The following is a 72089-nucleotide window of genomic DNA, read 5'->3' on the forward strand; positions in this document are numbered from 1 at the left end:
AAGCACTGGGTTGGGTTACCTAGGGAGGGGTGGAATCTCCATCCCTAGAGGTGTTTAAGTCTCAGCTTGACAAAGCCCTGGCTGGGATGTTTTAGTTGGGTTGGTCCTGCTTTGGGCAGGGGCCTGGACTTGATGCCTCCTGAGGTCTCTTCTAGCCCTATGAGTCTGTTATTCTTATTCGACAAATTGAAGGTGAGTTCACACAATGTTTCACTGACTGAAATGCACATTTTTCAGCAAACAAACAAAAACAGTTTTGTAAACATATTCTAGATTGTGGTCTTCTTCAACTATGATTGTTATCTCTAGATTCTTTGCTTTTATCTCACTAGAATTCATGTCCCTGCAAAAGTGACCTGGTTAGAGCATAGGACCCCCGGTCTCTAGGACGGTGGTGTTCTGTGGCTGAAAGCTTTCCCAGAAATGCAGTAACAGGTTGGGGTGGGGACAGATGTGATGATTGTTTCACTTTCAGGTTTGCTGAAGATTCTGTGCCAAGCTGCTGGAGAAAGCAGTGAAGTTTCCTGAACTCTCCTGCATAAGTTGTATGATCAGAGTCAAGGGACTGGTCCAGGTAAGGATTTAAGGAAGTTGCTTTGTCAGAATGGAGGCTATTGGCCTCTACAAACTTTGGAAGTTTGTTGTTTGTTAGATTGTTCTTTTCCTGGTGACACTGTTGTCTGCTGCTTAATGGAGCTTGAGGGTTTGTGTGTAGTGCTGGGTGGGACACATAAGTCCAGAAGCTTTTTGTGTTCTGGGGAGAGTCTGGATTTTTCCAGGGGCAGTATATTTTTGATGGTGTTGATCATTCAGATGCCTTAGTGTGTTAGGCTGCGCTATGTGAAGGGGTGTTCGGTCCCTGAGCCAGACAGGATTTGCACAAGGAATCCCCCTGGGAAGGAGGAACCCCTCCCCCGCAACCTCCAGTCATGTCCACGGAGGGGTGTTCCAGGTGTGGGATGTGGGCTCTGCGCTGCACTGCACTGCTCTGGGGGGGGGGGGGGGGGGGGGGGCGGGGAGCTGGATGCTGAGACCCAGCAGAGAGGCCTGGCAGAGAGCAGGGCCTGTGTCCTTGCCCAAAAGGGGCCGAGACCCCAGATGTGAAGGGGAGTGAGAAGCTACTTTGCCAGTCCCAGGCCCAGCATGGCCTGCGGGGAAAGGTGAGGTCACTTGCTCATGGTGCAGCGCTGGCAGCTGGAGAGCTCTCCCCACCCCTCCCCCACTCTGCTGCTGCTTTATACTGGGTGGGAGGGAGCAAACGCCCCCCCCCCCGTGACAAGCAGCCCCCCGCCCGCTGGTGTCACTGTGCATAGGTGTGTTGTGAGGGGCCTGCGGCAGGGCCTGTCCCTGCAGGGTGTGTGCAGACGAGTCCTGCTGCCGACCAAGTGTCGGGAGCGGCCGTGCACCAAGTGACATGTTAGGGCAGAGAACGGGCACATTGTTCAATGCATTTCTGATGCATGAGAGCTAAGGCTGTCATTTAGTCACAGATAGTAAAAATCAGGGATAGATCAGAGGCATTAGACAAAAATTCATGGCTCATGACATAAGAACGGCCATACTGGGCCAGACCAAAGGTCTATCTAGCCTAATATCCTGTCTGCTGACAGTGGCCAATACCAGATGCTCCAGAGAGAGGAATCACAACAGGTAACCCTCACGTGATCCCTCCCCTGTCGCCCACCTCCAGAGAAACAGAGGCTAGGTACACCATTCCAACCCATCCTGGCTAATAGCTATTGATGGACCTAAACTCCATGAATCTATCTAGGTCTTTTTTTGAACCCAATTAAAATTCTAGCCTTCACCGCATCCTCTGGCAAGGAGTTCCACAGGTTAACTGTGTGCTAAGGGAAGAAAAACTTTATTTTGTTTGTTTTCAACTTGTTGCCTATTAGTTTCATTTAGTGACCTGTTGTTCTTACATTGCTGGAATAAGTAAATAACTTTTCCTTATTCATTTTTTCCACACCAGGCATGATTTTATAGACAACTATCATATCCCACCTTAGCCTCCTCTTTTCTAAGCTGAAAATATATGGGACCCGTTCCAAACCCCTAATATTTTTGTTGCCCTTTTATGAACCTTTTCTAATACCAATAGACCTTTTTGAGATGAGACGACCACACCTGTACATAGTACTCAAGATGGGTATGTCTACACTACAGCACTAATTCGAATTAACTTAATTCGAATTAGTTAATTCGAACTAAGCTAATTGGAACTAGTGCATCTAGACCTAAAAACTAATTGGAATTAGCATTTTGCTAATTCGAACTAGCATGTCCACACTGAGTGGACCCTGAACCGAGGTTAAGGCTGGCAGGAAGCAGTGCCAGCAGGGCATCAGATTAGGACTTAGAGCGTGGCGCTGCTGTCTCAGGCTAGTCAAGGGCTGTGCTTAAAGGGTCCCGACCTCCACCCCGGACAGACAGTTCTCAGGGTTCCCCGCTCGCTTGTCTACCTCAATGAGGGACAGCAAAGCAGTCCTGTCTTGGAGTGCCCTGAGTGCCCACACTCGGGACACCACAGCACTCGGCCATCAGCCCGGCTGCACTTGCCACAGGCTGCCATCCGGAGGGGTGTTAATCGGGGGGCTGCAGGAGAGGAGCCCGCAGAGCCACCCCAGTCCTCCCCATTGGAGGCTCGTACCCCATTCCTCCCTCACCTCCTTCCACTTACCCCTCCCTAGCCCCCCTTCCTGATGTACAAAATAAAGGACATGTGTGTTCAAAAATAGAAACTCTCTTTATTTAACAAAACTTGGGGAGACTGGGAAAAGGAGGTGGGAGAGGGGAAGAGAGAGGGTGGGAGAGGAGAGGGCAACTAAAATGATCAGGGGTTTGCAACAGGTCCCATATGAAGAGAGGCTCAAGAGACTGGGACTTTTCAGCTTAGAAAAGAGGAGACTGAGGGGGTATATGATAGAGGTCTATAAAAGCACGAGTAGTGTGGAGAGGGTGCATAAAGAAAAGTTCTTCATTAGTTCCCATAATAGAAGGACTAGAGGACACCAAATGAAATGAATGGGTAGCAGGCTTCAGACTAATAACAGAAAGTTCTTCTTCAGAAAGCAAATAGTCAACCTGTGGAACTCCTTGCTGCAGGAGGCTGTGAAGGCTAGAATTAGAACAGAGTTTAAAGAGAAGTTAGATAAATTCATGGAGGCTGGGTCCATGGAGTGGTATTAGCCAGGGGATAAAAATGGTGTCCCTGGCCTTTGTTTTGGAAGGCTGGAGATGGATGGCACGAGACAAATGGCTTGGTCATTGTCTTTGGTCCATCCCCTCCAGGGTCCCTAGTGTTGGTCGCTGTCAGCATACAGGCTACTGGGCTAGATGGACCTTTGGTCTGACCCAGTACAGCCATTGTAAGCTCAGGGCTCAGGGCCGGGGGTCTCAGTGGACCACCTTGATTTTTATGCAAACCTGCTCCTGGGTGGCCAGGCTGGCAGCTCTCCTGTCCTAGACGGCCACTTTCCTGTGCCTAGTGCGGAGGTTGTGGACGAGGTCCACGATGTCCGCACTAGACCAGGTGGGTGCCTGCCTCTTGTGGTCTCGGACAAGCTCCTGGGAGCTGCCAGCCTAGTCCAGGGAAAAGGCGGAGGGTTGGGTGGCAGCGGGTGGGTGGCTCGTGCCGTGCCAGGTGCAGGGTCTGCTGGCTGGGTGCTGGCAGGCTTGTACCTGGCACTGGCACTGTAGCCAGACCATGCCCCTTTAAGGGCTCCGGGGCCAGGAGGGGAGCAGAAGAGTTTCCCTGGTGTTGGCCAGAGTGGCCACCAGTGCAAGCTGGGAGGGCTAGCCTCCCACTTAGTTCGAATTAAGTGGCTACACAGCCCTTAATTCGAACTACTTAATTCGAACTAGGCATTAGTCCTCGTGGAATGAGGTTTACCTAGTTCGAATTAAGCGCTCCACTTGTTCGAATTAAGTTGGAACTAGCGGTTTGCCTGTGTAGCACCTATGAAAGTTAATTCGAACTAATGTTTGTTAGTTTGAATTAACTTTGTAGTGTAGACATACCTGATGTGGAAGTACCATGGTTTTATATAGAAGCAATAATATATTCTCTGTCTTATTCTCTATCCCTTTTTAAATGACTCCTACCGTTGTATTTGCTTTTTTGACTGCCTCTGCACACTGAATTGATGTTTTCAGAGAACTATCCACAATAACTCCAAGATCTTTCTCCTGAGAAGTTGTAGCTAAGTGAGACCACATCATATTGTATATATATAGTTGGGATTATTTTTTCCAATGTAATTTCTTTACATTAATCGACATTAAATTTAATTTGTCATTTTGTTGCCCAGTCACTTAGTTTGGTGAAATATGTTTCAAGCTCTTCACAGTCTGCTTTGTTCTTAACTACCTTGAGCAGTTTGGTATCATCTGCAAATTTTGCCACCTCCCTGTTTACCCCTTTCTCCAGATCATTTACAAATATGGTGACTAGTATTGGTCCTGGGACTGACCCTTGGGGGACCCCACTAGTTACCTCTCTCTACTGAGAAAATTACTGTTTATTCATACCCTTTATTTCCTGTCTTTTACCAGTTATCAAATCACAAAAGGACCTTCCCTCTTTTCCCATGACAATTTACTTTACTTAAGAGCCTTTGGTGAGGGACCTTGTCAAAGGCTTTCTAGAAATTTAAGTACACTATATCCATTGGCTCCCCCTTGTCCACCTGTTTGTTGACCCCCTCAAAGAACTCTAGTGGATTAGTAAGGCAGGATTTGTCTTTATAGAAACAATGTTGACGTTCCCCCTAGAAATTATATTCATCCATGTGTCTGACAATTTTATTTTTCAATATAGTTTCCACTAATTTGCCCGGTACTGAAGTTAGACTTACTGATCTGTAATTGCCAGGATAAACTCTAGAGCCCTTTATAAATATTGGCATCACATTAGCTATCTTCGAATCATTAGGTATGGAAGCCAATTTAAAGGACAGGTTACAAACCACAGTTAATAGCCCTGCAATTTCCCATTTGAGTTCTTTAGAACCCTTGGGTGAATGCCATCTGGTCCTGGTGACTTGTTACTGTTAAGTTTATCAATTTGTTCCAAAACCTCCTTTAATGACAGCTCAATCTAGGACAATTCTTTAGATTTGTCATCTAAAAAGAATGGTTCAGGTTTGGGAATCTCCCCAGGATCCTCAGCTGTGAAGACTGAAGCAAAGAATTTATTCAGCTTCTCCACTATGGCTTTCTTATCTTTGAGTGCTCCTTTACCATCTCCATCATCCAATGGTCCCACTGTTTTTTTAGATGGCTTCCTGTTTCTGATGTACTTAAAGAAAATTTACTATTACTTTTACCTGGTTGTTAAGCCACAGTGGCACTTCTTTGGTTCTCTTACTGTGTGTTTTTTTTTAAATTTGGGGTATACATTGAATTTGGGACTGTATTATGGTTCCTTTGAAAAGTTTCCATGCAGCTTGCATGGATGTTACTTTTGCCACTGTACTTTTTATTTTCTGTTTAACTAACTTCCTCATTTTTGTGGAATCAGAAATATACGTTGCTGGTTTCTTTTACCAATCTTGATATGTTTGAAATCGCAACTAATTTGACTCCCATTTTTGGGTCAGGATGTGCAGCAACTGAGTCAGACCCAATGTTTGTGTTTGCAGTCGGCCAATACAAACATGCAAGTAACTATATTAATACTTGAATATCACCTAAGGATGAAACTACCCTTGGTCCCTTTGTTAAATGTGTTTCCTTTCCTACTGCCTCCCACTTACAGATTCAGGGGGAGGGGAGCAGTGCTGAGCAGGAGTTTGCATTAATTTCCAAGGGCAACAGTCCCAGGCAGGAGCCTATAACCTGAGTCTCAATGCTGTGGGCTTCTGCCCAGGTCGTGGTGCTCAGGCTGCAGCCCCAAGCCCCAGAAGCTCTCAGCAGGTCCTGGCAACCCCATTCCCATGGGGCACAACCCACTAGAGCTACTGATTTAGAGACATGCTCCGCCTGTTTCCCCTTAATGACTGGGCTCCAGGGATTTACAGCTCTTAGTGCCCTGGCAGAAACCCGGCTTGCTAGCCTGGCCCACATTCTGGTACCCAGCTGGGATCTCTCACGAGAGCTGCACAGTACAGCCGGGGTTTGCTTCATGTCTCCTGTCTTTCTAACTGGCAGCAAATTATAATTATTTCCCTTTCTTGCTAAAAGGAACAAGTCTTTAAAATGTACCATTTAGAATCATCATTAAGTGCAACCCAGCGATTTCACAGACTCACAGCACCCTAGAACTGGAAGGAGCCTTGAGAGGTCACCGAGTCTAGTCCCCTGACCTCATGGCAGGACTTAGCACTGTCTAGACCAGGGGTGGAGAGCCTCAGGCCTAAGGGCAGGATATGGCCCTCAGCTTGCCAGGATCCAGCACCCAAGACTCAGGTCTCTTCAACATGGTGCTCCAGTCCCCCACTGTCTCCCTGTGGAGCTAGAGCACATAAAATCTACTAGCCTGGGTCCCCCAGGTTCTGGTGTGTGAGGGAAATGTGGGGAGGGTCTGCTTCTCAGTTGGGGACACACTGAGGAGTTTTTTGCCCTTCTCACTTGTGTGCTGCCCAAGCCAAAAAAGTTTCCCCAGATATGATCTAGTCCATCCCTGATAAATGTCTGTCTAACCTGCTCTTCAATATCCCTAGGGATGGAGATTCCACAAGCTCCCTAGGCAATTTATTCCAGTGTTTAACCACCTGGCAGGTAGGATGCTTTTCCTAATGTCCAACCTATTTCTCACAGGCCACAGAGAGAAGCGAGCGTCTGGGTGCTGAACGATGGCCAGGTCAGGAGACACAATTGAGATGCCGGCCCTGGGCCGCCCCTTCCAGCTGGGGATGCTGTACGACTGCCGCAACGACGCCCTCATCCCAGGTACCTGTCAAGATGGAGGCACCAGCTCCACTTCGTGGTGCAGAGAAGGAGGCGTTTGGCGCCCATTTGTTTTTGGCACATTTACATTGGGATTTGAGCTGGGGGAGGAAATGGCACCAAAGCTGCAGGGGCAGAGCTGGCCCTTCCCATGACCTCGGGGCACTACGAAAAAAGGGAAACTGCCATCAGCTCTCCGGCCACGGCAGCATCTCTGCAGCACCCTGGCAACTCTGGCAGCCTAGAAAGGGGGCAGAGCTAGAGAGCTGGCTCCTCCCTCCCCCACTTCCTTTTAGGAGGGGGGAAGCCTCTTTGGAAAGGGCCCTCTCTGCACAGAGTTTTTTGGGGCTCACTGGGAGGTATTGGAAGGAATAGCTCCAGCTACACACACACCTCCTGGTGTCCCATGGAAACAGTAATTACCTGGAAAATCCTGGGCCAAGCTGTGCACAGCTCAGTGCAAACACTAGCTCTGTGTGTAGGGGCAACCCAAACCAGGGTGCCAGGGGGAAGGATGAATGGGAGAAAAATGCCACCAAACGATTCCAATGGCTTTATGTACATAACCCCCAGTTAGGTGGAGCCGGCAGCAACCAGGGCTGGGCTCAATATCTACAGTTGCATGTTCAACAGTGCAGCACAGAACCGGCTCCAGTCCCATAACTTGGGACAATTACAAACCATACCTGGGTACCTCTGAGAGACAATACTTAGAATCATGGAACCCCAGAGCTGACAGAGAGCTCAGGAGTTGTTGAATCCAGTCCCCTGCCCGAGGCAGGACCAACCCCAACTAAATCAACCCAGCCGGGGCTTTGTCAAGCTGAGACTTAAACACCTCTAGGGATGGAGATTCCACCCCCTCCCCAGGTAACCCATCCCAGTGCTTCCCCACCCTCCTAGTGAAATAGATTGTCCTAATATCCAACCTAGACCTCCCCCACCACAACTTGAGACCATTGCTCCTTGTTCTGCCATCTGCCACAACTGCATTCAGTACAAAGTGATTTGGATCCCATACCAGCCATGAGAGCATGGGACAGAAATCGAGGGCTTGGAGACTGGTGATGAGACTGGCTGGAGCCTGGGGAGGATTTTACAAATGCAAGACTGACAAAACAGAATATTTCCTAGACAGAGATGAGGAAGGATGGGAAAATGATGCAGGGTGAGAGAAAAATGAATGGCACAGATTTGCTCTCTCATAGAACAGGAACAAGGGGCCCTCAATGAAATTAAAAGGCAACTAATGTACACAAAGGAAATACAGCTTAAAGTGATGTGATGAGCATGAGGAAGTGTCTGCCCCCAGCCAGCTGAATCAGAGATGCGTAGGGCTGTTAAGGACTTGGAAAGGGCATCCAGTACTGCTACCTGTGCTAAGGAAGGAGCATATTCACCTGGACCATCTCTGGCAGGTGTTTCCTGAACTTCTTCAAAACCTCCAGTGACCGGGATCAGGACTGGCCTTACCAAAGGGCAAACTAAGGTGGCTGCCTCATGTGCCAGGCTGTGGAGGTTGGGGCAGAGGCTATAGGAGCCCGAATGCAGAAAATTGTGTCTGCTGCTGGTGCGTATGTATTCTCTCTGCTCTAGATGCACAGAGAAGGTGGAGTGCTGTGCCAGAGGAAGGAGGGCACAAGAGACGTAACAGGCAGGCAGGAGAAAAGGTGAGAGGCAATAACAGAAAGCAGCAGGAGCTGCAGGGAGAGAGAGGAGGAGGAGCCTCTTATGAACCTCTCTAGCACCCCCAGGAGCCTGGACTGATTAGCACCAGCTTCTCAGGGAGCTTGCTGTTTCCTGCTGCTTCCCTGAACCCACGTGAGGAGAACAGGGTGTCGACTGAAGTAGTAGGAGCCTGTTAGGACCTTAAGACGCTGATATCATCCCTCACTCGGGCCCTGCTGCCAGCCTGCTTATTTGTCCCCTTCAACTGAGTGCTGAGAGCCACTCTAGCTGGCACAGGACAGCTGTCATGAGGGAAAGAAGAAAAGGCCCCATCTGGGGCAGCATTCAGAAAAAGCAAGCAAGCAAAGGAAGCTTTTCTACCTAAGCAGGAAGGAGCTCTCCTGAGATACAGACACAAATGTCCACGGTGAGTCTTCCAGCCCCAGTGAGGATGTGAGTGGTGAGGAGATGCCTGATCTTCCAGGGTATGTCTACACTACCCCCCAGTTCAAACTAGGGGGGGGTAATGTAGTCATACGGAGTTGCAAATGAAGCCAGCGATTTGAATTTCCCGGGCTTCATTTGCATAAAGCCGGCCGGCGCCATTTTTAAATGCCGGCTAGTTCGGACCCCGTGCTGCACGGCTACACGCGGCACGGACTAGCTAGTTCGGATTAGGCTTCCTAATCCGAACTAGCTGTACGCCTCGTTCCACGTACAGCTAGTTCGGATTAGGAAGCCTAATCCGAACTAGCTAGTCCGTGCCGCCTGTAGCTGCGTGGCACGCAGTCCGAACTAGCCGGCATTTAATAATGGCACTGGCCGGCTTTATGCAAATGAAGCCCGGGAAATTCAAATCCCTGGCTTCATTTGCAACTCCGTATGACTACATTACCCCCCCTAGTTTGAACTAGGGGGGGTAGTGTAGACATACCCCCAGTGAGTCAGAGTGCAGGTGGCCTGGCAGCTACTGCAGCATCCATATCTCCATCTCAAATGGATGTAACCACGCACATTCCTGAAGAAAAGTGTAGATCAGAGAAGAGTGTGGTGGAAGCTCAAGGAACAGCTGCTGCTGAGTTTAGTTCCTTACGTCTCGATGATCCAGGACTGTGGACTCACTGAGCAGTAGCCTGAGGGACTTCCTTGTACTACATGGGCCAAAGCAAGTGAAAAACTTCATGTTCCCCAAAGACAATGAAAATAGAAGTTTCCATCCAACACATTACTGGTGTGAAATCCCCAATGGTGACAAAGTGGAGAGGCCACGGCTTATGTACTCAAAAACCCAGAATGCTGCATACTGTTTTTGTTGCAAACTCTTCCAGTCTGATGTTCTAGCCACATTGGGTTCTATGGGAGCAAAGGACTGGAAAAATCTGGCTAGAAATCTGGCATGCAAATCAACAGAGAGCATTCCATAGGTGGAAAGAGCTTGACATGAGACTAAGGTTAAAGACCTCCGTAGATGATCAGCATTAAGAGAAGACGGCATCAGAGTCTCTTTACTGGTAAAATCTTCTGAAAAGAATGCTTGCTACCAAAAACCTAGCACTGTGTGGCACTTCCGATCAGCTGCATGTGCCGAACAATGGAAACTTCCTTAAAATGTGGAGCCGATGGCTGAGTTTGATGCTGTACTCCAGGGGCATCTAAGAAGCGTCTCCACCCAAGCAATGTCCACACCCCACTACCTTGGAAAAACAATTCAAAATGAGATCACACAGTTACTGGCAATAAAGTCAAACAGAAGATTGTGGCAGATCTGAAGTCAGCAAGATATTACTCTGTTATTCTGGACTGCACACCTGACATCAGCCATACGGAAGAAATGACTTTAAGGGTGCATTTTGTAACAACAACAGAACCTAGCGAAAATGTCCCTGCAGTGGTGACTGTCGGAGAGCATTTTCTAGAATGTATTGACATTGATGATACCTCAGGCGCGAGTGTGACAAATGTGCTTCTTAAAAAGCTGGAAGATACAGGAATTGCGCTAGCAGACATGAGAGGGCAGGGCTACGATAAAGGTGCCAACATGAGAGGAAAGAGCAGGGGAGTGCAGACATGGATCCGAGAGTTAAACCCTCGAGCTTTTTTTGTCCCTTGCAGTTCTCATTCATTGAACTTGGTGGTCAGTGATGCAGCTTATGTACTCAAAAACCCTAGTGAGGCTATTGAATTTTTTAATGTAATTCAAAGCATCTATGTATTTTTCTCTGCATCAACTCGTCGCAGGCAAATGTTGAAGCAACATCTGGGAACATCCTCTCTGACACTGAAACCACTGAGTGCCACACGATGGGAAAGTCGAGTGGAAGTGACACAGCCTATCAAACTCCAAACTGGGAAGTTAGATGATGCCATAGTTGCCATTATGGAGGATAATGCTATGACAGGAACTGTTCATGGGAGAACAGAGGGAGAGGGAAATGGAATCACCAGAAACATACATAACTTCACATTTCTCTGTGGCTTGGTGCGGTGGCATGACATGCTGTTTGAAATCAATGTTGCAAGCAAGAGACTCCAAGGTGTTGACCTTGATTAATCCGGAGCAATAGAACAACTGGACAAAGCAAAGTCATACTTACAGTCTTACCGGTCAGATGAGGGATTTCAAACGGTTCTGAAGAGTGCACAGAAGTTGGCACAGGAACTTCACACTGAAGCTATTTTCCCACCCATTCGAGAATACAAGAGTCACCGAAGAAGAAGATGTTTTGATTACGAGGCATGGGATAATTCCATAAGAGACCCCAAACAACAATTCAAAGTTGAATCATTTAACAGATTGTGCAATACAGTCAGTTGAAGAACATTTTATGCATCCCAAAGAACACAGCAGGATGTTGTATGATGTTCCAAAACTCCTCACTATACCTGAAGAAGACCTACACCAGCAATGCAGGGCACTAGAGACAGTGTTGACACATGATGACATGCATGATATTGATGCAAGTGATTTAGGTGATGAACTGAAAGCCCTTTCAAGATACATGTCAGCAGGATCAACTCCCAAGGGTGTTCTGGAATACATGTGCAGAAAAAAGATGACCACCCTCTTTCCAAATGCTTTTGTTGCTCTGCGCATACTTCTAACACTTCCTGTAACCATTGCCAGTGGAGAACGCAGCTTCTCCAAGCTGAGGTTACTAAAAACAATCTGCGCTCCACAATGACACAGGAGAGGCTGGTCAACAGAGCATGAACTGGCCCAGGCTGTTGACCTTCAGGAAGCAGTTCAAATCTTTGCAACCAAGAAGGCACGGAGAGCACCACTTTGAATATTCGAACAGATAAAAATGCCAGTGTTCACTATGCAGACAAGCAAAGTTACATTTGCTGTTCAGGTGTTTGAAAGTTAAGTGTTACTTATAATGTTTGAACAAGGCATTTGAAGTTATTAGTTCTCCTTTACTGGGGTAGGCAGCAGAGCAGGACCGTGAGAGGAGTAGAACAGGAAGAAGGCAGAATTGAGATGTCTGTCTAACCTGCTCTTAAATATCTCCAGATACGGAGATTCCCCAAGCCAGCTTCTTAATCTGGTTACTTTGTAGTCCCCCTGCTCCTCCCCTGTTCAGCATACACAGAGTCAGTTGTTCACCCCCCTCTTTGTAACAGCTGCGACCTATGTGTGACTGTTCAGGACTCTCCTCCGTCGTCTTCTCTTTGGACTGACCGTTCCTGGTTTCTCACCTGTGTTCAAAGGTGACATTCTCTAAACCATTGATCAGTTTTGTTGCTCTCCTCTGGACTCTCCAATTTGTCCATATCTTTGCTGAACTGCGGCTGCCACAGATTCATGGGGACAACACTCCAGAACTGCTCTGTCAGGACTCAGGGCAGCCCCTCCTCACTCGGAGCTTGCTGTCACCAGCCAAGAACCTTCCCCAGCCTCAAACCTCCTGGGTCTCACCTCAGAGCACTCAGCATCCTTCTCTGCACTGCGCTTCCCGCAGCGCGTCTGCCCAGGCAGGGCCCCAGGGCATCCAGAGCCTGCGCCCCACTCTGCAGCCAGCAGGGACTCAGACAGCCTGTCAAACGGAGGGGTTGTTAGTCAACAGGGACACAGTAAAGTCCATCGGGAGTGGAGGGGAGAGGGGGAGAAGTCAAGAGCCCGGGCTCCAGCCATTGCCCTGAACCCCCAGCCAGCCAAGATTGATTTGGTTCCAGCAGCCTGGCCCCTGACACACCCATTGCTCCTCCTCCGGCCTGTGTTACCTGGTTGCATCTCCCCTGTGGCTCAGGTTACAAAGAGCAGTCGTTGTGAGGCATGTTAGCCATCAGGTAGTAGAGTAGTTGAGTAACAACATCAAATCTTAGTGGGTACACAACCTGGCCACACTCCCAGGGTGCCTCCTGACAACCCCTTGCTGTAGGGTACAAAGCAGAGCTGGTCGGAAGGGGAACCAGTTTAAAAACCAGCTCCGCACACAGAACGGCTGCCTGTCGCCCCATGCTGCTGCTTCTGATATAGAAGCAGCAGTGTGGGGTGGCAGCACCCCCTGTCCACAGGGATCCAAATTCCCCACAGACAGAGGATGCTCCCTGAAATGACACAGCAGCCCCTATCTATGGGGAGCTTGGACCCCTGCAGACAGAGGTTGCTTCATGGCAGTCTCCCCTTCCTCCCCCTTCCCCCTACACTGCTGCCTCTGACAGAGCTCCTGGTGAAGTCTAAGGTTGCCAGATACCTTCACAAAAAATCCTGACCATGGTGAGGTGTAGGGGTCCTGCCCCCATAGGGATCTCTCCCCCCCCCCGAGATGCCCCCTTCGTTCTGACCCACCAAGTCAGATAAGGATTGTTAGTGATTACGCCACGCTCCAAATAAGGTTCGCCAAAGGGAGTGAGGGGGACCTGGGCCCACCCTCTCTCCAGGTTCCAACCCAGGGTCCTAAGGTGGGTAAGGATCACTTCTCCCTCCCCTGCAACCTGGCTGGCAGGGCTGTCTGCCACAACTCACCAGCCCACAGGCAGACCTCCAACTGCCCGCCCTGGGTCTATTCCTCATTCCCTTTTCTGATATACCGGGTCGGCCTCTCCGCCTCCGATATACCGGGTTGGCCACTTCGTCTCTGCACCCAGTGCTGAGTCAAGACGCTGCACACCTACATCTCCAGGTACCAGCCCCGTACCCAGGCCTGCAGCGCCTTTTTGATGAGACCACTCTTTCTCTTCCTCTCAATCCCCCTTTGAATGGCCCCGGCGTCCTGGTGTCAGCCCCCGCTACCATGCATGCATCCGCAGCTCCTCAGCCCCGGTCAGCAGCCACCTCACCTCCCGTTGCGCTGGTAAGAGCCCTCCTTTCAGCTGGGCCCATCTGCCCAACGTCCTTCCTGGCAGTCCAGGGTTCCTCCACCCCGGAAAAAGCCCAGCATGTCATGGCATTTCATGAGGAGTAACGGTAGTTCGAACTAGGAAGCCTAGTTCGTGCCCCGTGTAGCCGCGCTGCACGGGGTTCGAACCAGCGGGGTTTTAAAAATGGCGGCTCCCTGCTTATGCAAATGAAGCCCGGGAAATTCAAATCCCGGGCTTCATTTGCAAGTGCGGTATGCCTACATTACCCTCCTAGTTCGAACTAGCGGGTTAGTGTAGACATACCCTGACACCATCAGCTCTACAACACCAGAGGTGGCATCAAAGCCTCAGGCTACACTGTAGGCTTCTTGCACAAAAAACCTTTTGCGCAAGTGTTTTTTTGCACTAAAACTTCTTGTGCAAGAGCACTTCCATACCTCAAAACACATTGCAAAAGCCATGTGCTTTTGTTCAAGAGAGTGTCCACACTGCTGCATGCTCTTGTGCAAGAAAGCTGTGATTGTCATTCACAGAATAGCCGTCAGAGCACTTGTGCTTTTTCCCATGCGTAAGAAATCCCTCTGGAATGTCCACACTTGCCTTTTTGCACAATAGCTGTAGTGCAAAAGGGAGTTATGCCTCTTAAAGGAGGTTTACCTATGGCAGGAAAAGCCCTCTGTTCTGACATTTTACTATTGATTTACTTGTGCAAAAGGTCATTTGAGGTGTCGATGCTCCACAGCTCGTTGTGCTAAAACAGCTGTTTTTGCCAAAACCCTTGCAGTGGTAGAAGTACCTGTAGTCTTGGATAGAGAAAAGAAAGCATACCGCAGCAGAGAGACTGGCACTGAACAAAGACTCAATTCTGGTGCAACACAAACTGCTAATGACTCAGATCACAGTGCTGAGATAGACACAATTGGTGCTATCACCTCATAGAATGATTCCTCTTAGGCCTGTTCCACAATTCATTACTGCGGAAGATCTCACAGTTGTATCAGTTACAGGAACACCACTTTTCAGTACCGATAGGACTCCACAGGCATCAAGACATAGCTTGTTGTCCACATTGGCCACATCCATACTACTAGTATTCAGTGATGATGAGGAAGTACATACCAACATGTACCCACATTGATATTCTTCACCCATAATGAACCAACAATGGCAACCATAGCAATGGCTACAGCCTCCTATCCTGCCAAATTGTCCATATTGTGACCCATGGGTGAACACAACAAAGGCAATAAGGACAGAGGACACAGCAGTTGGTATCGATGCTTAGACTGGACACTACAATAGACAGTTCCCCAGGTAAAGACAGCTCAACTACAGATGAGGAAGCCAACGGGCATGAGGGGGATGATCAAAACACCAGCTCTCCCTCTATGAACAGAACATCAAATTCTATGGCTGATACAATTATATCTCCACCTCCTACAACAAGTGAAGATTTCAGGTCTTTCCAAGAGCTGTTCAAGAGAGTAGTCAACACACTCGAGATTTCCCTCTGAGATGCCGGAAACGCAACACAAACTCATGGACATATTACATAATTTGCCACACATGAAACTAGTGCTCCTAATGAGTAAGGCCCTTATGGACCCAGCTAAAAACATCTGGAAATGCCAGCCACAATAACACTAACCAACAAGACATTAGATTGGAGGTACTATGTCACTCTCAAAGGAGCAGAATTTCTATTCTCCCTTCCACCCCCAAACTCCTTGGTGATGGATGCAGCCAACCACACGGGTAAACATTAAAATAAGCAAAATGACCCAACTGACAGAGACTGGAAGAGGCTGGATGTAATGGACAAAAAGGCATACTTATAAGCTAGCCTACATCTACAAATAGCAAATTACACCACACTATTAGCTAAGTACACACATCGCATTTTTGATCAGTTAGGAAAATTTAATGAATCCATACCAGATGACAGAATGGAGACATTCAAATACAATCTACAGAGTGGAGCACTAATCTCTAGGATAGCATTACAAGCTGTACCAGATACTGCAGTTAGGACTGCCAGATCTTTAGATTCCACAGTAGTCATGAGGAGGGCATCCTGACTCCAGCTTTCAGGATTCCTGAGAGATAAATCCATGGGTCCAAACTTAATGCATCCAAGGATATTGAGGGAGTTGGCAAATGTCATTGAGGAGACTTTGGACATTATCTTTGAAAAGTCGTGGAGATTAGGAGAGATCCTGGATGATTGGAAAAAGGCAAATATAATGTCCATCTTTAAAAAAGGGATGAACGATGATCCAGGCTGGTCAGTCTTACCTCAGTCCCTGGAAAAAACATGGAAGGGATCCTCAAGGAATCCATTTTGAGGCACTTGGAAGAGGGGAAAGTGATCAGGAATAGTCAGCATGGATTCACAAAGGGCAAGTCGTGCCTGACCAATCTGATTAGCTTCTATGATGAGGTAACTGGCTCTGTGGACATGGGAAAGTCAGTGGATGTGATATACCTTGACTTTAGCAAGGCTTTTGATATGGTCTCCCACAATAGTCTTGCCAGCAAGTTAAGGGAATGTGGATTGGATAAATGGATAGAAAGCTGGATAAATGGATAGTAAGATGGATAGAAAGCTGGCTAGAAGGCCAGGCCCAGCGGGTAGTGATCAATGGCTCAATGTAAGGATGGTGGTCAGTTTCTAGCGGAGTGCCCCAAGGTTCGGTTTTAGGACCGGTTTTGTTCAACATCTTTATTAAAGACAGGGATGAGGGAGTGGATTGCACCCTCAGCAAGTTTGCAGATGACACTAAGGGTATGTCTACACTACCACCCTAGTTCGAACTAGGGTGGTTAATGTAGGCAACCGAAGTTGCAAATGAAGCCCGGGATTTGAATCTCTCGGGCTTCATTTGCATCTTGCCGGGCGCCACCATTTTTAAATGCTCGCTAGTTCGGACTCTGTGCCCGCGGCTACACGTGGCATGGACTAGGTAGTTTGGATTAGGCTTCCTATTTGAACTACCGGTACACCTTGTTCCACGCGGGGCACGGAGTCCGAAATAGCGGGCATTTAAAAATGGCGGCGCCCGGCGAGATGCAAACGAAGCCCTGGAAATTCAAATCCCGGGCTTCATTTGCAACTTCGGTTGCCTACATTAACCACCCTAGTTTGAACTAGGGTGGTAGTGTAGACATACCCTAAGTTAGGGGGAGTGGTAGATATGCTGGAGGTCAGGGATAGGGTCCAGAGTGACTTAGACAAATTGGAGGATTGGGCCACAAGAAATCTGATGAGGTTCAACAAGGACAAGTATAGAGTCCTGCACTTGGGATGGAAGAATCTTAAGCATTGCTACAGGCTGGGGACTGACTGGCTAAGTAGTAGTTCTGCAGAAAAGGACCTGCAGATTACAGTGGGTAAGAAGCTGGATATGAGTCAACAGTGTGCCCTTGTAGCCAAGAAGGCTAATGGCGTATTAGGTTGCATTAGGAGGAGCATTGCCTGTAGATACAGAGATGTCATCATTCCCCTTTATTTGGATCTGGTGAGGCGACATCTAAAGTATTATGTCCAGTTCTGGGCCCCCCACTACAGAAAGGATATGGATGCATTGGAGAGGGCCCAGCGGAGGGCAACCAAAATGATTAGGGGGCTGAAGCATATGACCTACGAGGAGAGGCTGAGGGAATTGGGACTATTTAGTCTGCAGAAGAGACGAGTGAGGGTGGATCTGATAGCAGCCTTCAACTTCCTGAAGGGAGGTTCCAAAGAGGACGGAGAGAGGCTGTTCTCAGTGGTGACAGATGGCAGAACAAGGAGCAATGGGCTCAAGTTGCAGTGGGAGAGGTCCAGGAAAAACTATTTCCCTAGGAGGGTCGGGGAGCCCTGGGATGGGTACCTAGGAAAGTGGTGGAGTCTCCATCCCTAGAGGTGTTTAAGTCTCGGCTTGACAAAGCTCTGGCTGGGTTGGTTTAGTTGGGATTGTTCTGCCTAGAGCGGGGGGCTGGACTTGATGACCTTCTGAGGTCTCTTCCATCTTTATGATTTTATGAAGTGCAGTGAATGGTGGAGGACTTGCCTTCGATGGCATTAAACTTTTCACCAAATCCACAAATACATCCTTACAAATTCTAAAGGATTCACAAGCAACACTGAAGGTTTTGGGGATCCATGCCCCAGTTATGAAAAAGAGACAAGGCAGACCTTTTATGCAAACATACATATTCACAGCCTTCAATCAACATCAGCATCATTATGACAACGGATGCAGACAACCCACTGATCAATAATCAACTCAAAAGCCATCTATGTCTAGACAGACATTTTGAAGAGCTGGTCGAGGGTCAGACAATCCTGACATCACCAAGGCAGCAATTATAACCCTCCAAAACATTTGGCACCAGATTAACCGAATTTTACTCAGCTTGGAGTACCATCACCACCAACAGGTGGATGCTAGAAAACTTCAATACCAGTTACTGTATATTCTTTTCAGTTAGCTTGCCATCCCATCCCCCTTGCCCATCCCTCTTCAGGGGCTCCTCTCATGAGACATTGCTCCTACAAGAAGCAACATGCATCCTCATGCTAGGATCCATACAAGAGGTACCACAATAGCACCAGGGCAAGGAGCTCTACTCCTACTATTTCCTCCCCACAGAAAAATTGGGAGGATGGAGACCCATACTGGACCTCCAAAATCTACATCACTTTGTATGATACCAATGGTTCAACGTGGTGACCCTCTCCACAATTATCCCTGCCTTGAAGAAAGGAGCATGATTGTCCACCCTTCATCTCCAGAATGCATATTTTTATATATCAATCCATCCATCACATAGGTGTTTCCTGCACTTCAGGAGAAAAGACAAACATTTTCATTAAAGAAGCCTTTCGGACTTTCAACAGCCCCTCAAGTGTTCTTGAAGGTATTTACAGTCATAATCGTACACTTACAAAAGAGAGGGATTACTTTTTCCCCCTATATAGATGATTGCCTAGTAACAGGCATGACACAGAGCTGGACTTCACAGGCGGTCAATGCCGTCAGAGAGCTATTAAATGTTCTGGGGCTCCAGTTAAACATACCAACGTGCACACTCACTCTAACCCAAACACTAGAATTTATAGGGGCACAACTGGACTGCACAAAGGCCATTGCCTCCTTACTGACACATAGGTTTGCTGAAATACAACAACTGATTGTAATGGCACAGTCCAGCCTGATAGTAACAGCCAGACATTGCCTGCAAATTCTAGGCCACATGGTCACAGCAACATGTGTTGTACCATATGCACATCTCCATATGAAACCTCTACAGATATGGCTCCGCACGGTTTACAAGCCAGGCATACATCACATAAACAAACAAATCACCATCCCAAACAAGATAAAGGCATCACTAACTTAGTGAACCATAGACAACAACATAAGTGATGGAGTCCCATTCCAAAGAGCTTCCCAATCAGTAATGATCACTACACATGCCTCACTCATGGGTTGGGGAGTTTGCCTAGGTCAATGCATAATACAAGCACAATGGACCAAGCAGAACAAAGGGAAGCACATCAGCCTGTTCAAATTCAGGGCAGTAAGGCACACATGTGCACACTTCCTTCCCCTGTTTCAAAGCAGAACTGAATACATACTTACAGACAACTTAACTACAATGTACTACATCAACAGACAAGGAGGGGCTACATCATACAAACTGTGCCAGGAAGCAGTCCAACTGTGGGAGTGGTGCTTCTCAAGGAAGATGCATCTCATTGCCATTTGTCCTTGGCAAGGACAATACAATAGCAGATGCCCTAAGCAGACAGTTTCTTCAGAAACACGAGTGGGAAATAAACATCTCAATGCTGACCTCTTCCTTTTCAGAAAGCGGAGGTTCCCATCAATAGACCTCTTTGCCACGCAACACAACACTCGATGCCCATGGTACTGCTCCAGTACACACTCACTAGGAAATGCCTTCGCCATACATTGGAAAATACTCCTATCCTACGCATTCTCTCCATTCTCCCTGATATGAGTAATTCTCAAGGTCAAACAAGCGAAGGCTAAAATGATCCTTATAGCACTCAATTGGCCCAGACAACCGTGGTATGCATCCATCACATTGCTTCACACCAGTCCGGGTTCTGCTCACTCAATGCAATGGGCGGATCCACCATCCAGACATACAAACTCTCCATCTCCAAGTGTGGATGCTAGCTGGTTAAACAACATGGAACACACTCTCCTAGGCTGTGTCCAGACTCAGGGGGTTTTTCGAAAAAAGTAGCCTTTTTTCGAAAAAACTTCCCCTGCGTCCAGACTCAAGCCGCGTTCTTTCGAAATTAAATCAAAAGAACGCGGCTTTTCTTTCGATGGCGGTAAACCTCATTTCACGAGGAAGAACGCCTTCTTTCGAAAGTTCCTCTTTCGAAAGAAGGCATTCTTCAATGTTAATAGGGCTTCTTCAAAAGAGAGCATCCAGACTCACTGGATGCTTTCTTTCAAAAAAGCAAGCCGCTCTTTCGAAAGTTCCGCGTGCAGTCTAGACGCGCTCTTTCGAAAGAAGCCTGCAGTCTAGACATAGCCCTACAGAGAATGCAGAATGTTCTTAAGAAAACCTAAAGAACCTAAAAAACCTACAATGAGAAAAACATACTCACAAAAATGGAAACATTTCATGATGTGGTGTTTCACTCACAACTATGAACCACAACACATGTACTACAGTATTTGTTAAAACTACATGAGGCAGGCCTTCCCATGGGCTCCATATGATAAACCTCAGCACCATTTTGGCCCTCCACCCCCCACTACAATCACACTCAGCTTTTACCCACCCAGTGGTCAAAAGATTCCTACACAGCCTACAAAACATGCACTCACTAATCAAGGAGGGATAGTGCAGTGGTTTTAACATTGGCCTGCTAAACACAAAGGTTGTAAGTTCAATTATTGGAGAGGCCATTTAGGGATCTGAGGCAAAAATTTGTCAGGAATGGTACTTGGCCCTGCTGTGAAGGCAGGGGGCTGGACTTGATGACTTTTCAAGGTCCCTTCCGGTTCTAGGAGATAGGCAATCTCCATTAATTTAAATCCAACACCTGCATGGGACCTAAACTTAGTGCTCATGGGCAAACCCTTTAAGTTGTTAGTGACATGCTCATTGCTACACCTTTCAACGAAAGTGATGTTCATGGTTGCAATCATGTCTGCAAGGTGGACCCTCAATACACAACATTCCATAAAGGCAAAGTGGTTTTGTGAATATATCCAAGATTTACACCAAAAGTACTTACCTCATTCCATTTTAATGAACCAATACACTTATCTTTCTTCTACCTGAAATTGCATAAAGATAAAAAAGAGGAGGCTCTCCATACCTTGGATGTCTGCATGGCACTTTTTTTTTTACTTGCAATGTACAAAACCTTTTTGGAAATCTCCAATGATTGTTTATATCAATGACAGAAAGTTCACAAGAACTACCCATATCAAAGCCAAAATTATTGAAATGGGTATCGACCTGCATATGCTTAGCATATGACTTAACACAAAAGGATCCACCTCCCAATATAAGAACTGAGCTCCACAAGAGCCATAGTAGCCACAACCCCATTCCTAAGAGGTGTCTCAATAGAAAAAATATGCAAGGCTGAGACATGGGTGTCTATGCATACATTCACTCAGCATTATGCTATTCAGAAATTTGCGGAATCTGAGACAAAATTCTGTCAAACAATACTCTCAATTGCAGACTCATACATACCGAAGCTCTCGCCTCCTCACATGACCATTGCTTTAGAATCACCTAAGGTGGAGCACCATGGGGACCCTTGAAGAAGAAGGGAAGGTTACTCACCTGTGCAGTAACTGGAGTTTTTCGAGGTATCTGGGTCACAGAAGCAACTGAAGACAGTCAGATGCGCATGCAGAGTAGAGCACTCAGAATGCTCATACTAGCGCTCTGCATGTGCCACCGGCCAAGGACACTGCTAATACAAGTCTCTGACTGGCTCCCACAGGGACAACTTGAAGAACTCCAGTTACTGCACAGATGATGTCTTCCCTTCTCTTCCCACCACTATTGAATGTTCGGCAGCCCAAACCCTGCCCAAACTAGCAATAGAGTCCCTGCTAGAGTCTCAAGCCATGTTACTCAGAGGAGGAGTCTGGGGGAATGGACAATAGTGCCACTGGGAGGAGTGTTGGAGGCAGTAGCTTCCCTGCCAGGATTTAATATCTGAGGTCTGCTGGAAGCTGCAGCCCTTGGCTCTAGAGGCAGCTCTTAGCTTTGACAGAGTCTGAGCTGCCTGCAGCTTTGCCTTTGAGCAGGGAGTTTGTTAATGAAGGAGGGAGGCAGGTGATTGATAAGAACCAAAGGCTGGGCATGCCAGTCACTGACGGATCCTTAGATCATCATGGAAACATTGCCAGGTACTTCACAGAGAGGGAGGGGGAAGAGTAGCAATGAGGATTGTGCTGCTGGGATTGCATTTGTATCTGTGCTGTTAAAGTTCTACATGGTCTTGACAAAGGGGTAAATTGTGAGGTGGCAACATTTGCAGATTCTACAAAATTAGTCCAGAAAGATAAGTCCAAAGCTGACTGCAAAAAGTCACAAAGGAATCTCACAAAACCAGGTGATTGGGCAACACAGGGGCAGAAGAAATTCAGTGCTGAGAAATGCAAAGTGACGCATATGACAAAATAAAATTCCAACTACATGTACAAAATGATGGAAAAGGTCCAGAAAGGGCAACAGAAAAGATGAGGGGGGAGGAACACCTTCTATATGAGGAGAGATTAACAAGAACTTTTCAACTTGGAAAAGAAATAACCAAAGGGTGGGGGATACGTTAGAGGTCTAGACAATCATGCCTGGGGTGGGAAAATAGAATGAGGAAATGCTATTGACTCCTTCACTAACATAACACAAGACACTCACCCAATGAAATGCATCGCCAGCAGATTTAAAACAAATTGTTTCTTCACAGTCAAAAAAGTGGAACTCTTTGCCAGGGGATGGTGGAAAGGCCCAAACATAACAGGGCTCCAGTAAGCACATAATAAGTTAAAGGAGGATAGGTTCATCAGCAGCTACTAGCCAGAAATATAAAATCATAGAACACTAGGACTGGAAGGGACCTCGAGAGTCATCGAGTCCAGTCCCCTGCTCCCGTGGCACGACCAAATACTGTCTAGACCATCCCTGATAGACATTTATCTAACCTACTCTTCAATATCTGCAAAAATGGAGATTCCACAGCCTCCCTGGGCAATTTATTCCAGTGTTGGACCACCCTGACAGTTAGGAACTTCTTCCTAATGTCCAACCTAAACCTCCCTTGCTGCAGTTTAAGCCCATTGCTTCTTGTTCTATCCTTAGAGGCCAAGATGAACAAGTTTTCTCCCTCATCCTTATGACACCCTTTTAGATACCTGAAAATGGCTATCTTGTCCCCCCCTAATCTTCTCTTTTCTAAACTAAATAAACCCAATTCTTTCAGCCTTCCCTCATAGGTCATGTTCTCTAGACCTTTAATCATTCTCGTTGCTCTTCTCTGGACCCTCTCAAATTTCTCCACATCATTCTTGAAATGTGATGCCCAGAACTGGACACAATACTCCAACTGAGGCCTAACCAGCGCAGAGTAGAGCAGAAGAATGACTTCTAGTGTCTTGCTCACAACACACCTGTTAATGCCTCCCAGAATCATGTTTGCTTTATTTGCAACAGCATCACACTGCTGACTCATATTCAACTTGTGGTCCACTATAGTCCCTAGATCCCTTTTTGCCATACTCCTTCCTATGTCGCTTCCCATTCTATATGCATGAAACTGATTGTTCTTTCCTAGGTGGAGCACTTTGCATTTGTCTTTATTAAACTTCATCCTCTTTACCTCAGACCATTTCTCCAATTTGTCCAGATCATTTTGAATTATGAAACTATCTGCCAGAGCAGTTGCAACCCTTCCCAGCTTGGTATCATCTGCAAACTTAATAAGCGTACTTTCTATGCCAATATCTAAATCGTTGATGAAGATATTGAACAGATCCGGTCCCAGAACAGACCCCTGCAGAACCCCACTTGTTATACCTTTCCAGCAGGATTAAGAACCACTAATAACTACTCTCTGAGTACAAGTATCAGAGGGGTAGCCATGTTTGTCTGAATCTGCAAAAGCAGCGAGGAGTCCTGTGGCATTTTAGGGTATGGCTACACTGCCACACTAGTTCAAACTAGGGTGGCTAATGTAGTCATTCAAACTTGCAAATGAAGCCCAGGATTTAAATATCCCGGGCTTCATTTGCATGTTCCCACGCCGCCATTTTGAAATGCCCAGTAGTTTGAACTACCTGCCCGCGGCTACATGCAGCACAGGCTAGGTATTTCGAACTAAAGATCCCAATTCGAACTACCGTTACTCCTCATTGCAGGAGGAGTAACAGTAATTCCAATTAGGATCTTTAGTTCGAACTACCTAGGGTCGTGGTGTATGCAGCTGCGGGCAGGTAGTTCGAACTACTGGGCATTTAGAAATGGCGGTGCCCGGGAACGTGCAAATGAAGCCTGGGATATTTTAATCCCAGGCTTCATTTGCAAGTTTGAATGACTACATTAGCCACCCTAGTTCAAACTAGGGTGGCTAGTATAGCCATACTCTAATAGACTAACTGAAGTGTTGAAGCATAAGCTTTCACGGGCAAAGACCCACTTCGTCAGATGCATTTGTATTTACCTAGTTTATTGATAAGAATATCATGCGAGACCATATCAAATGCCTTACTAAAGTCTAGGTATACCACATCCACCGCTTCTCCCTTAGCCACAAGACTCGTTATCCTATCAAAGAAAGCTATCAGATTGGTTTGACATGATTTGTTCTTTACAAATCCATGCCGGCTGTTCCCTATCACCTTGGCACCTTCCAGGTGTTTATAGATGATTTCCTTAATTACTTGCTCCATTATCTTCCCTGGCTCAGAAGTTAAACTAACTGGTCTGTAGTTTCCTGGGTTGTTCTTATTTCCCTTTTTATAAATGGGCACTAGATTGGCTCTTTTCCATTCTTCTAGAATGGGCAGGGATGGCACGTCTTACTTCTGTGTGCCTGCAGCAACAGAGGTTAAACGGGGTGGGGGATCATTTGATGGTTGCCTCTTCTGTTGGTGCCTTCTGGAGCACATGGCATTGGCCACACTGGGCAGACAGGACAGTGGGCTAGGAGAGCCATTGGTCTGACCCAGGCTAGATATTCTTATGTTTATACAAAGTCCAAATATCTCTCCCCCTGCTGTAACCCACTAGACCCCACTCTCCTGCCAGAGATGAGCTAGAGCCCAACAGTCCTGGGGGGTCTGTCTCTCCACTCCTGTCAACTCACTGCTGCCAAAAATGACTTTCCCAGTGCCTTAGTCACCCTAGAAAGAGGTGATGTGTGTGGGGGGAGAGGGGAAGGAAGAATGGATTCAGTCCCCCCCCCCCAGTTTGCATCTTGGCTTGTACTGAGCATGCTCCGTGACACTGAGGAAGCCTCTGTTTTCAGTCTGCCCCCCCCCCATGCTCTCACTCTATTTCCCTCCATCAGTGCATGCACAGGTGAAACCTCTCCTCCCCTTCCAAATCTGAAATTGTGGAAGCGAGGGGTGGGAAGAGGTGGGGTGGGGGTGGGGCCTCAGAGTGGAGAGAGGGTTGTTGTGGACTTTGCACTCCCTCGGGACGTCCCTGCCAGGCTGTTTCACAGGGACGTGCTGGGTGCATTCCCAGCCAGTGACAAAGAGGGTCTGGGTAGCAACCTCCAGTCAGGAGGCCTCATCTGTCCAGGGCTCCGCAGGCTCAGGCAGATAAAGGGCTAGCAGTGGGCTTGGCAAGGAACATTGCAGGGTCTTCTTTGTGCAAAGCCAGAACATGGAGATTGTAACAATGAAAGAAACGTGTGGGAAGGGATAGAAAACCTCAGGCCCAAGGTTTAAGTCAATCTCCAGGAGACCAGTGAGACCTTCACAAGGGCAGATTGTCCCAGAGTAGAGCAGGGCTTCTTGTGTCCTGTGAAGGATCATGTGCTGGCCACTCTCAGAGAGAGATCACTGAGATAGACGGACCACAGACCATGTCAAAAATGGCAATTCTGAGCTGCCTAAATTGAAGAACAGGGTGTTTCTAATGGACGGGGCATTTCAGCCATAAGTGTAGCACTTGCTCCCTGAAACAGTGAACCCCAGCATGGGGAGTGAACTCAATCACTGCAGAGAGGGCTTCGTTCAAAAGAAATCACACAGGATCACATCTTCCAAAGTCCTGTAAGAAGGCAAGTGTAAGAGGAGGTTGTTAGCCATGTCGTTCAGTCTTCAGTAGACACGTTTGTGTGCTACCAGACCAGTTCACATGGTTTCCCTCGCTCATTACTTATCAGACTCAGAAATGACGCACAGTTAAATCCTGCATAGATACTGTGGGCTGGGTGGCCTGTCAGCTACGTTACCATGTGCTTCTCTTTGACATTGTAGGGATCACACTGTGGGACCTGGAAGAGCTTCGCAAGGATGTAAACAGAAAACCACAACCCAGGGCTGAATTTGAGGTCATCGCATCTGACACCATTGAGGACAAAGCCAGCGCCCTCAATGTCTCGGCATCACTCAAGGCCAGCTTCTTGGGGGGCATGGTTGAAGTAAGCGGATCTGCCAAATACTTAAATGACACCAAAACATCCAAACAACAGGCCCGAGTCACTCTCCAGTACTCAGCCACAACAAGGTTTGAGCACTTAACCATGAGCCATTTAGGAGTAGGGAATGTCTCTTATCCTACTGTGTTTGAGCAAGGCACGGCCACCCACGTGGTCACGGCTGTGCTGTATGGCGCCCAGGCATTCTTCGTGTTCGATCGAGAAGTTTCTTCTTCTAAGAAAGTGAAAGAGATCGAGGGATCGCTCCAGATTGCAATTAAAAAGTTACCCAAGATTTCCGTAGAAGGGGCAGGGTCTGTCAAATTGGATGAAAAAGACAAATTAAATGCTGACAAATTTAACTGCAAGTTTCATGGTGATTTTGCTCTTGAGAAAAATCCAACTAATTTCCAAGATGCCATGACCATTTATTCCACCCTCCCAGCGCGGCTGGGTAAGAACGGGGAGAAGGCCGTAGCCATGAGAGTCTGGCTGTACCCGCTGACCAAGCTGGATTCCAGAGCTGCTCGGCTGGTGCGTGAGATCAGCTTAACACTGATTTCTGATGTTCAAACAGCCCTGGAGCATCTGAAAGAACTGGACATGCAATGCAACGACATGGTAAAGAACCCTATTGCCACACACTTCCCTGAAATCCAGAAGAAAATCCAGCTGTTCAGAGATCTGTGCCTGCAACACAGACAGACTTTCCAGAAAGAGCTGGCAGGACTCTTACCGTCCATCCGTGGAGGAGGAGAAGAGGAAGGGGCCCTGGTGGACATTCTGTCACGCAGAAACCTGTCACCCTTTAACACTCAGAAACTCAATGAATTCCTGGATACAAAGGAGCGAGAGATGAATTATGTGAATTCCTATCTCAGTGCCCTCAAGAATATAGAAGTGATGCCCTCCCAGAGTGAGCGAGAGAAAATAATGCTGGACCCTGGGCTTGACTTTGTCGTTTCTTTTACATTTACCTCCTTACACGAGGAGGAGCCATATTTAGCAGATTTGCATCTCTGGCTTCACACCCAGTCTACGAAGGACACTGAGGATCCTGCACCAACCAGTTCTGCCAGTGAGAATCCAAAATCCAAAGCCTGGTTTGAGGACAAGGAAATATATAAAAGAGCTCGAAAAGCTGCAAAGTGCTTTTCAGATTTTGCCCGTGTCAATGAATCTAACAGGAAGACCCGGTTCATTGTGGCCTCTGTTGCAGACAAGGCCAATCCAGGTGCTTCCATTTACCTGTATGAGGATGGAGAGTCAGTCAGCACCAACTTCCAGCCTCCATCAAAGCCTCTTCCTCTCCTGATTGGTGGAGTCCGACATGACCGTGTGCAGCTCACGCTGAAACCGGCAGCCTATGGCAGGGCTGAGATATGCGGCTACCAGGCAGAGTACAGAATAGTTGGGCAGGAGAACTGGGTGGCTGTGAATGTCAGTAACACACAAGAGACACTCACAGTAACAGGGCTCCGTCCAAACACCCAGTACCAGTTCCAATACGCGGCCGTGAGCAAACCAGGGCTCAGCGAGAGCAGCGACGTGAGCGACACTGTAAAGACGCTTCCTCTTACCAGCCCTCCTGGGAAACCTGAAGCTACGGCTGTAGAATCATCTTCAGTTGCCCTGGCCTGGGAGAGTCCATGTGCCATTGGAGATGGAGTCAGTATAAGCGAGTACAAGGTGGAATACAGAGAGGAGGCTGAAGAAGACAAATGGCTGGAGCAAAGGACGGGAAAGAGAATTGAGTCCTGCACCATTGATGGACTGACACCTGGGACACCCTACAGATTCCGGGTGTCGGCCGTGTGTGCGGACAGGGCTGTGAGTGACCCCAGTGAGGAGAGCTGGATCTCAACAGTAAAGAAAGGTAAATATTTACATAAACCTGCATGTTCTTCCTTCCCCTACAGCCCTCTAGTGCCTGGAGCTGCTCAATCAGGTAAGAGATTCCTTACCAAGGGAATGAATCTAAATCATCTGGGTGTATAATGCAGGCTCAGCTTCCATAAGATAATGAATACAATTACAAAGAAATCCTAGCTGCCGGGCAAACACCGCAACTGGTTCCTATGCATGGACTGGGTGACTTAGGTGACCAGTACTTCAGGCCCAGGTCCAAGAGAAAATCATAGAATCATAAAATACTAGGACTGGAAGGGACCTCGAGAGGTCATTGAGTCTAGTCCCCTGCCTCATGGCAGGATCCAATACTGTCTTGACCATTGTTTCCCAACTAGGGTTCCGCAGACCATCGTCAGGGATTCTGCGAGAAATAGTGGAATGAATAAATAAATAAAAATGTTCTTACGAAGTAAGCTGACATTTATATATAACAGCTCTTTTAAAATAAATTTTCTTGACAATAATTTAATAGTAATTGAATTGCGCTCCCCACTGTCAACTTTTTCTGGCCATACAAATGTTTTCATAGGTAGGGGTTCCTCAGGATATGAAAAATTATTTAGGGGATCCTCCATGGGAAAAAGGTTGGGAATCACTGGTCTAGACCAGTGGTTCTCAACCTTGAGCCATATGGCTCCCCAGAGGCCACACCCTATCTCTAGAGGGCCACATGGAAAAAACAGAACATTAGGTAAATTATGTACCTTTTTTTAACTAACAGCGGCTATGAGGGGGGCCACAGAGGTAAACAAGGCTCAGAAGGGGGCCATGAGCAAAAAAGGTTGAGAAACACTGGTATAGACCATCCCTGATAGACATTTATCTAACCTACTCTTCAATATCTGCAAAAATGGAGATTCCACAGCCTCCCTGGGCAATTTATTCCAGTGTTTGACCACCCTGACAGGTAGGAACTTTTTCCCAATGTCCAACCTAAACCTCCCTTGCTGCAGTTTAAGCCCATTACTTCTTGTTCTGTCCTCAGAGGCCAAGGAGAACAAGTTTTCTCCCTCCTCCTTGTGACACCCTTTTAGAGACCTGAAAACTGCTCTTATGTCCCCCTTCAATCTTCTTTTTTCCAAACTAAACAAACCCAATTCTTTCAGTAGCCGTGTTAGTCTGGTGTTGCTGAAACAAAAGACAGGACTATGTAGCACTTTAAAGACTAACAAGATCGTTTATTAGATGATGAGCTTTCGTGGGCCAGACCCACTTCTGAGTTTGGGGGCCCACGAAAGCTCATCATCTAATAAACCATCTTGTTAGTCTTTAAAGTGCTACATAGTCCTGTATTTTGTTCCAATTATTTCAGACTTTCTTCCTAGCTCACGTTCTCTAGACCTTTAATCATTCTTGTTGCTCTTTTCTGGATTCTCTCCAATTTCTCCACATCTTTCTTAAAATACGGTGCCCAGAACTGAACACAGTACTCCAACTGAGGCCTAACCAGTGCAGAGTAGAGTGGAAGAATGACCTCTCGTGTCTTGCTCACAACATTCCAGCTAATACATCCCAGAATCATGTTTGCATTTTTTGCCACAGCATCACACTGCTGATTCATATTCAGCTTGTGGTCCACTATAACCCCTAGATCCCTTTTTGCAGTACTCCTTCCTAGACAGTTGCTTCCCTGTCTAGTTCAGATCAGCATAAGGAAGGCCTTATTCAGTCAGCTAACCCATCATTCTTGTCTTCCATCTGGCCAGTGCCAGGTGCCTAAAAGGGAACAATCAGATTTGGGAATTGTAGAGTGACCCATCCCAGTGTTTGCTCTCAGCTTCTGGCAGAGAGGTTAGGGACACACAGAACTCGAGGTTACCTCCCTGATCATCTTGGCTAATAGCTGTATTTAGACTTGTGTGAACTTGTATAAATGTTTTTGAACCCAGTTATAGTTTTGGCCTTCATAATATTCCCTGGGAACAAGTTCCATGAGTTGACTGTGCTGTGTGAAGAAGTGTTTCCTCTTTTGTGTCTTTTAACTCTGCTACATATTAATATCATTTGGTGATCTCTTGTCCTAGTGCTATATAAAGAAATAAACATTTCTTTACTCATTTTTTCCTTTAGTATTTCCTCCTTTAGTTGTCTCTTCTCCAAACTGAATGGCCCACATTTCTTTAATCTCTCCTGATATGGAAACTCTTCTATACCCCTAATCATTTTTGTTGCCCTTTCCAAACCTTATAATATTATTTCTGACTCAGTGTCACAGCTTCAACTTCAGCTAAAAGAGGAATTCACATGTTAGATGTACAGAGAGATAATTCTCCAGAAACAGAATTTGTTCCCATTCATACCTACTTAGATGGCATCAAAAGCTGCAGGGGGTAGCCAAGTTAGTCTGTACAGGATAAACTTAAAAAAACCCAAATGGTCTGGTAGCACTTTACATACTAACAAAACATGTAGATGGGATCATGAGCTTTCCTGGGCACAGCCCACTGCTTCAGACGACCAGAGTGTTGGATGTCTAGGGGAGAAAGTAGGGGGTGGGTGGAAGAAGAGGCAAGGGGTAAAAATATATCCAGGGGACAGCCAAGCTGAAATGTAATAAGAAAAACAAATAGTCTCGGCAACCCAGGGCAGGAACACGTAGCAGGAATTCTGGTTTTCCTTCTCCTGTTGCCCCATCTTCTCTCTTCATACCCTCATTAGTCTGGCCAGTGTTTTGTCCCTGGCATGTTTTCACATTCCATGGTCCCTTCTTTCCCTCCCTTGCCTCCTTCCTTCTCGCTTCACCTCACAACTCAATCAATAAATCAAAGGGGCTGGTTAGTGGAGGTGCTGAGCACCCAGATCAGCAGTAGCCATTGGGAGCTGGGTGGGCTCCACTTCTTGGGACCTCAGGTCTAGATTAGACTGCTTGGGCACCTTCTGCCAAACAGGGAACCCAATATCCAGCCTGCCCCTGGCTCTGGCTGCTGCTTCCTCCTGGCTGGGTTGGCTCCTGGTGACTGCTGCTCCTCTACCTGTGATACAGGCTGGGTAAGGAGCCAGTGAGACCCAGTGACAGCATCGCGCCATGGAGAGTGAGTCCAAACAGAGGCGCAGGAGGCAGATCACCAGCCCTCCCAGACACACCTGAGCCCTGCACTGGCCCCTGCAGCCCGACCCTGCTGTGGGCTTAGAGCTCCTCATCTGAACGGAGACCCCCAAAGGCGACAGGCTGCCAGTGCGACCTTCTCACTGCTGCTCCGCTCCAAAATGCAACACACGGAGGGATGTGAGATAATGTTCAGTTTAGCAATCGTGTAGCCACAACAAATATTATCGGTTACACAGTCACTAAAATGCTCCCTGGGGGTTGGGCCTGCAGCGAGTGTCCTCCAGCCTAACGCCCGGGGAGCCCCCTGCCACTGCATGCTGCTGCCTCTGATAGCAGATTGAGCCAGACTGAGCCAGACCGTGAGGGAGTCCAGTTTAAAAACCAGCTCCCCACCCATACTATCTGCCTGATGCCCCAGGCTGCAGCCTCTGATACAGAAGCAGCAGTGCAGGGTGGCAGCTGCCCCATCTGGACTCTGTCCCCAGAGACAGAGGCTGCTCCAGAATCCCATGGAGCAGCATCCTTTTGCAGCAAGCCCAGAGGCAGCAGAAGGGGCATGTAGTCTTCTGGATTAACCAGTATGCCTAGGCTTATCAGTTAATTGTTTGGACAACTGCACACTAATGTCCCTAGTTTCCATGCCAGTTAACTCAGGCCTTACAATGGTTAGAATTACAGAAAGGGAAACCTCCATACTCACACACCGTTACTGTGTTACCTTTCCAATGACATTGTCAAACTTTCTTCCCTTAGCCCCACAAACTGCCGGCCAGTCCACTGAAGAACCTGAACTACGGATTGTTCTTGTTGGCAAATGTGGATCTGGAAAAAGTGCAACAGGAAACAGCATCCTTGGGGAGAGAGTGTTTGAGTCTAAAGTCGCAGCACAAGCAACAACAGCGAGATGTACTAAGGGAGAAGGGCTCTGGAAGGGCAGGAGCATTGTAATCATTGATACTCCTGGTCTGTTTGACATGAAAGTTCCTTTACTGGACACTATGCGAGAAATTGGGCGCTGTGTCACCTTCTCTGCCCCAGGCCCCCATGCTATCATCGTGGTGATGCAACTGAGTCGTTTCACTGAAGAAGAGAAAAAAACAATTGAACGAATACAAGACATTTTTGGGGAAAAAGCTGAGCAGCACATGATCTTCCTGTTCACCAGAAAAGAGGACTTAGAGGGTATGTCTGTACATGATTTTATAGTATATCTCAATAGCAATTATCTTGAGAGCTTGGTGGCAAGGTGCGAGAATCGATGCTGCGCTTTCAGCAACAAAGCGATAGGCCAGGAGCAGGAAGCCCAGGTGTCAGAGCTGATTGCAATGATCGATAAGATGGTGCAGCAGAATGGAGGTTCCCATTATACTAATGCCATGTATGAACATGCTGAGAAGAACCTTAAAAAAAAAACCAAGATGCACAAAGAACTCTATGAGTAAGAGATGGGGAAAAAACAGAGAAATAAAATCTCTTCATGATAAGGAATATAAAAAATTAGAGGCAGAATGAAAGATGGAAGACCCATATGCAAAAATAATTTTAAAACAAAAAGAGCCCCTACAACAAAAACTGGGCAAAGATTTAAAGGAAATAAATAACCGCTACCAGAAATAGCTGCAGGACCTCAGGGAAAGAGCTGATGTGAATGTTACTATCACAGAAACTGTTTTAAAATCAGTCACACATATGTTTTCAAATCTGCAGTGCAAGTTGGGATAATGATTGATGTAATGTGTTTTCTTCTTCTCTTGACACCTTGCCAAGTGTTTAATAGTCCTTAGTGGAGTTTCAGTGCTTTGTAACACTTTCACACATTATTTCTGCACTGCAGTTTATATTTATTTAAATTTTATATTCAACCATGGGCTTTCATACCCTCCAGTTATTGCATGCAAAGCATGAGTAAATGTAGGTTTTAGCATTCGTTCTTTATTAACTAGGGATGTAAACGACTAATTGACTACTCAACTATCTGATCATCAAAAGCTTATTGGATAGTCGACACACTAGTTGACTAGTCACTTCCCTCATTTGCTGCCTCTGTCACAAAGAGGCAGCAAGCGGAGATAGGAGGGGTACTGGTGGGGAGCTGGTTTAAAGACCAGTTTCTTCCAGCTCCAGATCCGTAGAAGGGGACAGAGATGCAGTGGCAATCTTCCACCTTTGAAATCTGCAAGAGTCTGTGCTGGGGCTTTTGTATATTTCAAAGCAGAAGCCCTGTAAGGAGCCTGGGGCCAACTCTGAGTCCCCTTCTGGTCCCAGGCTCCATGTGGCGCTTCCTCTTTGAAGCATACAAGAGATCCAGTGAAGGCTCTTGTACATTTCAAAGGTGAAATGCCATGAGTAGCCCGAGACTCCCACTGGCCGCAGGTTCCACATTCAGTTTCAGTCTATGAAATGCACAAGAGCCCCTGCTGGGCCTCTTGTACATTTCAAAGGCGAAAGGCTGCACTAGTGCTTATCAGCTAATTGAATAGTTGATGGAAATCCCATCAACTAGTCAATTAGTTAATTAATCAAAGCATAATTTCTCTATTATTAACATTGCATATTGAATCCATTCAAGATTCTGACTACAGCTATTAGATCTCTTCTGAACTAAACATTGGAATAAACTTGGGTCGTCAGAGGCATGTAGATTAAACACATAGGCAAAGTCAAATGAAGCCGTGTTTTAAATGATCACAGCTTCATTTAAATTTACATGGCTGCCGTGCTGAGCCGACAAACAGCTGATCAGCTGTTTGTCCACTCAGCATGCTAGTCTGGACGCTCCCCTGCCAACATCAAAGCCCTTTGTCGGCAGCCCCGTTATTCCTCGTGGGACGAGGTTTACCGGGGCTGCTAACAAAGGGCTTTGATGTCGGCAGGGGAGCATCCAGACTAGCGCACTGAGCGGACAAACAGCTGATCAGCTGTTTGTCGGCTCAGCGCGGCAGCCATGTAAATTTAAATGAAGCCGCGATCATTTAAATTGCGGCTTCATTTGACTTTGCCAAAACAATAAATCTACATGGCTCCGTCGACGGAGCCATGTAGTTTAGACGTACCCATAGTGACTAATGTGGTTGTTAATATTGTGGTAAATAAAGACCTTACTTCTCTTCAGGATTCATTTACAGAAAACAGAGTCTGTTCATAAAAATAGTCATTCATGTGTATTCACTGATAGGTTTGGTTGAACAGCTCTCAGTTCATTGGCTGTTCACAAGCTGTTCATCCTAACTAGTCAGTATTCCGCATGCATAACTTATGACTGGCCACCCAAGTCACACGATACTGTTTTAGCTTCAGGACTGAAATTTTGTAAATAAGAGAACAACACATGATGCATGATGTGGCATTTCAACCAATAATCAGAAAATTCATGAAACAATGAAATTTAGCAGTTTTGTTATATTCAGCTGAGCCCTTCTGTTCATTAAACTTTTGTGACTACATGAGAACATAAGAACGGCCGTACTGGGTCCAACCAAAGGTCCATCCAGCCCAGTACCATGGCCAATGGCCAATGGCAGGTGTCCTAGAGATAGTGAACAGTGTAACAAAAATATACATTTTAGTATTGGTTATAATACTATAAGTATGATGCATAATAATTTGATGTATAATGACTTGCTTATAAGTTCTGTATGCTTCTATTTCTCCCTGTTTCTCTTAATTAAAGTTTACTATAAGGCCTTGCTTCCTGTTAGCATTACAAATTAAGCTGTACCCCTTGTCTGTATCACAAGTTACTTTGTGCAAGATTCCTTTCTTTTTGCTGTTCCTTTTAGTAAATATTGATCTTCTGTTAAATTCTGCACAATTGAGTGGTGTGAGCGAAGAGGATGTGTGAGTGTGACAGTGGTAACAGGTGCCCAGGTGATCAAGAAGAAGTGGAAACTTTGAAGATAAAGAGGAAACAGCCATTGTGTTTTGAGGCTGAATTGAATTATCAGCATCAACCTTGGAGACAAGCAGTGACCTCCAAGAGTGAGATACAGAGATGGGCAGCCCGACACTCAACATCAAAGGGTAACTCTGGAGAACACAAGTTAACCTCTCCTAAGGGCGGATGACAGCAGCATGATATTGCAAAACCCACAGACTCCAAATGGGAATTTACATGTATAAGAAGTGAAGCTCTTGCTATGGGACTCTGGGTTCGGTTCTGCAAACCAAGCCTCAGCAGAGTCTCAGAGGACTCCCAACTCTGCACTTCATCAGCCTGACCTGACCGGTATGACTGACTTGAGCCACCATGGACTGGTAACTGCATCATCTGCAGGACATGTGTGTGTGTGTGTGTGTGTGTGTGTGTGTGGTTTGTCTGTGTAAAGTCTTTTCTGATGTATTCTCAATCAACATAGCATGTTGCCTTCTCCCCTGAAAAAAATCCCATGTGCTTCTTATAAGAATAACAACAGAACAGGGAATCATCAAGTGATCCCTCCCCTGTCACCTAGTCCCAGTTGTAATATATACACCTAGTTCTAGCTGCACATAACTCCCACAGTCCTACAACAGTTACCTGTGGATATAGCCTACCTACAATTAGGTAAAGTAGTTCTATTGTACTTCCTGTGTAGCTTCTGATTTGCTGTTAAGTGTCTTGAGATAATTTACATTAATTATGAATGATGCTATGAAAATAAATTTTATTTTTTGTATTTAACTTTCAGAGCACTTGGGTTTTTAGACCTGGCTGACTCAACATAGTTTATGTTGAATTTGAGGGCACATATTAATCCCGATATCATTTATGAAGTCAGTTCATTTTATCATCCATTTATAATTATGCTATGTTATGGTTAATTTACGTGATATTTTATATATAATCAAAGTCTGCTTAATAGAATTAATGAGCATTTAGCAGTGATGAGTGTATAGTATGTGTATAAGTGCAGCCTGGCTGAAACGCAAGGTCTACAGAGTGAGACCTGTAAGCTTTTCAGTTAGCTGCACTAGGTTATAGGTTTAAGAATAATTGACATGAATAGGTCAGCTAGAAATGTGTCCCAAAGTCACAAGATTACTGTAAAAACGTGCTAATAAGTGAGTGCACTAGACCGCAACATGTTGTCTGAGCCTTCAGGACACTTGGTTGAAATATCTTGGATTACCTGTCTTGGCTGAGAGTAAATACCATGTGTAAATGCTAATGAGAATAAGAGGAGCTACAAACAGCTTATGAAATATATATGCCAAAATGCAAGGGATGTGAAAGTACAGATAAGGGAAGGAGAGCTGACACATTTGCGGATATGCATAAGCTGTTGGGCAGAGTAACAATTACAATATATAAAGGGTTCCCTGGTTTGGTGAAAGTGGGAATATCCATGGGAAAAGCCCCAGCAGGAACTATCCTTCTACTGATGATCAGTTGGTGATAGGTTCATTGGACGCTAGAATACTTTTGAGGATGTGAGCGATTACCGTTATACTTACTGTGTAGGGTGTTGTAGGATTTCTACATGTTTGGGTAATAGAAGCCTTACTTACTGCTTTAATAAATCATGTTGTACGGATAAGACTTTGTGATTGTGTCTGTGGTCATTATCCTTGGACTTTGAGTATTACTAGAGCAGGGGTGAGCAAAATACCATCTTCAGGCTGGGTGTGTCCTTCCAAGCCAATGTTTCACAACCAGGGTTCTGCGGAACCCTGGGGTTCCACAGACCATCATCAGGGCTTCCACCGGGTTCTGGGCACAGCTGAGGGCATCCGCTCAGGGTGAATTGCTCAAATTCAGGGGTCCTTACAGCCCCCAGACTGGAGACCCTCTCAAACAGGCCACAAACCAGTCCCACAGAGTGCTTCAGCTGCCTGCCTGAAGCCTCACGAGCAAAACCCCTCCGACACCCCGGCAATATCCGTGCCCCCGATGGCCCCAGGCCTCATACACAGGTGGGGGGGGGGGGTCCTAGCACCCAATCCCACCTACCCAGAACAAGTTCTGTCCAGTTCCAAGAAACCAGCCACAGATCCCTCGTCAATTTATCCTCTGGATCTTACCCACAAATCACGCTAAGCCAGTCCTTTAGAATCTAACATTTAAAGGTTTATTATTACAATAAAGAAAAGCATGAGACTAAGGGTATGTCTACACTACCCCGCTAGTTTGAACTAGCCGTGTCGCGTGGAATGAGGAGTAACTGTAGTTCGAACTAGGAAGCCTAGTTCGAACTACCTAGTTCGTGCCGTGTGTAGCCACGCGGCACGGGGTTCAAACGAGTGGGGATTTAAAAATGGCAGTGCCCCGCTTATGCAAATGAAGCCCGGGAAATTCAAATCCCGGGCTTCATTTGCAATTGCGGTATGCCTACATTACCCCGCTAGTTCGAATTAGCAGGGTAGTGTAGACATACCCTAAGGTTGTTAAAGGATAGTACGTTACATGCATCAAATCTCCCAGTTCTCGATGCAGGCTCTAGCAGAGATGTTACAGCTGCTGACTTAGAAGGCCTTGTTGCGCATCCTAGGTCAGGACGGGTCCACAGTTCTTCCTGGCTCGTGATTCCCTGCAAGGCTGCATCTGGGGTCAGGAGCAGATCTGAGTACCAAGATGGAGTCGGCCACATGGCATATTTATACATCCTTCCTGGTCTCTTCTTGGCTGCAGCAGGTCACCTGGCCAGCGGGCTATCCCTGTGTTCCCTGCTGGTAGCCCTTAGGTGTCAGCCCTCATTCTTGAGGTGTGTCCTTGGCCCATTGAGAGTCATTGTCCCACAGGGCCTCGCTAATTAGCATGTCCATAGGCCGAGCTTTGCCCAATGCTCAACCACATGCAGAGAAACATTCAGTGCTCATACAAAGTACAATCTTATAATTTCACACACAGATATTAAACAATCACATGAATAGCATATATAGAATCAGCAGACAGCAAGCTTCTAGTCGACATCTCACATGGCTTCCTTTATACCACTTTTGGGGCAAACAACACCCCCCCCCCATGGGTGCAGCAGTGATCTGGCTGCTCCCCTCAAAATCCAGTAACGTGACACCCTGGGGTTCCACAGACCATCATCAGGGCTTCCACTGGATTCTTTCAAGTTATTCTATGGATGCTGCCCCTGGGAAATCTTAGATATAGTGAGGGAAGTATGGGAAAAGCAGGAGACCCACCCTCAGGAGTATTATTACGTGGAAGTATAATAAGCCAAGATAGTCTGTGAGCTGTGAAAATAAGAATAAGTATCAGCAAAGTGAACAGAGCCTTTTGTAAACTTAGGAACCTCTGGAAATGTAATACTGTATACTACATGTGAAGCTCAGTGTCTTCGCAGCCATTGTTATAGCCATAGCAACTTATGGCAGTGAAACCTGGCAATTTAAGAAAACAGATGCTCGGAAGTTCAATGAGTTTCATTTTAAGTGCGAGTGCAGAATATTAGGAATAAGTGATGAGGAAAGACAACTGAACAATGAGGCTAGAAAAAAGACTATAGTGAGGTCTCTATTATAAGTAATTTGCCATCAATGACTTGGATATATGTTATGGATGCACTGTACTGATTATGACTGTCATTTGGAAGCCAGGAAATCCAACAGGAAAAAGAGGTTGTGCTAATATGACCCGGAAGTGTACAGTTATTAACAACATAAAACATTTTATTTGAAAGGGGAGGGCCATGTCACATGGCAGTTGATACACAAGCCTGGGGAATGTGGGTAACCAGTGTGCTGAAAAGCACAGGATGAATTTGGGTCTATGGTAAAGGGAGGTAAAAGGCCTTACAACAGGGCATTGTAACTGTAAACAGGGAACCATCATTGCTTAGGTTCGCTTCCCAGTGGTGCTGTCATTTTTATCAGTGTCCTGGGAGAAACCATAACATCATTTAGCACAACATTGTCAGATGACACAACAATAATGGATGTGACAAAATTATGTCAAGGACAAGTCACTGGTACAGAGCAGTTTGGATCTCATGGCAAGCTGTGCACAAACACACACTATACATTTCAATTCCCAATATGAGATTATAGATATAGAAGTGAATGTGGAGCCCACATGTATAAGATGGGCACTTCAATCCAGCGCACACAAGTAGGACAATAGGATCTGAAGACTAGAATCTGAAGACTGAAAATCAGGCCTAAATGTGTCCTGGTGCATCTGAGTAAGCACTAGGACAATTCACCCAGGGCTGTTTCTCCATTACTGGCAATTTTAAAATCAAGGTTGGATCTTTTGCTAAATGTTCTGCTCTAAGGATTATCTGAGGCCAGGTCACTGGGTTGTGCTATAGAGGTAGTTACACAAGATGGTCACAATGACACATGCTTGCCTTGGAATCTGTGACTCTATGAAGGCTGGGCAGACCTGAACTCATGGACTAGGAGTTATGTCTCATCCCTGGCCACTTCTGAGCAGAAGGTGTTTAGGTTCCTCTCCCAGGTCAGGTTGCAGGGAGAGAGAACACAGGGCGCTCTGTCTCAGAAAAGGAATTTCAGGGCATGTGGCGAGGGCACTGGAATGGAGACAATATCAATTCATCAGCACTTTTATTGAAACAAATGGAGGAATAACAAACAGCGGGAAGTGTGAGGTTACAAGGCCATCGCCCAGTTCTAGGGCGCCCTCTGTACATTGCGAAGGTGAAGAATGACTCAGCCCAGCCCATTCACACCCCTTCCTGAAGGCCTCAAATGGCATGTCGGAGCAAGGGGAAGGTCCGAGCAGGTCAACTGGTCAGTGGCTAGGCTAGATGGCCAAGTGAAGTGAGTAGTTTGCTAGAGCACTGCAACAGAGTGCACAGCTCAACAAGGTGCAACAATGACGACGATGACAACAACAACTTTTGCAGTTTAGCACAGACATTTACAGGGCCTTGGCACTGCTCACATCTGGCCCAACCTACCTGCCCAAAGTTTATCTCCTCACCCTAAGAAATCTCTGGGCACACTTACTACATAGGTTAGTAGATTATGAGGCTTATTTCTACATAGTAAGGAGGAGTATCTCACTCCCAAAACCATCGCCTTGGCCTTTCTCACATCCCTTTACCCGGCAGTCTGTTCTGCGGTGACCAGCTAACTCTGGGAACCAGATGAATTGGTTCATTTCCCCTATTTGGTTCCCCAAAATCAAGGAGCAACCAAGTAGGCATTTTATCTTGCCCAGAGGTCGCTTATGCTAAGTCACTCTAGGGATTTGCTTTAGCAGCTCATACAGGAGTGAGGCCTGTAGGTTTTTTGCATTCCTGCTTAACACTGTGGATAACCATGACTCCATATAACGAACAGGTATTATATGCATATACTGGATATAACAGCAATTACTATGACCCAACCCAAGCAAGGACTGGTATTTGGTACTGCAGGCAAGCAGCAGACATGAAACAGAAGCCATTAAGAGACAGCAGAGCCAAGCAGGCACCAGGACAGCCAGGGGTCTGCAGACACCAGCTGAGCAGGTCTGGGTATAACCCCTGAACAGCCACACAAAGCAATGTCGACTGCAACAGTCCAAGATGAAGCTGGTCACAGGACGTGTGAGGCAACTGCTGAGTCAGGGAAATGGTAGAGAACAAGCCAGAGGCACCTGGCACATCTGAAGAGACAACACTAAGGCCAGAGCCAGGAAAAAATAAGAACACAGGGAAGACCAGGCAGGGTGAGAGCAATAGTCCATGTAGCCCAGCATCCTATCTTCAGAAAGTGTCCATAGCATACAGTTGTGACCTTCTCCATCTGGGCTAAGAGCCATTACTGGGTCTGCCCTGCTTCAATTTACCTAAATCTGGTTTTAATCCCTTTATACTTTTGGCCTTCACATTCTCCCATGGCAACACGTCCTCCAGATGGCTGGTGCACTGTGTGTGGAAGTGTTTCCTTTTGCTTGTTCCAGACTTGCTGCCTCTCAGTGCCATTGGGTGGTCCCTGCAGCCTGAGTTCTCACTGTCCCTATTCTCTGTCTCCACACTATTCATAACTGTACAGCCCCATGTAGTGAGCACCACTTGAATATACTTCTAAAAGGCCCCAAACCACATCCTTGTGGGAGGGACAAGATACAATTAATTATGGAGGACAAATAATAAGAAACAGAGGCAGGGGTGCAGGTGAAAGCTTTAAAACAAGGGAACTGGAAAATGACATGGAGCTCTGACAGTGCCTACTGATCCTTGAAGCTGTCCAAGGAGCTGTAGACACCGCCCAGAGAAACTCTTCCTGAAAATGTGTGATTTGAGAGGAGCGGAATAGGCCTCATAGTCACAGAGCACTCTCTCATCCATCCTCCTCCTGGTATTATAGATAGCAGCTTTCACCAGGGCAGCAGGAGGTTGATGAGGTCTCGTGACTTTGTGGGGCCATAGGAGGGATGTTCGGGATGTGCATAAATGAAAATTTGAGTGGAAAAGTGCAGACAGAACCTCAACAAGATGTTCTGGAGGAGCTGGAAAAGGGGCTGCAACCTGGTTCATTTGATATAGGCATGTGCCAGTTTTTCCCTCATGCCGCAGAAGAAGCAGGAATTGGCAACAGGACTGAACCATGCCATGCAAACGTTCCTGTGAGGACCAACCACTAGTGCACCAAAGGAGACTCTACCACCTGCACACACAAGGCTGGATTGTGGAGCAGAGACTCCTCAAGGAGGCCTATTCCCTTGGTGGGGAAGACAGTTGCTGGGAGGGCAGGGCAAGCACCACAGCAAACTAACCTCTGGGCAGGGATGGGGCAAGCAAGCACATTGTATGGAGGGCAAGCAACTAAGCAAACTATCAGGGATGGAGGAAAAGACAAACCGGGCTACTGGGGCAGGGCAGGAAGGAGGGGGGAACCTCCTGTGATAGAGGAGCAAGGGAGTAAGCAAGGGACAGGGAGGTCCCCCAGCCAAAGACAGCTGGGGGGAGAGCTTGTCGGGGGGGGGGGGGGGGAAGAAATGTGCCCACAAGTTCTTGTAGGACTCAGTCTCTCATTTGCTGCTGAAAAAACAACCCCAGGTGGAAAGGGGGGGAGCAGCTAGCCCCTCCCAGGGGTGAAGAACAGGTCTAAGTGATAAAAGGGGTAAGTGGAGGGAATGGTGGCAGGAGAAAGGGGGGAGGGCTCCATGCTTCTTTCTCCTGTCTCCCCTCTTGTTAACTCAAATTATCACCATCCCAGGAACACAAGTGATAAAAGCTTGGTCCCAGAAAACACCCCCCCCCCCCCGCCCTAGTCCAAAATGGTGGGTCCCCTCCTCTTCTTCCTCTTCCTCCTCCTCCTCCTCCATGAGGTTGCAGGGGGTGGTACAGCAACAGCAGCAGGAGCAGGTGGCAACCAAACAGGGAAGGACCTCTAGGTAGTGGGTGATGGTGGTAGGGTCTTCTTCACCTCTCCGTCAGGGGGAGGGGGACTACTGGCACCCCCTCATATGAACTCAGGTAGCAGTGAAGGTGGAGGGCAACAGCAACAGCAGTCCTGGGAGGGAGAGGCCCAGCAGCAGGCAAACAAGGAGAAAGGTAGCAGGGAGTAGCTGGTTAGGGAGGGCTACAATGAGCAATGTAACAGCAGCTGGGCAAAGGGGAGAAGGAAGGGTGCTCCAGAGCACAGAAGGAGAAAGAAGTAGAGCAGCACCCACACCCTCCTGAAGTGAGGGCACTATTTGAATTATGGGAAGTGCGTGGGCACAAGTACACCCACTACAAAGGGCCCTTCCCCAAGCCTTATGGGAGGGATTACTGGACCCAGAATTGAGGAAAAGCAGGTTCAGGGGTGCAGGTCAAAGGTTTAAAACACGGGATTCAGAAGGGGACACCGAGCAGAGAACCCCAGACAGTGCTCAGTGCTCCTCAAAGCTGTCCAACGACCCACCACATGCCATCCAGAAGAACTCTGCCCAGATATGTGAGATTAGGGAGAAGTGGAAATAGGCCTCAGCAAGAGGCTCTAGAAGAGCTGGAAAAGAGGCTGCAGCCTGGTTCATCCCAGGAAGGCATGCCCCAGGTTTTCCCTCACGCTGCAGAAGGGACAGGAGTGAACATGCCAGTGGTCATGGCTCTGTGGAGGAGCCACCAGCTAATATCTCTGATGGACCCTAGGATTAAGGTGCAGTACACACTGGCCCATCAGGTTTCCCCATCCTCATCAAGACTTAGATGATCCCGCTATTTCGTATCGAGGTGGAACATGATGTGAGGAAGTGCAATGTGTAGGGCACAAGAGTGTACAGATGGTATCTGGGCTCAGTTCAAAAGCAAACCGGCTGCAGATCCTGTAGCCGGCTGGGTGTCCAGGGGTAGAGAGGCCCAGTTCAAGGCTCAGCCTCCCAGTCAGGGAGGGCTGAGCAGGCCTCTGGTTCCTCCACAGGTGGGCCCTGACTGAGTCCACAGGTGGGGCTTTGATAGCCCTGGCTCTGCCCCTGATTTCCTGTCAGCTGCCCCGGCAAGGTCAGGCTCAGCCCAACATGGTGGCCAGAGGGGTTGCTCCTCTTCTGGGTCAGTGGGCGGTCACTCTGCCCCACTACAGGACACAACAGACCTGGTTGCTGAGAAGGAGCTGGTAGAACTATGGCTCAGAGAGCTCAGAGAGGTCTTACGGAAGACCTCTCAGGTAGAGAAAAAGTGCTGCCACTCAGATCAGAGCCCTCAGAGGTGGTGAAGGAAGGCATGTGCCAACGTACTCCATACTAGACTATCTGCACAATACAAGAGTCTTTGCAGGGCCTGAAGGCAAAAGGTCTGGACCTGGTTTTGCATGCAGACCAGGCCCTGTCCCCCTTCCTCCAGAGGGAGACACAGGACCTTTTCAGAGACCCACTGCAGTCATGGCCAGAAGAAGTCCAGGGCTATCCTCTGGAGCTGGGCCAGGACTTCTGGGACTGGGATCAAGTTGTAGAGCTGGTGCTAGACCATGAAGAGAACAAGTTGGTTCAGCACCAGCACCCTTCCTCACAGGGAGAGAACCTGGAGGATCCTCGTCCATCTCTGCATCTGCTCACCCACCCTGGCTTCTAAGCCTTTCCAGTTCTCAGGTGAGGAGGGATGCATGGCGGATAGTAAAATGCTGAGATAGAGCAGAGGAATCGCACTTCATCTGATGGCCTGAAGCGCGGGTGGGAGGGAGCTTACCTGCCACCCATTCCTGACCACCAGGTCAGAGCTCTTGAGCTAGTTGCCCTGGGCAAAGGAAGCCACTGAGTAGTCTACTTCTCAGGCCTCCACAAGCACCAGCCCACCTAGGTCCTGGACCATGAGGGTCACCTCATCAGCATACACTAAGAGGACCAGCTGTTGCTCCAGCTCATGGAGCGTCAACTCTGTCATCCTACAGCAGAGGAGACAGAGGAAGGGCTCAATTAACAGAGTATACAGTTGGCCTGACAATGGACACCCCTAACGAACTCCCCGCCCCAAGCTGAGCGGTTCGGTCAGGGTCCAGTTTAGCCTGACCAAACACTCCATGGAGGCTTACAGCTTACGTAGGGTCTGTTTAGACTACAGGGTTTTTTCGAAAAAACTGTACCTGCATCTAGACTATTGCTGCATTCTATCAACAGTAAATTGAAAGAGTGTGGTGGTTTTGTCAACGGCGGTAAACCACATTATATGAGGAACCATGCCTGGGGTTTTATTGGTTGGCTTGAGATGGAGGGCTTCCAAGAACTGAACCAGGGCCTGGGCTACTAACTCTGGGTATGTCTACACTACCCTCCTAGTTCGAACTAGCGGGGTAATGTATGCATACCGCACTTGCTAATGAAGCCCGGGATTTGAATTTCCCGGGCTTCATTAGCATAAGCGGGGAGCCGCCATTTTTAAATCCCCACTGCTTCGAACCCCGTGTAGCCGCGCTACACGGGGCTCGAACTAGGTAGTTCGGACTAGGTGCCTATTCCGAACTACCGTTACTCCTCGTGAAACGAGGTGTACCGGTAGTTCAGAATAGGCACCCTAGTCCGAACTACCTAGTTCGAGCCCCATGTAGCCGCGCTGCACGGGGTTCGAAGCAGCGGGGATTTAAAAATGGCGGCTCCCCGCTTATGCTAATGAAGCCCGGGAAATTCAAATCCCGGGCTTCATTAGCAAGTGCAGTATGCATACATTACCCCGCTAGTTCGAACTAGGAGGGTAGTGTAGACATACCCTCTGTGGCTGTTTGCTGTCCTACTCCAATCCAGGACCTGGGCTACTATTGTAGATATTGTGCCTATTTCTTTGCTGTCCCACCCTACACCAAGGCATAAGCCTTCCTACTTGATTGCTTGTTTGCTACCCTGCTCTGACACCAGGCTGGGGCCAAACAGAGTTTGGGCTGTTGGTTTGGCCAGAGTGTTGGCCTGAGCCCAGGTCTAGAGACTAAAAACCCCAAAGAGGGCAAGTGTTGTACTGAGTACTCTGATCTGATCACAGGCCCAAGATCCAGGACTACAGGAACTCTGTGGATTAAGGCAGAGAGGCTGCCAATTGACCCAGAGCTGGACGAACCCCTCCATGAGCCCTGCCAGGATCTACAGCTCCACTAGATTGTATTTCCCTGGGTCAGTAGGATGTGAAAGCCAATACACAGGGAAGCAGTGAAACTTATCTTCATTTAAATGTTTGGGATCCATCACCAAGGTATGAACAAAGACATCCCCTAGCTAGCAGGACAATGTAGCACTTTAAAGACTAACAAGATGGTTTATTAGATGATGAGCTTCCGTGGGCCAGACCCACTTCCTCAGATCAAATAGTGGAAGAAAATAGTCACAACCATATATAGCAAAGGATACAATTAAAAAAATGAACACATATGAAAAGGACAAATCACATTTCAGAACAGGAGGGGGATGCGGGGGGGGGGGGGAGGAAGGAAGGTAAGTGTCTGTGAATTGATGATATTAGAGGTGGGGAGAGTGGGATGTTTATGAGTTAATGGTATTAGAGGTGATAATTGGGGAAACTGTCTTGGTAATGGGTGAGATAGTTCAAGTGTTTGTTAAGTCCTTTTTGGAAAGTGTCGAATTTTAATATGAATGACAGTTCAGAGGATTCCCTTTCAAGAATCCTTGAAAATTCCCTTGAAAGGGAATCCTCTGAATTGTCATTCATGTTAAAATTCGACACTTTCCAAAAAGGACTTAACAAACATTTGGCAGCCTGCGGCAAGTGCAGCCAGGCTGATGGCCGAGTGCTGTGATGTGCCAAGTGTGGGCACTCAGGGCACTCCAAGCCAGGACTGCTTTGCAAGCGGGGAACCCCTGAGAACTGTCTGTCTGGGGTGGGGGTCGGGTCCCTTTAAGCGCAGCCCTCGGCTAGGCTGAGACAGCACCTCCATGCTCTAAGTCCTAATCTGATGCCCTGCCGGCACTGCTTCCGGCCAGCCTTAACCTAGGTTCAGGGTCCACTCAGTGTGGACATGCTAGTTCAAATTAGCAAAACGCTAATTCCAACTAGTTTTTAGTTCTAGACGCGTTAGTTCGAATTAGCTTAGTTCGAATTAACTAATTTGAACTAAGTTAGTTCGAATTAGCGCTTTAGTGTAGACATACCCTAAGGTGCTGCTAGATCTTTCATTGTTTTTTAAGTTTTTCTACCCCAAAAAGTTATTGGTTGGTTGAACATGATTAATGTTTGACAAATCCAATTTCTTCTGCTTCATTGATTTCAGTTATTTCAATTACTGTGTCAGTTGGGTCTGGGTGTCTGGGAGTGTTTGAGCCTTTGTTCCCTTGATCAGCCTCACACACAGCCTTGCGATCAGCCTCCCCGTCTGTGGTTAGCGAGGGGGTAGGACTGACCTAGGAAAGAAGGCCGCTGTCACCAGTGGTTACGTGACATAAGGAAACTCACAAACAGGGGGGCACTCATAGGGGAGTTTGAGAGGCAGTTTGTGTGAGAGAGTCCTAGTACAACCAGCTCTTAGGGGATGGTCTGTTAATTGAGATTCTTTATGGCCTAGTACGGAGAAGAGGATGAAGATGATACAGTATGGATATGAGCTCATGAGAAACAATCAAATGCAAAAGAGTCTAACACATCAGGAAATGGCAGACAAATAGTGACAAATTATTAAAGTGCTTATACACAAACACTAGAAGTCTAAATAATAAGAGGGGTGAAGTAGAGCATCTCATAATAAAGGAGGACATTGATATAATAGGCATCATAGAAACGTGGTGGAATGAGGCCACTCAATGGGACACAGTCATACTAGTTTAAAAAATATCTAGGAGGGACAGAACAGGTCGTGCTGGTGGGGGAGTGGCACTATGTGTGAAATCATAGAATCAAAGAGCTGGAAGAGACCTCAGGAGGTCATCAAGTCCAGCCCCCTTCCCAAAGCAGGGCCAACCCCAACTCATTCATTCCAGCCAGGGCCCTGTTAAGCCGAGACTTAAAAACCTCCAGGGATGGAGGTTACACCACCACCCTAGGGAATCCATCAAATAAAGAAAAAAAAACTTAAATGAATTGAACAGTTCCATAGAATCTCTATGATTAGTAATTCTATGCTCCAATATTAAGAATATAGCAGCTGGGATATGTTACTGGCCACCAGAGCAGGACAGTGATAATGACTGTGAAATGCTAAGGGAGATTAGAGAGGCTACCAAAATAATAAACTCAATAATAGTGGGAGATTTTATTTATCCCCATATTGGGTACATGTCACCTCAGGAAGGAATGCAGAAATACAGTTTCTCAATGGCTTAAATGACTGCTTACAGCAGCTGCTTCTGGAGTCCACAAAGGGAGAGTCAATTCTCAGTTTAGTCCTAGCAGAGCGCTGGATCCAGTCCAAGGGGTAAATATAACTGGAATGCTTGGAAACAATTACCATAGTATAATAAAATTTAACATCCCTGTAGTGGGAAAAACACCTCAGCATCCCAACACTCTGGCATTCAATTTCAGAAAGGGGAACTACACAAACACGAGCAGGTTAGTTAAATAGAAATGAAAAGGTACAATGATTAAAGTAAAATCTCTGTAAGCCTCACGGAAATGTTTGAAAGACAACATAATAGAGGGCCAGCTTAAATGGATTCCCCCAATTAAAAAACACAGTAAGAAAACCAAAAAAGTGACACTGTGGCTTAACAACCAAGTAAAAGAAGCAGTGACAGATAAAAAGACATCTCTTAAAAAGTGGAAGTCTAATCCTAGTGAGGAAAATAGAAAAAAACATAAACTTTGTCAAATTAAGTGTAAAGTATAAGAAGAAAAACCAAAAGGAGTTTGAAGAGCAGCTAGCCAAAACCTCAACAAGTAACAGCAAAATGTTTTAAAATACATCAGAAGCAGGAAGCCGGCTAAACAACCAGTGGGGCCCCTAGATGATTGAGATGCAGAAGGAGCCCTCAAAGGCTATGGCTGCACTGCATTTTTTTCCAGAAGAAGATGCGCAAATTGTGCTCGCATGATTCTTCTTCCAATTCTCTTGTGCACTAGGGGCTTTAATTTCCCTGAACCATATCACATGTTCCATTCACTGCTCTTTGTGACACACTGATTCCCCCAGACACATGGACCTTCCTGCTATTTATAACCGGAGAAAGGAACTGGGCTCACTCTTTGCTCTACTCTAATCTCCTTGGTGCCCAGCTGGACATGAGATAGCCGCAGAGCCTGGCTTGCAAACTACAGGAAGCAGTTGAGCTGGTATTGTAGCAGCTGCCTGGACAGGTGTTGCAGAAGTCAGAAGGATTTGCAGCTTGTAGGAGACATAGTGGGTATGTGTCAGCCGACGGTCTGGGCAGTGTGTGTGTTACACCCGAGTCTTTAACTGCTGAGACACAAGGCCCCGTCGCAGTGGGCAGTCTAGGAGAGACTGACGGGCACTCCGAAAAGTTTAACGTCCGTGACTTTACCGCTAGGACCGGGGTCCCGTCGCGGAGGGCAGCCAACAGGCTGACAGACGCCCAGAGTTTATAGGGAGAGCTTATTACATCTCAGATTTCAGCTGCTAGGATACAGAATCCCTTCACAGCGGGCAGTCTAGGGAAGACTGAGAGATGCCCCAATGGATCTGTCACCTGGGAGTGACACGATCCAAATGCCCAAGCTCTTCCTATACCTGTCCCTTATGACCGGCTGAAGTTCTTTTAAATTGTGCTTGGTTCTGTTACAGCAACTGAAGGAGTCAGGTTAAAGCTTAACCAGTTACAGGTTTATTAAAAAGGCTTATAAATCATATGGTTACAACGGTTATTGCTCTATTTCTTAACTGCTAGCAAATATAGATCTTAAAAATGGTTACAAAGAAAATAAAGATAGAAAATAGAAATAATGGTACCAAGTGACAGCTTAATCTTTAAAGAGCTCTAAGTCTATGTATACACTTAAGACAAAGGACCACATCCAGGTACAATTTTTACCCCCTTCTGTGCCTCTCAACTCCAGCAGGTCAAGCCAGGGCTGGTCCCTCAATTCCTAGGAAAGACAATTACGAGGTGGGAGTCCCCATGAAACCTCGGGAGGTCAAACACCTAACCCGACCAGCAGATAGATGTTAGATTGACTCTCAGAGTAAATGTGCTGCTGGACCCATCTTTATATCCATAGGGGCCTGTATTCTCTTTCTTATCTAAGATGCCAAATTGTACTGGTCTGTTTTGTGGTGCCAGTTCTTACAAGCAAGTTTCAACTTAATTTACACTTGTAAGAGAGATAACTAAATTGTGAGTACTGGACATTTTTTTTACTGGGCGAGAGATTCCTCCCCCCGCGGATGGATGTGTGTTCGTATCAATATGGGTTTCAGTGAAGGGCACTCCTCGGCAGCCTCTTGGTCAGCAATTGGCGTATCTCTGTTTACAGCCATCCAGGGTCACACAGCAGCCCGGGCCGTCTGTTCAAGGCTTACTGCTCTGTGTGCCCTGTATGCTCCAGGCAAGCAAAAATGGATGTTACAAGGGGGTTCCTGTCTGGCTACAGTATGTCTAGGTCAAGTGAGAGGTAAAGTGTGTGAGGAGAGAGAGAGAGAGAGAGATTCTTTAAGCTTTCTTATCCCCTTCCCTGTGGGTAGAGGGGAATACACAGCAGGTAGGGATCTAAAAGTGCAGCAGAGACGGATTTACAGGGTTGTTTGGGGGTAACTGAGCCTGTCTTGGACTGATCACTGTCTTGGCAGTAAACATCACCAGTCACTTCCTGGTACCTGAGTCCAGGCTAACTAAAGGTCTCACGGTGCACGGCAGGCACTGGGAGGGCTAACCAGAAGGCACGGATCTTTAATGTAGATTTAAAACTGTGGCTTGGTGATCGATGCAGCTTTATTAACGGGGAGAGTTCAAATCCCCAACTTCAAATAAATGTGGTAGGAAGGTCGCTCCCCCTCGACTCCCCATCCTACTCCACGTGTCCTTGAAGTCTCAGAGCTAAGAGGTTTGAAGGGGAAAGATGCGCCCTGCTGCTCTCGACAAGAGAAAGGGGGAAGCTGGCTCTGAAGGATTCATGTACAGACACCAACAGTGTGCAGGCCCATCGGGTATTGTTTCTCTGGGATGGATGTGGCAGGTGTTCAAACTGCCCTGTTGCGGTATGTCTACACTACAGTGCTATTTCGAATTAACTTAATTCAAAATAGTTAATTCGAATTAAGCTAATTTGAAATAACGCATCTAGACACAAAATCTATTGCAAAATAGCGTGTCCACACTGATAGGACGCTGGATCGCATTTAAGGGCGGTTGAAACCGGTTCCAGCAGGGCATCAGGTCAGTAGTTGCTTTGTGTGGCTGTGTCTGAGGCTATCTGAGGCTCGTGCTTAAAGGGACCCTCCTGGACAGCCTATCTCACTGAGGGACAGCAAAGCATTTTCCTCTCCACCTGCTTCGGTCACTCTCCTTTGGGACACGGCAGCACTCGGCACCATGGAGCCAGAGCCACCCCTGGGCACTCTGGTGGTCATGCTGAACGTCTTGCTGCAAGCCTGGCAGCAATTGCTGGAGGCTGCCTGGCACCCTCTGCTGCAGGCCATCCCCATGGACCTCCCTGCCCCCTCTGGGGGCTGGGGAGGAGCAGCAGCCAGACACCAGCATGACCTGCCACATCTGGCGTCTGGACACCAGCAGCTACTGGTGGGACCGCATCGTCCTGGAGTGCTGGGGAGACCAACAGTGGACCCGGAACTTCAGGATGAAGAAAGACACTTTCCTGGAGCACTGCGAGTGGTTCGCCCCTGCTCTGCCACGACGGGACACTCGCATGAGGCCCGCCATCCCCCTCCACAAGTGGGTGCCCATCGCCCTATAGAAGCTCTCCACGCTGGACAGCTACCGAGCCGTCGGGAACCAGTTCGGCGTGATGAGATCCCCCATCAGAGCAGTTCTCATGCAGGTACAGCACTCACTGGCCACTGGGACAGGAGCGGGGGCTGCAAGGAGGACATGGGCTGCCCCAGGGAAAACAGGGGGAGAGGTGATGTAGGTACCCTCCCTGGGATCGTTTGTTCTGTCCCAGCCATACTACATGCTGCCCGTGGTGGTTGCTTCTGGTTGCTTCTGGGAGTGGGGCAGTGCCAGAGAACGAACACTCCCAGCCACCCGGGCACCCCAGTGATTCGCGCTTTGCTGTGTCTGTCTACAGGTGGTGAAGGCCATCAACAGGGTGCTGCTCTGAAGGGTGGTCCGCCTCGCCGACCCGGACGCAGTCTTCCAGGGGTTCAGCACCCTCGGCTTCCCCAACTGCAGAGGGGCCATCGACAGGACGCACATCCACATCTGTGCCCCGGAACACCAGACCTCCCTCTACATTAACCTCAAGGGCTACTTCTCTGTGCTCCTGGAGGCTGTGTCTGACCACCGGGGCCAGTTCACTGCCATCAGTGTGTGCTGGTCCGGCAAGGCACACAACACACAGGTGTACTGCAACTCCTCTGTGTGCCAGAGGCTGCACGCCTGGACTTTCTTCCCCAACTACCACAATTTATATGAGAGGAAGGGGGAGGCTGACCATCTGGCTGGCCAGTACACACAGTCTTGCATGGCTGCCAGCCAGGAGGCCCTTTGGGGGGCTGTCTGCATCTATAATAATAGAGATTGCCTATCTCCTAGAACTGGAAAGGACCTTGAAAGGTCTTCAAGTCCAGTCCCCTGCCTTCATAGCAGGACCAAGTACCATCCCTAATGAATTTTATCCCAAATCGCCTCTGCAAGGATTGAACTCACAATCCTGGGTTTAGCAGGCCAATACTCAAACCACTGAACTATCCCTCCCTTCTGCAAAGTCCCCCTGGCATGCCCCACTGGGGCCTTGTGCCTTACATTCCACCCCCACCTTCCTCCCTTCCTCCCTCCCTTTCTCCTCCCTAACCCCCCTTCCTGATCTACAATAAAAATTCCCGTTTTGCCACAAAAAACTCTCTTTATTTAACATAACTGGGGTGGGGGGAGGGTAGGAATGAGGGTGGGAGAGGGGAGGGGGGAAACCTGGGAGGAGAGAGCTGGAAGGGGGAGACAAGGGAAGGAAAGGGGAGATGAAGCTCAGGTTTGGGGCTCTTGTCCGACCTCCCTTCTCACAGCACTGCGGGTGCAGGGGCCTCAGCATCCCTAGGGGGAGTGGGTGTGGAGGGGGGGCAGGGGTAGGAGGATGAGCAATAGCTGCCGTGGTCGCAGGGGCTGGAGCAGCAGGAGGCAACAATCGGTTGGCCAGGGCCTGCGAATGCTTGCGGAGGACACAGCCCTGCTCCCGGAGCTCCCTCAAGCTGTCCCGCCGCAGCTGCAGGTCCTCTTGCACCCAGTGCTCCTGGCTGCGGACCTGCCGTCCCTGAAACCACAGCTGCTGCCTCTGGAACTCCTCAAGGTTGCGGGGGCACCTGTTGGCCCGGGTTCAGGTGGCTGTTGCAGGCAGGGTGGTGCATCCTGCACTTGCAGGTGCTGCGGCTGTGGTGAAACGAGACGTGGTCAGTTCTCCCTGGGGACACAGTGGGTGAAAACCAGCCCCCCTCTGCAAGGTGAGGACGGCAGGTCTCCACACCATCACGTCCTGCTATCCCCGGGAGTGTGAGCTGGCCCAGGACTGCACCCCAGCCCCTGTGCTGCCTACAGTGTGGTGGTGGGGGGAGGGGAGATGTGCCCTGCCTCTGTGTAGAGGGGGCGTCTGGAGGGAGGGCAGTGTGCAGTTTCTCTCCCCAGGGTCAGGGGCCTGTCATGTGCCTTCATGTGTAGATGCGTGTGGGGAACAGGCCAGGGGCCCTGAAAGGCACCCAGCTGGGGCCACATGTCCTGGCTGGCAAGGCAGATGCACAGGTTGCCAGCTGCTTCATGGTCAGCAAGGCCCATGCACACAGTCCCTGGGCTCCCCGCCCTCCCGCTCAGCCCCGCATAAGGGGACCATGATGACACTCACATGTGGAGGCCTCCCCGGCCTTGGATGAGGCTCCGGTACAGCTCGGGGGTCCTGGGTGCAGGGCATGCTCCCTGCTGGATCCTGAGGCTCCTGGCCATCGTCCTCCTTCTCTTCCTCCTCTTACCCTGTGTCAGAGACAGGGCTCCTTGCCCCTGGGTCAATGATCACTAGGGGGAAACAGATCGTCTGACCCCCCAGGATGCGGTCAAGGGCCTCGTAGTTCAGGCAGGCCTCCGGGTCAGTTCCTGGTGGGGAGACCCTGGCAGAAACCTGCCGCAGCTCTTTTATTTTAGTCTGCACCTACTCCTGGCTGTGCATGTGACTTCTGGGGGCCAGGCTGGCAGCCATGCGGCTGTAGACAGCCGCATCCCTGAGCTCAATGCAGAGATGGTGGGCATTGGAGGCCTCCCCCCAAACCTCAATGAGGTCCACGATCTCCACACTAGACCAGGCAGGTGCCCACCTTTTGTGGCCCCTGGCAGGCTCCTGGGAGCTGCCAGCCTGGTCCTTGGGAGCAGTGGAGGGCTGGGGGGCAGCGGGTGGCTGGCTCATCCTGTGCCAGGTGCACGGTCTACTGGCTGGGTGCTGGCAGGCTTACACTTGGCACAAACACTGTACCCAGACCGTGGCCCTTTAAGGGCTCTGGGGCCGGGAGGGGGGCAGAAGAGTTTCCCTGGTGGTGCCCAGAGTGGCCACCAGGGCAAGCTGGGGAGGGCTAGCCTCCAACTAGTTCGAATTAAGTGGCTACACAGCCCTTAATTCGAACTACGTAATTCGAATTAGGCGTTAGTCCTCGTGGAATGAGGTTTACCTAGTTCGAATTAAGCGCTCCACTAGTTCGAATTAAGTTTGAACTAGCGGTTTGCATGTGTCGCGCCTATGAAAGTTAATTTGAACTAACGGTTCAGCCTTAACTTCGGTTCAGGGTCCACTCAATGTGGACATGCTAGTTCGAATTAGCAAAATGCTAATTCAAACTAGTTTTTAGGTCTAGATGCACTAGTTCGAATTAGCTAAATCGAATTAACTAATTTGAATTAAATTAGTTCGGATTAGTGCTGTAGTGTAGACATACCCTTATTTAGTGAAGGGGAAGTAAAGCCAGAGTGATTTGTACCAGCAGGCTGGGAACTCTCCATTCTGAGGTATATTTCTTGTTGTCCAAATGGCTCCAGTCCGTTTGTTTCTCAACACAGAACCGTTGTACTGTGATCCTGAGCGCTGCCTACATTGAAGGGTACACTCTGTACAGTCAGGGAATTACAGAGTCACCTGGGCCCAGAACTGCTGCTCCTAAACTCTTTCATTTCCTGTATGGAATTATACACCCTGTCACACAGCTGCATCTCACAGGCCACAGGCTATCGACCACCACCCCTACCGGCCACAAATAATCCCTACTGCAGATCTTTTAGGAAAACATCCATCCACGTTTGATTTTAAAATCACCAGTGCTGTCCAATCTACCAGGCCCCTTGGTAGAATCCTAGAACCCCAGGGTGGAAAGAGCCCTCAGGAGGTATCGAGTCCAGCCCCCTGCCCAAAGCAGGACCAACCCCAACTCAATCATCCGAGCCAGGGCTGTGTCCAGCTGGGACTCAAACACCTCTAGGGACGGAGATTCCACCACCTACCTAGGGAACCCAGCCCAGTGCTTCACCACCTCCTAGTGAAATAGTTTGTCCTAATATCCAACCTGGACCTCCCCCACTGTAACTTGAGCCCATTGCTCCTTGTTCTGCCATCTGCCACCACTGAGAACAGCCTCTCGCCAGCCTCTTTGGAACCTCCCTTCAGGAAGTTGAAGGCTACCATCACAGCCTCACTCTCTTGAGAAAGTTGAAGGCTGCTATCAAATCCTCCTCATCCTTCTCTTCTGCAGACTAAATAAACCCAAATTCCTCATCTTGCCTCATTAGTCTTATGCTCCAGCCCCCTCATGATTTTCATTGCCCTCCACTGAACCCATTCCAATGCGTCCACATCCTTTCTGTACTGGAGGGCCCAGAACTAGACTAAACACCCCAGATGTGGCCTGACCAGTGCTAAATGAAGGGGAATAATCACTTCTCTAGATCTGCAGCTCCTGGACCAATAGGAGCTCTAAAATGCAGAAGCTGTGGGCGGCACCTTGCACACTGCTGGCACAAGTAAGTTACTTGGTGTACACAACAGGGTGGGCTCCCAGGCCTATATCTAAATGGATGCATTTGGGCTGTGTGCAGGGATGTCTGAGGGACAGAATTTCTGATGGTGGTGGGAGGAGAGGAGATGCTCAGCAACGGGGAGAAATAGTAATAGAGAGGTAGCCATGTTAGTCTGATCTTGATGAAACAAAAGGAAAAACTATGCTGCATTTTAAAGACTAACAAGATGGTTTATTAAGTGATGAGCTTTTGTGGGCCAGTCCCACTTCCTCAGATCATATTCTGGAAGAGAATTGTCATGATCATATATACCAAAGGGATACAATGAAAAAAATGTACACATGATTAAACTGACAATTCAGATTAAGTACAGAAGGTGGGGTGAGAGAGAGGAAGGGAGGGAATAGCTATTTATGAGTCAATGAATGGCTAATCAGGCGTGATAACACTGCTCTACAGCCAAAATTCTTCTGAAATAAATGTAGACAAACTTTACTAATTCTGGGTCACTGAGAACGAAAATGATGCTTAAAATTGTTGATTGGCTCTAGTTTTCAAGATATGCTATTGGGTCAGTATATACGACCCTTGACTTGGGAATGGCGGAGGATAAGTGAGGGATCTCAATTTAAACCAGAAATGATTAAAATACATCTTTGACTGGATCTATGAATAAAACTATGACTGGGTTTGGACAGTACTTGCTTTTTAGGCAAAACAATGAATGATGCAATCTGAAGCTGGTATTGCGTCATACATGATATGAATTGCATCATGTTATTCCTAGAAGTCATGGATGATGCAATCATAATGAAGCTTACATCACTCTGCTGAACAAGTTGCCCTATATCAGCTCTAGAAATCATACAGTGTCGTGCTTTCTTATTTGTCAGTGTTTGATTTTGCAAAGGGACACATTTCTGTTTAGCCAAAGTGAGCAGAGATGCCTCATACTTGTGTGAACAGTGCAGATAACTTCTGCTATGTTTGTGGTGAAGTGACTTTTGCATCACAAAAGCGCAGTATAATCACTATGGTTAAGAAAGCCTATCACCTTGATTTTGGCTGCAAAATTGGAGATCAGGACAAGAGGTGGGCCCCACACATATGCTGCAACACTTGTGCAACAAATCTTCACCAGTGGTTGAACAGGAAAAGGAAATCTCTGCCTTTTGCAGTGCCAATGATTTGGAGAGAGCCAACAGATCATACCAGCAAATGTTACTTCTGCATAGTGCCTCCAGTTGGGAAAGGTGTGTCAGAGAAGAAAAAGTGGACTGTGCATTATCCAAACATTCCATCAGCTGTACGCCCAGTACCCCACGGAGAAGGACTGCCTGTTCCTGATGCACCAGAATCATTCTCACTTGAGTCAGATGAGGAAGAGGAAGAGGAAGAGGAAGAGGATGAAACTTCTGGTCCTGAACCATCAATGTCACAGGACCCACGTTTTCTCCCATCGTCCTCCTCTGAACCACACCTCATAACACAAGGTGAACTGAATGACCTTGTCAGGGATTTGGAACTACCCAAGAGTAAGGCAGAGCTGTTGGGCTCCAGACTACAGCAGTGGAATCTCCTGGCAGGTGATGTTAGGGTTTCCATGTTCCGTGACCGTCAAAAGGATCTTGTCCAATTCTTCTTCATGGAAGGTGATCTTGTAGCCTGCAACAACATCGATGGTGTGATGGCAGCCCTCAACATCGTTCACGATCCAGATGAGTGGAGACTGTTCACTGAGTCATCAAAGATGAGGCTTAAAGCTGTTTTGCTGCATAGTGGCAATGTTTTGCCATCAATTCCAGTTGGTCATGCAGTCCATATGAAGGAAACCTATGACAACATGAAACAACTTTTGATGTGCATAAACTATGACCAACATCGGTGGCAGCTTTGTGGCGATTTGAAGGTTGTTGCTCTCTTGCTTGGTCTGCAGACTGGATACACAAAGTACTGCTGTTTTCTCTGTGAATGGGATAGTCGTGCAAGAGATTCCCACTACATCAAGATAGATTGGCCACTCCAACAGTCATTGGAGCCTGGGAGGAAAAGTGTTCAGCATCCACCACTTGTTGAATCAAGGAAGATTTTGTTACCACCCTTACATATCAAGCTGGGTCTGATGAAGAACTTTGTCAAGGCCATGGACAAAACACAAGCAGCTTTCAAGTACCTCCATGGAAAATTTCCAAGGTTAAGTGAAGCTAAGATAAAGGAAGGTGTTTTTGTTGGTCCTCAGATTCGTTAACTTCTTCGAGATGATGCATTTGACCATGCACTGCGTGGCAAGGAAAAGACGGCATGGAAAGCCTTCCAGTTAGTGGCAATAAATTTTCTCGGAAACAACAAGGCAGACAACTACAGGTTGTTGGTGGAAAACCTCCTCAAGGCATACAAAAGCCTTGGTTGCAACATGTCACTAAAGATACATTTTTTGCACTCTCATCTAGATTTTTTTCCACCGAACTGCGGAGCAGTGAGCGACGAGCATGGCGAGCGATTTCACCAGGACATTGCAACAATAGAGAAATGCTATCAGGGCAAATGGAGCCCATCAAAGCTTGCAGACTATTGCTGGAAAGTGACAAGAGATGCTCCATTTAATGAATACAAGAGACAAGCCAAGAAGCGCCGAGTAGACACTGAAAAGGACTAAACTATGTACATAATAGTTTTTTACCTTTTGTTTCATAATACATTTTATTTATATAACCCTTTTGCTGATTTTTAAAGTCGTACATAAACAGGACAGGTGAAATATTATCATGTAAAGCAACCATAAACACATGAAAAGACCTAGGTTTACAGTTTATGATTAAAACTCTACTATCTACACAATATACATAGACGTAAAATGTAAAAACTTAAATATCTTGGAAACAGTAGCCAATCAGTTGTTTTAATTGTCATATTTGAATTCAGCACATCAAAATACATAATAAATAGCACATTTTATCTCTGAAGCAGATGACTTCTAAAAAATTGTAGACCAGTGTAAGTGGGGAAGCTATCTTTGTAATAGGTAAGGCAATTAACATCTAAAAAGCAAAAAGCTTCATTAGCAATTTCGGTATGTCTAATTCACATCCCTCTGGCGATAGAGGGATGTAGTCAAGACAAACCCAAAGAGATGTTTCAGAAAAACACATGTGTGGATGGGGAACAGGGAGTTCTTTTGAAAGAAGAGGAAAGAGGAAAAAGCACCAGTGCCCTGGTAGCTATTCTGTCTGTAGCAATCACAGCTTAAATGCAAGATATCATCAATTCAGCATGGAACAGTGGATGCAGGCCATTCTTATTGCTGCTTTCATTCACACAAAGTGCTGTTTGGCGCACCTGGGCTGAGGGACTTGCCGTGATATGTTTATAGAGGCACACGGGAGCGTTTAGCGGAAAAGGCAATACCCTGCGTGTAGTGAGACTACAACCTATACAGCACATGCATGTACTCAGCCACACTCACAGACACACCAGTCCTGTCAGTGTTGCTATAGTTACCAGTCTGTGGGCCAATGAGATGGCATGGTGTAGCTTCCTGTGTCACTCCAGTCTAGGCAACAAGCACAGATGCCAGCAGCTCTGGGTCCTGGTTCATTGGGAAAATCCATTGCCTCAACTCAGACTCAGTCTCTCTGCTGTGCCCTTCCCCACACAGCACTTCCCCAAACAACAGTCCCAGTTCCTCCTCATTCCTGCCCTGCAGGCCCTTCTGAGTCAGCTCCAGGCACAGCCTGAGTCTCTCCCTCCCTGCAACAACCCCCACCAGCCTCCAAAGCTCCCTGCTCCATCAAAGCCCCAGCAGGGTTTCAGCAACCAGCTCTAGTTTCCAGCAGCAGCTTCTGGTCTGGACAGAGCTCCATCCTGGCCACCTGGCTCCTCTTGCCAAAATGGAGCCACCCCCGGCTCCCTCTGCACTGCCTGGAAGAGAAGCAGCTTCCTCCTTTCCCCCAGGGCATCATGGGAGTTGTTGTCTCTAAGGCTAGATTGCAGCTTACAGGATCTTCCCAAGAAGATCAGAGCTCCTAGAGTAAACAGGGGGCCTACATTCTCTCCCCTCCCCCAGGAAAAACCTCAATGCTCCCATCAAGGAACCAGAAAAAAGAAGAAAAACAGGTTATTTACAAGAAGATATACATGTCATTAATTCCTGCTGCTAGCTGGGGTAGCATCCAAAGGGTGAGGGGGCAGCCAAGTTAGTCTAGATCTAGAAAACCTTAAAAAACAACAAACAGTCTAGTAGCCCCTTAAAGACTAACAGACCAGCGACGTGTTTAGTTAGCTTTTAAGGTTCTGCAGGACTTTTCATTGTTTCGTAGGTTATTCACAGGATGGTAAAGTAGAGGCCCACTAGAATGGGCACAATGTAGGCATCTTGCCTGAGTGAGTGCTACCTCAGAGGATACATATTCTGGTTTGGACTTCACAGGTGTTTGAAAATCTTTCACTGCACCCAGACCTCAGAGTACTGTGGGGATAGACACCCCACTGCTGACTCCGACCACATCATACGTTAACCCAGAGGGAGGCAATAATGTGGTGGTGGTTCTCCAGGGTTAGCCTGTGGTGGGCCACTGCTGCTATATTTTCCTGCAGGACAGGAAGTACCAGTGATCACAGCCTCCACCGAGAAGCAGGACAGACACTGAACCTTCTCAGGTCCAAGGAAAGAGCAGGACAGGGCCCAACTTCCTGGGATGCCCCTCCCCACATGGGATCAGAACCCCAAAAGAATTATTGAGAGGCAGCCCCTGTTAGCAATGAAAGGAGGAATGTGTGCACTGATTGGTCCCCAGGAAACAATTGTTTATACTGGGCTTGATAGAAAATAAAAATGATGTTATGAAGTACAAACGGTGGGATTTAAATGGTAGTAAGTGAGAACAGACAAAGTAGATTACAAATCAAAATAACAGAAAATGCTTGGCTACGCCTAAACTAAAACTTGAGTACAAAGGGTATGTCTACACTACCCCGCTAGTTCGAACTAGCGGGGTAATGTATGCATACCGCACTTGCTAATGAAGCCCGGGATTTGAATTTCCCGGGCTTCATTAGCATAAGCGGGGAGCCGCCATTTTTAAATCCCCGCTGCTTCGAACCCCGTGTAGCGCGGCTACACGGGGCTCGAACTAGGTAGTTCGGACTAGGGTGCCTATTCCGAACTACCGGTACACCTCGTTTCACGAGGAGTACCGGTAGTTCGGAATAGGACCCTAGTCCGAACTACCTAGTTCGAGCCCCGTGTAGCCGCGCTACACGGGGTTCGAAGCAGCGGGGATTTAAAAATGGCGGCTCCCCGCTTATGCTAATGAAGCCCGGGAAATTCAAATCCCGGGCTTCATTAGCAAGTGCGGTATGCATACATTACCCCGCTAGTTCGAACTAGCGGGGTAGTGTAGACATACCCAAACATACTACAAATTCACCCTAAAACTGTTTCTTTCTCAGAGAGCCCTTCCAAACCACTGAAGTCTCCTTCTCCCTCCATGGGGTGTGACAGTCAAAGACACTCCTACTTTCCTATTGGTTTTAAAGATTCTCTACTTGCATGGGAAGTCACCTGGCCAGTTGGGGTGGTCATGTGACCTCCCCAAACCAACCACTGCTAAGACTTAAAGGACAAAAGAGATTGTTTAACAGTTGGTCATCAAGACAGAAAGGGTAACCCATGCTGGCTTTCATGTGTATACTTCAAAACCATAAACCATTCCATACTGCATACCTCTAACTGCACACACAAGAATGACGCACGCCAGGATACGATAAACAGGCCCAGCAGATTATGACATGAAGATTTCTTGGTTACATGAAGCAATTTGTCCAAAGCACTTTTGAGTTATGTGCATTCGTGTCCATAAGTCCAATTCATCCAGCACACCTCCCTTGGGACTTCTCTCACAGGAAAGACTGGAAGAAACTCACTATATAGGCCTGTGAACTCCAAGTGCTTACACAGCTGGTGTTTCTGAGGGATCCCAAGGTTCCAGATAAGAACACGATCACCAGGTTGCAGATCATGGTATTGCATCTTCTGCTGGAATGGCCATTATTGCCCCAGTTCATTTCATCAGATGCTGTGTGCGCAAGTTTAGATGCAGCCCACAATAGTTTTTTTTTTAATTAGCCACATACTGGAGGAAAGATCCATCTGTTGAGACCCCAAAACAGAGGTCTACTAGTAATCAGGATTCACAGCCGAACATTCAGACATATGGAGAATATGGTGCATTTTGGGAGCAATTATAAGCATGTGTATGATATCGAATATTCTGGGTCCATTCAGTTTTCTGTTTGGTATTCTAGGTCCCTAAGGGTATGTCTACACTACCCCTCTAGTTCGAACTAGTGGGGTAATGTAGGCATACCGCACTTGCAAATGAAGCCTGGGATTTGTATTTCCCGGGCTTCATTTGCATAAACTGGGAGCCGCCATTTTTAAATCCCTGCTCGTTCGAACCCCGTGCCGCGCGGCTACAAGCAGCACGAACTAGGTAGTTCGGACTAGGCTTCCTAGTCCAAACTACTGTTACTCCTCGTGGAATGAGGAGTAACGGTAGTTCGGACTAGGCTTCCTAGTCCGAACTACCTAGTTCGTGTCGCGTGTAGCCACACGGCACGGGGTTCAAACGAGCAAGGATTTAAAAATGGCGGCGCCCAGTTTATGCAAATGAAGCCCGGGAAATACAAATCCTGGGCTTCATTTGCAAGTGCGGTATGTCTACATTAGCCTCCTAGTTCGAACTAGCGGGGTAGTGTAGACATACCCTTAGGGACCTAGAATACCAAACAGAAAACTGAATGGACCCAGAATATTAGATATCATACACATGTTTATAATTGCTCCCAAAATGCACCATATTCTCCATATGTCTGAATGTTCAGCTGTGAATCCTGATTACTAGTAGACCTCTGTTTTGGGGGCCACAGTGAAGACCCTATTGTGGTCTGCATGGATTTTCTCACAATTGAACCTGGGCCACCAGTTCTTCCTGTTTGTTGCCCCATCTTCTCGCATTAGTGTACAAACACCTCAGGTAACCAGTTGATCGCCCTATCTTCTCCATTCAAATCAGGGGTCCTCCTTTGTTGCTCATTCCTCTCTGCATTTCTTCCCAGTATCCGACTTTCCCACTCCCCTCAGGGTTGTGCTCACCGTCCCCTGACAAACCCAGTTTAAAGCCCTCCTCACTAGGTTTGCAAGCCTTCCCATGAAAGATGCTCCTCCCTCTCAGGGAACAAGGGCTACATGGATTTTGAAATAGCACATCCACTATATCTTGAAATAGCAGATGCACTCAGAATACCTGGGCAGATGCACTCAGAATACCAATCCAAGAAATATGATTTAATTGGGATAACAGAGACTTGGTGGGATGACTCGCATGACTGGAGCACTGTCATGGAAGGGTATAGACTGTTCAGGAAGAACAGGAAGGGGAGAAAAGGAGGAGGAGTTGCACTATATGTAAGAGAGCACTACGATTGCTCTGAACTCCAGTATAAAAAGGAAGAAAAACCTGTTGAGAGTCTATGGGTTAAGTTTAAAGGAGCAAACAATAGCAGTGATGTTGTGGTTGGTGTCTGCTACAGGCCACCCAATTAAGGTGGATGAGGTAGATGAGGCTTTCTTCGGACAACTGAGAGAAGCTTCCAGATCACAGGCCCTGGTTCTCGTGGGGGACTTTAATCACCCTGACATCTGCTGGGAAACCAATACAGCAGTACACAGGCAATCCAGGAAGTTTTTGGAGAATGTTGGGGATAACTTCTTGACACAAGTGCTGAAGGATCCGACCAGGGGCCGTGCGCAGCTTGACCTTCTGCTCACAAACAGACAGGAACTAATAGGGGAAGTAGAGGAGGGTGACAACCTGGGAATCAGTGATCATGAGATGGTAGATTTCAGGATCCTGACCAAAGGAAGAAAAGAGAGTAGTAAAATACACACCTTGGACTTCAAAAAGGAGATTTTGACTCAGAGATCTGATGAGCAGAATCCCCTGGGATGTTAACATGAAGGGGAAAGGAGTCCAGGACAGCTGGCAGTATTTTAAAGAAGCCTTATTGAAGGCACAGAAAGAAACCATGCCGATGTGTAGCAAGAGAGGCAAACATGGTAGGAGACTGGATTGGCTTACAGGGGAAATCCTTGGTGAACTTAAGCACAAAAAGGAAACTTACAAAAAGTGGAAACTTGGACAAATGACCAGGGAGGGGTTTAAATGTATAGCTTGAGAATGCCGGAGGGTTATCAGGAAGGCAAAAGCGCAAATGGAATTGCGACTGGCTAAGGATGTGAAGGGTAACAAGAAAGGTTTCTACAGGCATGTTAACAAGAAGAAGGTGATCAGAGAGGGTGTGCGGCCCCTACTCGATGAAGGAGGTAACCTAGTGACAGATGATGTGGGGAAAGCTGAAGTACTCAATGCTTTCTTTGCCTCTGTATGCACGGACAAGGTGGGCTCCCGGACTAATGCACTAAGTGACGCAAGATGGGATGAAGATGGACAGCCCTTGGTGGGTAAAGAACAGGTTAGGAACTATTTAGAAAATCTAAATGTACACAAATCCATGGGTCCGGACTTAGTGCATCCAAGGGTACTGAGGGAGTTGGCAAATGTCATCGAGGAGCCTTTGGCCATTATCTTTGAAACGTCGTGGAGATAGGAAGAAATCCCGGATGATTGGAAAAAGGCAAATGTAGTGCCCATCTTCAAAAAAGGGAAGAAGGACTAGGGGAACTACAGGCTGGTCAGTCTTACCTCGGTTCCTGGAAAAATCATGGAAGGGATCCTTAAGGAATCCATTTTGAGGCACTTGGAAGAGAGGAAAGTGATTAGGAATAGTCAGCATGGATTCACAAAGGGCAAGTCGTGCCTGACCAATCTGATTAGCTTCTATGATGAGGTAACTGGCTCTGTGGACATGGGAAAGTCAGTGGATGTTATATACCTTGACTTTAGCAAGGCTTTTGATACGGTCTCCCACAATATTCTTGCCAGCAAGTTAAGGGAATGTGTTTTGGATAAATGGACGGTAAGATGGATAGAAAGATGGCTAGAAGGCCGGGCCCAGCGGGTAGTGATCAACGGCTTGGTGTCATGATGGTGGGTGGTTTCTAGTGGAGTGCCCCAAGGTTCGGTTCTAGGACTGGTTTTGTTCAATATCTTTATTAATGACCTGGATGAGGGGATGGATTGCATCCTCAGCAAGTTTGTGGATGATACTGAGCTAGGGGGAAAGGTAGATACACTTGAGGGCAGAGATAGGGTCCAGAGTGCCTTAGATAAATTGGAGGATTGGGCCACAAGAAATCTGATGAGGTTCAACAAGGACAAATGCAGAGTCCTGCACTTGGGATAGAAGAATCCCAAGCATAGTTACAAGCTGGGGACCAACCAGTTAAGTAGTAGTTCTGCAGAAAAGGATCTGGGGGTTACAGTGGATGAGAAGCTGGATATGAGTCAACAGTGTGCCCTTGTAGCCAAGAAGGCTAATGGCGTATTAGGTTGCAATAAGAGGAGCATTTCCAGCAGATCCAGAGATGTCATTATTCCCCTTTATTCGGCTTTGGTGAGGCCACATCTGGAGTATTGTGTCCAATTCTGCCCCCTTCCCCCACTACAAAAAGGATGTGGACTCACTGGAGAGGGTCCAGCAGAGGGCAACCAAAATGATTAGGGGGCTAGAGCACATGACTTATGAGGAGAGGCTGAGGGAGTTGGGTCTGTTTAGTCTGCAGAAGAGAAGAGTGAGGGGGGATTTGATAGCAGCCTTCAACTTCCTGAAGGGAGGTTCCAAAGAGGATGGAGAGAGGCTGTTCTCAGTAGTGACAGATGGCAGAACGAGGAGCAATGGTCTCAAGTTGTGGTGGGAGAGGTCCAGGTTGGATATTAGGAAAAACTATTTCACTAGGAGGGTAGTGAAGCACTGGGATGGGTTACCTTGGGAAGTGGTGGAGTCTCCATCCGTAGAGGTGTTTAAGTCTCGGCTTGACAAAGTCCTGGCCGGGTTGATTTAGTTGGGATTGGTCCTGCCTAGAGTAGGGCGCTGGACTTGATGACTCCTGAGGTCTCTTCCAGCTCTATGGTTCTATGATTCTATGAAAAAAGTGTGTTATTTTGAAATTTGGTGCTGTGTAGACACGCCACTTTTCAAAATACACTATTTTAAAATAGCATCAATGTAAGATAAGCAATCTGCATAGCACATATTACCAATCTTATTTCAAACTCTGGGTGCAGTGTAGACACACCCTGAAAGACTGACCAAAATATATAAATAATGACCTTTCATGGGCAATACCCACTTAATCAGTTGGGGTGGAGTGGAAAAAATTGAAACCACGATACATAAATAATAGCAGAAGTGCCTGTCAATCGTGGGCCCTATTAATGAGGTAACTAAGTGGGTGGGATGTATTCCATACATAGCTTTTGATGTGGCAATGCAGATGTTAAAGACAGGAGAAACTGGCATGTCCATGCTCTGGCACCAGCTTGTCCTGGCCTCAGGTTTCCTGGCCCAGGTTCAGCAGCTAAGGCTGAGGTTCTTTTGGCCAGAGCTACATTGGATCACTGAAGGGGTTCTCCATCTCCCCCTGGAGGAGGGATGGACCACGTCCTTGGGCCTCATTGGGGGCAGACCTCCTTGCGGAGCCCCCGCCACACAATCCACATGTCCATGAGCAGGCAGCAGAGTCCCCCTTGGTACACCAGAGGGTGGTCCTGGCAGAAATCACCAGGATCAGAGATGTCCTGGACTATAATTGGAGAGACTGGGTGAATCCTCCAGCACTCACCCAGCACATGGTCCTCTCCACCTTGTACACTCCCTGGCACATACCTCAGAAAGTGCGGGAAGTTTTGCTTCCCACTGCTCGGATTTATCTCAACTGGACGCTGTGAGAGAATGCACCTTGCCCACCACTCATCTCTGGCCCTCGGGATTTCTCCATCACCCTCCAGTCCCGTGTGCCTTCCCCAGCCACATGCATTACAGGCAGTCCCCTTTAGAACCGTGCCAAAGAGTCATCTGTACATGCTCGTGCTCCAGACTCTGCACTTCCCCACCCCTGTGTCCTGCCCAGACACCAAGTGGCGGGACCTTTTACCAACAATAGAGGGTGGGGAGCCACCTTGGTTCTGTGGTCTATCTAGGAGAAGTAACTGGAGGATACGCCATTGTGCCATGTGTACAGATGTGTACTTGGTGCAGTTCCTGACACTTGCCCCTTCTGTGCTGTGAGGGAAACCCCGGTGAACATTTATCTTGAGTGTGCCATGTGACAGCCCCTCTTTCGGCTCCTCCAGAACTTCTTGCTGAGGTTCTGGCTGCACTTCTCCCCTCACCAGGCTTGGCCTGAGCTGGGATACAGCAATGGTAGAAACAAGGGATGTGGGTATCTTGAGCTATCTTAGCTTTGTGAGTTACGGGGCTTCTGCCATTTTCACCTGCCATGCAAGGAGAGAAAGACAAATATCCCCACAGTGCCCCGGAGAGCATTCACAGAGCAGCACCGTTTGCTGAGGAGCCAGGTACCCCAGTGTGCAGCCCCGCTGTTTTTGCATCCCGCAACACTGAATGGCACCAGTGTCCCACAATTGAATAGCACAAATGTGTCCTGCACAATTGTATAGTACAGATATGTCCCTGTGACGGGGACTCCCAGTGCCCCGCACTCTGGCCGCGCCATCCCCAGCATTCTGGGGCGATGTAGCCATGCTGCCCCGGTCCCAGCTCTGCTGTGCATGCTCCACGGCTGCTGGGAAGGAGGAGGGGTGCAGACCCACATCTTGCCCACTGGCAGCATCAGCCCCAGTGCTCAGGGAGGAAGCAGGGATGGTGGTTTGACCCTGGCTGGGTTGCGCTTGCCCCACAGCTGGCAGAAAGGCCGGCACAGGCACATGCACCAGGGAGCCAACAGGGGGAGGGGACAAAGAGGGCAGCACAGCCCTCCCCACATCAGATGCATGACTGGCGGGATGTTTAAAAGCGGTGCCACTGCACACAGAGGAGGTCGCACGGCGGAGGAAGGAGGAGCGACCTTGAGGAGAGGAAGGTAGGAAGCCAGGTCGTGGCTTTTGGATGCCCGTGGGTTAGTGCATTATGGGTCTCAACCCCACCAGTCGGATCGGGGAACCCATTCCCTTGCCTTAGAACCCTGGGTCAGGCCATAATCGTCTGGGAAGTAGTGAAGGATACTGTCCAGGCAGCGGATCTGTGGCACCGTCAGTGCAGGGTGTACGTAAAGGTTGGGTGGAGAAGGGACCCCAAGGAGGGGGCTTCCTCTTACCTGGTAACACTCCCACAGGACAGTATCACACAAATGTCTCACTCCACTGAATAGCAGAATTGAGTCATGGTGTAATCCTGCAGCGTCCCGCACTCCTAACTGCTGGGTGTTGTGGAGGAGCTTCAGGAACAAAAAACTACACATTGTTGTGTTACATAACATGGACCCACGGGGTCTGATGTGCTGCAATAGCTAAAAAGCACCCAAAGATGTGTGCATAATTACGTGGAGCTACATGGGTTGGTCTCTCCTGCCCAGGCTGGCTGCATCCTCCTGTCTCATCTTAGCTGGGGTCCCTTGCTCGCTGGAGTAGCCCTGGTCCCACATGTGGGACATTATGGGGGATTGTGAATCCTGCTGGCGCAATGGCCACATCTCTGAGAGCCTGGGCAGGAAGCTGCTAAGCCTTTTCATAGAATCAGAGAATCCCAGAGATAGCAGAGACCTCAGGAGTCATCAAGTCCAGCCTCCTGCCCAAGGCAGGATCAATCCCAACTCAATCTTCCCAGCCAGGACTGCGTCAAGCAAGGACTTAAACACCTCTAGGCATGGAGATTCCACCCCCTCCCTAGGGAACCCAGCCCAGGGCTTCCCTGGCCTCCTAGTCATAGAATCATAGAATAATAGGACTGGAAGGGACCTCAAGAGATCATAGAGTCCAGCCCCCTGCCCTCAAGGCAGGACCAAGCTCTGTCTACACCATCCCTGACAGATGTCTATCTAACCTGTTCTTAAATATGTCCAGAGAGGGAGATTCCACCACCTCCCTTGGCAATTTATTCCAATATTTGACCACCCTGACAGTTAGGAACTTTTTCTTAATGTCCAACCTAAACCTCCCCTGCTGCACTTTAAGCCCATTACTCCTTGTCCTGTCCTCAGAAACCAAGAGGAACAAATTTTCGCCTTCCTCCTTGTGACACCCTTTTAGATATTTGAAAACCGCTATCATGTCCCCCCTTAATCTTCTTTTTTCCAAACTAAACAAGCCCAGTTCATGAAGCCTGGCTTCATAGGTCATGTTCTCTAGACCTTTAATCATTCTTGTCGCTCTTCTCTGTACCCTTTCCAATTTCTCCACATCGTTTTTGAAATGTGGCGCCCAGAACTGGACACAGTACTCCAGCTGAGGCCTAACTAGTGCAGAGTAGAGCGGCAGAATGATTTCACGAGTTTTGCTTACAACACACCTGTTAATACAACCTAGAATCATATTTGCTTTTTTTGCAACAGCATCACACTAGCGACGAGGAGTCCTATGGCACCTTATAGACTAACTGAAGTGTAGGAGCATAAGCTTTCATGGGCAAAGACCCACTTCGTCAGATGCATGTGACGAAGTGGGTCTTTGCCCACGAAAGCTTATGCTCCTACACTTCAGTTAGTCTATAAGGTGCCACAGGACTCCTCGTCGCTTTTGCAGATTCAGACTAACACGGCTACCCCTCTGATACTTAGCATCACACTGTTGACTCATATTCAACTTGTGCTCCACTATGACCCCTAGATCCCTTTCCGCCATGCTCCTTCCTAAACAGTCGCTTCCCATCTTGTATGTATGGAACTGATTGTTCCTTCCTAAGTGGAGCACTTTGCATTTCTCTTTATTAAACTTCATCCTGTTTACCTCTGACCATTTCTCTAACTTGCTAAGGTCATTTTGAATTATGTCCCTATCCTCCAAAGAAGTTGCAACCCCACCCAGTTTGGTATCATCTGCAAACTTAATAAGCGTACTCTCTATCCCAATTTCTACATCATTGATGAAGATATTGAACAGTACAGGTCCCAAAACAGACCCTTGCGGAACCCCACTTGTTATCCCTTTCCAGCAGGATTTAGCACCATTAACAACAACTCTGACTACGGTTATCCAGCCAATTATGCACCCACCTTATCGTGGCCCTATCTAAGTTATATTTGCCTAGTTTATCAATAAGAATATCATGTGAGACCGTATCAAATGCCTTACTAAAGTCTAGGTATATGCCATCCATCGCTTCTCCCTTATCCACAAGGCTCGTTATCCTATCAAAGAAAGCTATCAGATTAGTTTGGCATGACTTGTTCTTCACAAACCCATGCTGGCTATACCCTATCATTTTATTACCTTCCAAGTGTTTGCATATGATTTCCTTAATTACCTGCTCCATTATCTTCCCTGGGACAGACGTTAAACTAACCGGTCTGTAGTTTCCTGGGTTGTTCTTATTCCCCTTTTCATAGATGGGCACAATATTTGCCCTTTTCCAGTCTTCTGGAATCTCCCCTGTCTGCCATGATTTTTCAAAGATCATAGCTAAAGGCTCAGATATCTCCTCTATCAGCTCCTTGAGTATCCTGGGATGCATTTCATCAGGACCTGTTGACTTGCTGACATCTAACTTTCCTAAGTGATTTTTAACTTGTTCTTTGTGTATCCTATCTTCTAAACTTACCCTCTCTCTGCTTGTATTCACTATGTTAGGCACACCTCCAGACTTCTCGGTGAAGACCGAAACAAAGAAGTCATTGAGCATCTCCGCCATTTCCAAGTTTCCTGTTACTGTGAAATACTTTTTCCTAAAAATCAACCTAGATCTCCCCACTGTAACTTGAGCCCATCTTGGGCTTTGGATAGTTTTGTTAATTGTTTAAAAAAGGCCTCATCCACCTCTTCCACCTGCCTAGGTGGCCTGTAGTAGATTCCTAGCATGACATCACCCTCATTTTTTACCCCTTTTAGCTTAACCCAGAGACTCCCTACACAGCTATCTCCTACGTTCATCTCCACTTCAGTCAAGTGTGTACATTTTTAATATACAGGGCAACCCCTCCTCCCTTTTTTCCCTGTCTGTCCTTCCTGAGCAAGCCGTACCCTTCCATACCAACATTCCAATCATGCGTCCCATCCCACCAGGTTTCTGTAATACCATAGTTATCATAGTTGTATTTATTTGTTAGCAATTCCAGTTCTTCCTGCTTATTACCCATACTTCTCGCATTTGTATATAGGCATCTAAGATCACAGAATCATAGAATCATAGAATAATAGGACTGGAAGGGACCTCGAGAGGTCATCGAGTCCAGCCCCCCGCCCTCAAGGCAGGATCAAGCTCCGTCTACACCATCCCTGACAGATGTCTATCTAACCTGTTCTTAAATATCTCCAGAGAGGGAGATTCCACCACCTCCCTTGGCAATTTATTCCAATATTTGACCACCCTGACAGTTAGGAATTTTTTCCTAATGTCCAATCTAAACCTCCCCTGCTGCACTTTAAGCCCATTACTCCTTGTCCTGTCCTCAGAAACCAAGAGGAACAAATTTTCGCCTTCCTCCTTGTGACACCCTTTTAGATATTTGAAAACCGCTATCATGTCCCCCCTTAATCTTCTTTTTTCCAAACTAAACAAGCCCAGTTCATGAAGCCTGGCTTCATAGGTCATGTTCTCTAGACCTTTAATCATTCTTGTCACTCTTCTCTGTACCCTTTCCAATTTCTCCACATCTTTCTTGAAATGTGGCGCCCAGAACTGGACACAGTACTCCAGCTGAGGCCTAACTAGTGCAGAGTAGAGCGGCAGAATGACTTCACGAGTTTTGCTTACAACACACCTGTTGATACAACCTAGAATCATATTTGCTTTTTTTGCAACAGCATCACACTGTTGACTCATATTCAACTTGTGGTCCACTATGACCCCTAGATCCCTTTCCGCCATGCTCCTTCCTAGACAGTCGCTTCCCATCTTGTATGTATGGAACTGATTGTTCCTTCCTAAGTGGAGCACTTTGCATTTCTCTTTATTAAACCTCATCCTGTTTACCTCTGACCATTTCTCTAACTTGCTAAGGTCATTTTGAATTATGTCCCTATCCTCCAAAGAAGTCTCAACCCCACCCAGTTTGGTATCATCTGCAAACTTAATAAGCGTACTCTCTATCC

The 72089-nt window shown here is 47.5% G+C and overlaps 2 protein-coding genes across 2 annotated transcripts; both read left to right on the forward strand.

The window, feature by feature from the left end:
- Positions 1–6765: 6765 nt before the first annotated feature.
- On the forward strand, positions 6766–28508 carry LOC112544207 (verrucotoxin subunit beta-like). Its single transcript, XM_075916911.1, has 2 exons — positions 6766–6894; positions 26349–28508. Exons 1-2 carry the CDS (start codon positions 6798–6800, stop codon positions 28505–28507), a joined length of 2256 nt encoding a protein of 751 aa, XP_075773026.1. The 5' UTR covers positions 6766–6797; the 3' UTR covers position 28508.
- A 2937-nt stretch (positions 28509–31445) lies between these two features.
- LOC142825170 (GTPase IMAP family member 7-like) lies at positions 31446–33243 on the forward strand. Its single transcript, XM_075916938.1, is given in 2 exon segments — positions 31446–31452; positions 32223–33243. Coding segments are annotated over 2 exon segments (735 nt in total). The 3' UTR covers positions 32951–33243.
- The last annotated feature ends 38846 nt before the right edge of the window (positions 33244–72089 follow it).

Source organism: Pelodiscus sinensis, unplaced genomic scaffold, assembly GCF_049634645.1.
Source record: "Pelodiscus sinensis isolate JC-2024 unplaced genomic scaffold, ASM4963464v1 ctg40, whole genome shotgun sequence".
In the NCBI taxonomy this organism is placed as follows: domain Eukaryota; kingdom Metazoa; phylum Chordata; order Testudines; family Trionychidae; genus Pelodiscus; species Pelodiscus sinensis.

Bases quoted from the DNA above. Each gene is read 5' to 3' on its own strand.
- LOC112544207 (XM_075916911.1), top strand. From the start codon at position 6,798: ATGGCCAGGTCAGGAGACACAATTGAGATGCCGGCCCTGGGCCGCCCC. The intron at 6,895-26,348 runs GTACCTGTCAAG...TTGACATTGTAG, and splicing joins CAACGACGCCCTCATCCCAG to GGATCACACTGTGGGACCTG.